The sequence below is a fragment of the Orcinus orca genome, chromosome 9, assembly GCF_937001465.1.
Source record: "Orcinus orca chromosome 9, mOrcOrc1.1, whole genome shotgun sequence".
NCBI lineage: Eukaryota > Metazoa > Chordata > Mammalia > Artiodactyla > Delphinidae > Orcinus > Orcinus orca.
In genome coordinates this window covers 72,902,283-72,974,371 of record NC_064567.1, presented here as the reverse complement: position 1 = coordinate 72,974,371, position 72,089 = coordinate 72,902,283, and the positions used below count along the sequence as shown (strand labels likewise).

General features: G+C 40.2%; 1 protein-coding gene across 2 annotated transcripts; it reads left to right on the top strand.

Moving 5' to 3' along the window:
* Nucleotides 1-59,074: 59,074 nt before the first annotated feature.
* On the top strand, nt 59,075-61,778 carry SP8 (Sp8 transcription factor). Of its 2 annotated transcripts, none has more exons than XM_049714599.1 (2): nt 59,075-59,542; nt 60,146-61,778. In XM_049714599.1, the coding sequence occupies exon 2, from the start codon at nt 60,179-60,181 to the stop codon at nt 61,646-61,648; it is 1,470 nt and encodes a 489-aa protein (XP_049570556.1). In that variant the 5' UTR covers nt 59,075-59,542; nt 60,146-60,178; the 3' UTR covers nt 61,649-61,778. The 2 variants fall into 2 exon arrangements, with proteins under 2 accessions (XP_049570556.1, XP_033296449.1); XM_033440558.2 differs by lacking the exon at nt 59,075-59,542 and adding an exon at nt 59,549-59,990.
* Nucleotides 61,779-72,089: the final 10,311 nt, after the last annotated feature.

The window sequence follows — 72,089 nt, the reverse complement described above, 5'->3', positions numbered from 1 at the left end:
TTCAACCAACCTTATCCACTGGGACTAGACACCAAAAATAAAGGAAACTACGAACTTGCAGCCTGCGAAAAGGAGACCCACAAACACAGTAAGTTAAGCAAAATGAGAAGACAGAGAAACAAACAGCAGATGAAGGAGCAAGGTAAAAATACACCAGACCAAACAAATGAAGAGGATATAGGCAATCTACGCGAAAAAGAATTCAGGGTAATGATAGTAAAGTTGATCTAAAATGTTGGAAATGGAATACAGAAAACACAAGAAATGTGTAACAAGGACCTAGAAGAACTAAAGAGCAAAAAAAGAATGATGAACAACACAATAAATGAAATTTAAAATTCTGTAAAGGAATCAATAGCACAATAACTGAGGCAGAAAAACCAATAAGTTACCTAGAGGATAAAACAGTGGAAGTAACTACCCCAGAGCAGAATAAAGAAAAAAGAATGAAAAGAATTGAGGACAGTATCAGAGACCTCTGAGACAACATTAAACAAACGAATATTCAAATTATAGGGGTCTCAGAAGAAGAACAGAGAAAGAAAGGGACTGAGAAAATATTTGAAGACATTATAGTTAAAAACTTCCCTAATATGGGAAAGGAAATAATCAAGTCCATGAAGCGCAGAGACACTCATACAGGATAAATCCAAGGAGAAACACGCCAAGACACATATTAATCAAACTTTCAAAAATTAAATACAAAGAAAAAATATTAAAAGCAGCAAGGGAAAAAAAACATACCAGGGAATCCCCATAAGGTTAACAGCTGATCTTTCAACAGAAACTCTGCAAGCCAGAAAGGAGTGGTGGGACATATTTAAAGTAATGAAAGGGAAAAACCTACAACCAAGATTACTCTAGCCAGCAAGGATCTCATTCAGATTCATGGAAAAATTAAAAACTTTACAGACAAGCAAAAGCTAAGAGAATTCAGCACCACCAAACCAGCTTTACAACAAATGCTAAAGGAACTTCTCTAGGCAGGAAACACAAGAGAAGGAAAAGACCTACAATAACAAACCCAAAACACTGAAGAAAATGGTAATAGGAACATACATATCAATAACTACTTAAATGTAAATGGATTAAATGCTCCCACCAAAAAACACAGACTGGCTGAATGGATACAAAAACAAGACATGTATATATGCTGTCTACAAGAGACCCACTTCAGACCTAGGGACACATACAGACTGAAAGTGAGAGGATGGAAAAAGATATTCCATGCAAATGGAGATCACAAGAAAGCTGGAGTAGCAATTCTCATATCAGACAAAATAGACTTTAAAATAAAGACTATTACAAAAGACAAAGAAGGACACTACATAATGATCAAGGGATCAATCCAAGAAGAAGATATAACCATTGTAAATATTTATGCACCCAACATAGGAGCACCTCAATACATGAGGCAAATGCTAACAGCCATAAAATGGGAAATCGACAGTAACACAACCATAGTAGGGGAATTTAACACCCCACGTTCACCAATGGACACATCATCCAAAATGAAAATAAATAAGGAAACACAAGCTTTAAATGATACATTAAACAAGATGGACTTAATTGATATTTATAGGACATTCCGGGCTTCCCTGGTGGCACAGTGGTTGAGAGTCCGCCTGCCGATGCAGGGGACACGGGTTCGTGCCCTGGTCCGGGAAGATCCCACATGCCGCGGAGCAGCTGGGCCCGTGAGCCATGGCTGCTGAGCCTGCGCATCCGGAGCCTGTGCTGCGCAATGGGAGAGGCAACAACAGTGAGAGGCCCGCATACCACAAAAAAAAAAAAAAAAATATATATATATATATATATATATATATAGGACATTCCATCCAAAAACAACAGAATACACTTTCTTCTCAAGTACTCATGGCACATTCTCCAGGATAGATCATACCTTGGGTCACAAATCAAGCCATGATAAATTTAAGAAAATTGAAATCGTATCCAGTATCTTTTCCAACCACAATGCTATGAGACTAGATATCAATTACAGGAAAAAATCTATAAAAAATAAAAATACATGGAGGCTAAACAATACACTACTTAATAACCAAGAGATCATTGAAGAAATCAAAAAAATACCTAGAAAGAAATGAAAGTGTAAACACGACGACCCAAAACCTATGGGATGCAGCAAAAGCCATTCTAAGAGGGAAATTTATAGCAATAAAATCCTACCTCAAGAAACAAGAAATATCTCAAATAAAAAACCTAAATTTACACCAAAAGCAATTAGAGAAAGAATATCAAAAAACTGCTAATGTTAGAAGAAGGAAAGAAATCATAAAGATCAAATCAGAAATAAATGAAAAAGTAATGAAGGAAACGATAGCAAATATCAATAAAACTAAAAGGTGGTTCTTTGAGAAGATAAATGAAATTGATAAACAATTAACCAGACTCATCAAAAAAAAAGGGAGAGGGCTTCCCTGGTGGCACAATGGTTGAGAGTCCACCTGCCGATGCAGGGGACACGGGTTCCTGCCCCGGTCCGGGAGGCTCCCACATGCCACGGAGCGGCTGGGCCCGTGAGCCATGGCCGCTGAGCGTGCGCGTCCAGAGCCTGTGCTCCACAACGGGAGGGGCCACAGCAGTGAGAGGCCGGCATACTGCAAAAAAAAAAAAAAAAAAAAAAAAAGGGAGAAGGCTCAAATCAATAGAATTAGACAGAAAAAAGGAGAAGCAACAACTGACACTGCAGAAATACAAAGCATCATGAGAGATTACCACAAGCAACATTATGCCAATAAAATGGACAACCTGAAGAAATGGAAAAATTCTTAGAAAAGCACAACATTCCAAGACTGGAAGAAATAGAAAATATAAACAGACCAATCACAAGCACTAGAATTCAAACTGTGATTAAAAATCTTCCAACAAACAAAAGCCCAGGACCAGATGGCTTCACAGGCAAATTCTATCAAACATTTAGAGAAGAGCTAACACCTATCCTTCTCAAACTCTTCCAAAATATAGCAGAGGGAGGAACACTCCCAAACTCATTCTACGAGGCCACCATCACCCTGATACCAAAACCAAACAAAGATGTCACAAAGACAGAAAACCACAGGCCAATATCACTGATGAACACAGATGCAAAAACCCTCAACGGAGTCCAACAGCACATTAAAAGGATCATACAGCATGATCAAGTGGGGTTTATCCCAAGAATGCAAAGATTCTTCAATATACACAAATCAATCAATGTGACATACCATATTAACAAAGAGAAGGAGAAAAATCATATGATCATCTCAATAGATGCAGAAAAGCTTTTGACAGAATTCAACACCCATTTATGATAAAAACACTATAGATAATAGGCATAGAGGCAACTTACCTCAACATAATAAAGGCCATATATGACAAACCCACAGCCAACATTCTTCTCTATGGTGAAAAAACAAACGATTTCCTCTAAGATCAGGAACAAGACAAGGTTGTCCACTCTCACCACTATTATTCAACATAGTTTTAGAAGTTTTAGCTACAGAAATCAGAGAAGAAAAACAAATAAAAGGAATCCAAATCAGAAAAGAAGTAAAGCTGTCACTGTTTGCAAATAAGATGATATTATACGTAGAGAATCTAAAGATACTACCATAAAACTACCAGAGCTAATCAATAAATTTGGTAAAGTAGCAGGATACAAACTTAATGCACAGAAATCTCTGGCATTCCTATACACAAATGATGAAAAACCTAAAAGAGAAATTAAGGAAACACTCCCATTTACCACTGCAATAAAAAGAATAAAATATCTAGGAATAAACCTACCTAAGGAGACAAAAGACCTGTATGCAGAAAATTATAAGACACCGATGAAAGAAATTAAAGATGATATAAATAAATGGAGAGATATACCACATTCTTGGATTAGAAGAATCAACACTGTGAAAATAACTCCACTACCCAAAGCCATCTATAGATTCAATGCAATCCCTATCAAACTACCACTGGCACTTTTCACAGAACTTGAACAAAAAATTGCACAATTTGTATGGAAACACAAAAGACCCCGAACAGTCAAAGCAATCTTGAGAAAGAAAAATGGAGCTAGAGGAATCAGGCTTCCAAACTTCAGAGTATTCTACAAAGCTACAGTAAACGAGTCAGTATGGTACTAGCACAAAAACAAAAATATGGATCAATGGAACAGGATAGAAAGCCCAGAGATAAATCCACACACATATGGTCACCTTATCTTTGATAAAGGAGGCAAGAATATACAATGGAGAAAAGACAACCTCTTCAATAAGTGGTGCTGGGAAAACTGGACAGCTACATGTAAAGGAATTAAATTAGAACACTCCCTAACACCATACACAAAAATAAACTCAAATTGGATTAAAGATCTAAATGTAAGGCCAGACACTATCAAACTCTTAGAGGAAAACATAGGCAGAACACTCTATGACATAAATCACCGCAAGATCCTTTTTGACCCACCTCCTAAAGAAATGGAAATAAAAACACAAATAAACAAATGGGACCTAATGAAACTTGAAAGCTTTTGCAGAGCAAAGGAAACCAGAAACAAGACGAAAAGACAACCCTCAGAATGGGAGAAAAGATTTGCAAATGAAGCAACTGACAAAGGATTAATCTCCAAAATTTACATTCAGCTCAATATCAAAAAAACAAACAACCCAATCCAAAAATGGGCAGAAGACCTAAATAGACATTTCTCTAAAGAAGATATACAGACTGCCAACAAACACATGAAAAGATGCTCAACATCACTAATTATCAGAGACATGCAGATGAAAACTACAATGAGGTATCACTTCACACTGGTCAGAATGGCCATCATCAAAAAATCTGCAAACCATAAATGCTGGAGAGAGTGTGGCGAAAAGTCAACCCTCTCGCACTGTTGGTGGGAATGTAAATTGATACAGCCACTATGGAGAACAGTATGGAGGTTCCTTAAAAAACTAAAGATTGAACTACCATATGACTCAGCAATCCCACTACCGGGCATATACCCTGAGAAAACCATAATTCAAAAAGAGTCATTTCCCACAATGTTCACTGCAGTTCTATTTACAAGAGCCAAGACAAGGAAGCAACCTAACTGTCCATCAACAGATGAATGGATAAAGAAGATGTGGCACATATATACAATGGAATATTACTCAGCCATAAAAAGAAACGAAATTGAGTTATTTGTAGTGAGGTGGATGGACCTAGAGTCTGTCATACAGAGTGAAGTAAGTCAGAAAGAGAAAAACAAATACTGTATGCTAACACATATATATGGAATCTACAGGAAAAAAAAAATGGTTCTGAAGAACCTAGGGGCAGGACAGGAATAAAGATGCAGACATAGAGAATGGACTTGAGGACATGAGAAGGGGGAAGGGTAAGCTGGGTCGAAGTGAGAGAGTGGCATGGACATATATACACTACCAAATGTAAAACAGATAACTAGTGGGAAACAGCCACATAGTACAGGGAGATCAGCTCGGTGCTTTGTGACCACCTAGAGGGGTGGGATAGGGAGGGTGGGAGGGAGGGAGACGCAAGAGGGAAGAGATATGGGAACATATGTACATGTATAACTGATTCACTTTGTTATAAAGCAGAAACTAACACACAATTGTAAAGCAATTATACTCTAATAAAGGTGTTAAAAAAAAATGAAATACATTATTTTCCACACAATAATATGCATGGAAGATACTACAGAATATCCTTAAGGTTCTAGAATGTTGGTTCTCAAACTATTTGGATAGCACAGTGCAACAGTAAGAAATGTTCAAGCATGAAACTCTAATAGTCAATATTTACTTATTTTTAAATTATATACATGTACTATATTATCTAAATATACATCTAAAACACAAAAATTGAAAATTTTTTGTAAAAACATAATGAAGCACACAATATTTTAAAGTATTTTATTGGTCATTTGTATTTCTATAAAATATGGTTCTCACTAAAAACATAATATTAAGTTATTAATATAATAATACACTTCAATTGTTTCACAAATTTTAGTTTAACACCTGATGACAGAATTTTAAAGCCTGCTTCTAAGTTGTTTCTTTTATTTATTTATTTTTAATTCTTATAAATATTTATTATAGATAACACTGCTAACATTTCATGCATTTCCTTCCGGTCCTTTCTCTCTGTAATTTTTTTTTTTTAAACATCTTTATTGGAGTATAATTGCTTTACAATGATGTGTTAGTTTCTGCTTTGTAACAAAGTGAATCAGTTATACATATACATATGGCCCCATATCTCTTCCCTCTTGCGTCTCCCTCCCTCCCACCGTCCCCATCCCACCCCTCTAGGTGGTCACAAAGCACTGAGCTGACCTCCCTGTGCTACGCGGCTGCTTCCCACTAGCTATCTATTTTACATTTGGTAGTGTATATATGTCCATGCCACTCTCTCACTTTGTGACAGCTTACCCTTCCCCCTCCCCATATCCTCAAGTCCATTCTCTAGTACGTCTGTGACTTTATTCCCATCTCACCCCTAGGTTCTTCATGACCATTTTTTTTCTTAGATTCCATACATATGTGTTAGCATACGGTATTTGTTTTTCTCTTTCTGACTTACTTCACTCTGTATGACAGACTCTAGGTCCATCCACCTCACTACAAATAACTCAATTTCGTTTCTTTTTATGGCTAAGTAATATTCCATTGTATATATGTGCCACATCTTCTTTATCCATCCATCTGTTGATGGATACTTAGGTTGCTTCCATGTCCTAGCTATTGTAAATAGAGCTGCAATGAACATTTTGGTACATGTCTCTTTTTGAATTATGGTTTTCTCAGGGTATATGCCCAGTAGTGGGATTGCTGGGTCATATGGTAGTTCCATTTTTAGTTTTTTAAGGAACCTCCATACTGTTCTCCATAGTGGCTGTATCAATTTACATTCCCACCAGCAGTGCAAGAGGGTTCCCTTTTCCCCACAGTTTCTCCAGCATTTATTGTTTGTAGATTTTTTTGATGACGGCCATTCTGACCTGTGTGAGATGATATCTCATTGTAGTTTTGATTTGCATTTCTCTAATGATTAATGATGTTGAGCATTCTTTCATGTGTTTGTTGGCAATCTGTACATCTTCTTTGGAGAAATGTCTATTTAGGTCTTCTGCCCATTTTTGGATTGGGTTGTTTGTTTTTTTTGATATTGGGCTGCATGAGCTGCTTGCAAATTTTGGAGATTAATCCTTTGTCAGTTGCTTCATTTGCAAATCTTTTCTCCCATTCTGAGGGTTGTCTTTTCGTCTTGTTTATGGTTTCCTTTGCTCTGCAAAAGCTTTCAAGTTTCATTAGGTCCCATTTGTTTATTTTTGTTTTTATTTCCATTTCTCTAGGAGGTGGGTCAAAAAGGATCTTGCGGTGATTTATGTCATAGAGTGTTCTGACTATGTTTTCCTCTAAGAGTTTGATAGTGTCTGGCCTTACATTTAGGTCTTTAATCCATTTTGAGTTTATTTTTCTGTACAGTGTTAGGCAGTGTTCTAATTTCATTCCTTTACATGTAGCTGTCCAGTCTTCCCAGCACCACTTATTGAAGACGCTGTCTTTTCTCTGCTGTATATTCTTGCCTCCTTCACAATGATAAGGTGACCATATGTGCATGGGTGTTTCTCTGGGCTTTCTATCCTGTTCCATTGACCTATATTTCTGTTTTTGTGCCAATACCATACTGTCTTGATTACTGTAGCTTTGTAGTATAGTCTGAAGTCAGGAAGCCTGATTCCTCCAGCTCTCTTTTTCGTTCTCAAGATTGCTTTGGCTATTCGGGGTCTTTTGTGTTTCCATACAAATTGTGAAATTTTTTGTTCTAGTTCTGTAAAAAATGCCAGTGGTAGTTTGATAGGGATTGCATTGAATCTGTAGATTGCTTTGGGTAGTGGAGTCATTTTCACAGTGTTGATTCTTCCAATCCAAGAACATGGTATAGCTCTCCATCTATTTGTATCATCTTTAATTTCTTTCATCAGTGTCTTATAATTTTCTGCATACAGGTCTTTTGTCTCTTTATGTAGGTTTATCAGCTGTTTCCTTTAATACGTGGTTTTTATAAGTGAAAAAGATTTCTCATAAATATATGTATTTCCCAAATGGAAGAAGTGCCAACATTTGGTTGCTCTTACTAAATCATGATGCTCATTTTTCAATGCCACCCAAAAATTTTACGTTTTTGGTGAAATTCAGCTAATAAATTTCCAGTTGTTACAAACTAATCACAAATGTATTCAAACACACAAAACCTAAGTTGGAAGATTTTTAAATGGATTTTTAAAAATTTTCTAACTTCTTACATGCCAAAATAATCATTTTTTAGGTACCAAACACATCATTTTATGCAATACCATATGACAGTAGAAACATTACCCACTATTTTGTTTTAAAATACTCCTTTTTGAGGCCTTCCCTGGCAGTCCAGTGGTTAAGGCTCCGCATTTCCACTGCAGGGGATTCGGGTTCAATCCCTGGTCAGGGAACTAAGAGCCCACATGCCTCACAGCATGGCCAAAAAAAAAACCACCTCCTTTTTAAGAAAAGAAAATAATTTTCTCACTAATTATGAAAACTGTCTCTGTTTTGTTGGTACAGAGTAAATGTGTTCAGTGGGTATATGTTAATTTTCTATTAGGTCGGAGTCTACTCATAGTTACTTATCACAGAAAGGTTAGCAAACTTGGAACCTTGTATTTTGTAAAAGAAATATGCACTATTCATCTTTAAATTTGACAGCTCCTCCACGTGTTTTATCTCAAAATAACCACTGAACTTCTGTGAGGCATAAGAGATGCCCATGGTCACTTCCCACCTCAGTACTAAACATTATGAGGATTCTATTATTTAGGATAGTACACTATAATCCATATATCTGCTTAGGAGGGACACACAAACGGCAATATTCCGAGAAAACTGAAAGACAACAGCAACTTCTCCCTGCATTAGAAGTTCCCCTGTATTCGAAGAAAAGCATGCCCTCTGAATCACTACTACACAATATACAGGGTATAGTTAAGCTTAATTTCTTTATAATTTTGTAGACTAGGGAAATATATAAAGAAAAATTCTAAAATTTTCTGCATACTTAGAAATAAATAACTTTCTTGAGCAACCCCTGGGTGTTCTTCAGAGTAATGGTTCCAAGCAGTGACTCTGAAAGTACTACCTGCAATTTGAATTATTCCAGGATCTTGTCAAAATAGCAAATCTCTAGGCCTCATCCAAACCTACTAGGTCAGAAACTCTGTGGAAGATGCCAAGTTATGTATTAGCATTAGTAACAAGCAGGTTGTTTTAGTTACTTGTTGCTGTATAACCAGTCATCCCAAAACATAGTGGCTTAAAATAATTATTTTTTTCTTACAATTCTGTGGATTGGCAGGACTTGTGATCCACATGGTATCAGATTTCATTTATACAACTGCATTCATCTGGGAACTGTACCAGCCTGAATTATCCTCAGAGGTCTCATGCAGTATGGTGCTGACCAAGGATGGGGCACCCCAGTCCTCCTCTTTCCCATGGTCCCTCATGGTATCTCTCTTTCCCATGGTCCCTCATCATTCACTAGGCTAGCCTGAGCTTCCTGACATGGTAGCTGGTTTCTAAGACCATGGAAGCAGAAATCTCTTAAGGGCTTGCTCCAGAACTTACTTAGACTCTTCTGCTGCATTCTATTAGTCAATGCAAGTCACATGGCCTGCCCAGATTCAGGTGGAAGGGCAACAAGATTCCACCTTTTTTTTTTTTTTGCGGTACGCGGGCCTGTCACTGTTGTGGCCTCTCCAGTTGCGGAGCACAGGCTCCGGACGCGCAGGCTCAGCGGCCATGGCTCACGGGCCCAGCTGCTCCACGGCATGTGGGATCTTCCCGGAGCAGGGCACGAACCCGTGTCCCCTGCATCGGCCGGCGGACTCTCAACCACTGTGCCACCAGGGAAGCCCCAAGACTCCACCTTTTGATGGAAGGAGCAGTATGCATGTATAGAGATAGGAAGAACTGTTGGTGGCCACCACTGGAGACAAGCTCTTACACAGATGATCTCACAGTTAAAATTTGAGAGCAGCTCTTATAAGGTGATAAATCTAGCCGAGACTGTTAGATTTAAAGTAAGAGCAGTTTTCAGCATTCATAATAAGTTGTTACATAACTTTTGCATCAAACTAGCCGTTACTGATAAGAGTAAAAACCCATATCAAAAAATATATACACGTATAGATATATCAAAATATATATACGTAATATAAAATATTCTTCTTTTCCATGATGCTAAATTATATGGTAATAATTAGTTTTTTAACCATTCTTTCCTAAGACATTGGTCTTATCCTTGCAAACAAATAAATTGTAAATAAATAGACTAAAATTTATTAATGAAAGAAAAAACAAACTATTTCAATGCCATTGTTTTACCTTAACCAAACCAGCCATATGATTGGTAAATCTGTCAGCTGTCCTCAGTGCAAAACCCTACCATTTATGGCCAAATAGCAGCTGAAATTCTACCATGAGAGGGTTAAGCTCACTGGTGGTTTTTTCAGAGGGAGGCCAGGCTGGCACTGGATAAGAACAGAAAGCAACAGAGATGGTCCTCCAAATCACCAAGGGTTAACCCAGTTTCCAAGTACAGGAGATACTTGGTTTCAAAGATTTCATTCAAAGTTTCCATTAGAGATCTTGAGACCCATGGCTTGTAGAGATGTGTCATTTTCCTAAATCGTGAATTTGAATCACATAATTATATAAAGGAGTATTAAAGATTGAGCCTGTATTATCAAAAAGACAAGAAATAACAAGAATTGGAGAGAATGTGGAGAAAAAGGGAACCGTCATACACTGTTGGTAGAAACGTAAATTGGTACAACTACGATGGAAAACAATATGGAGATTCCTCAAAAAATTAAGAATAGAACTACCATACGATCCAGCTATTCCACTTCTGTGTATTTATCCGAAGAATATAAAAACACTAATTAAAAAAGATTTATGCACCCCTATGTTCACTGCAGCATTATTTACAATAGCCAAGTTATGGAAACAACCTAAGTGAAGACATGATATATAATACAATGGAATATTACTCAGCCATAAAAAGATGAAATATTGCCATTTGCAATGATATGGATAGACCTTGGGGGTACTATGCTAAGTGAAATAAGTCAGAGAAAGAAAGACAAATACCCATGATTTCACTCATATGTGGAATGTTTAAAAATAATAAATGAACAAACAAAACAAAATAAAAACAAACACAAATATACAGAGAACAGATTGGTAGTCATCAAAGGAAAGAGGGGCTGACAGAGGGCGAAATAGATAATGGAGGTCAACTGTTGTGACGGATGGAAACTAGACTTCGGTGGTGAGCATGCTGTAGTACATACAGAAGTTGAACTATACTGTTGTATACATAAAACTTATAAAGCAACGTTACCTCAACTTAAAAAAAAAAAAAAAGACTGAGCCTGGCTGATTGTCCAGAATCTGCTCTCAATTAGGATTTGTTGCCCTCTACTTGTCATGAATGAATTTTCTAGGAAGAAATTATATGCTTCAAGTCAGATGTCAAAAACTAAAGACCCATAGGCCAGATACAACGACATGTATTTAGTTTGGTCTAAACTTTTTTTTAGAACTAGAATTAGTGGCAACTTTACATTAAAAAATAAAAACATAGCACTTCAAAATTTTTTTAAAACATCATGGGAACTTGCAATACTGGACTCACATTTCCGCATGGCAACACAAGACTGGAGCTGATTAGAGCCCACCCCCTACAGACAGGGCATGTGCATTCCAGCTTGCCATTGTCCCTACTGCTCCCTATGAACTTACTCTGGAATGCTTCCTTCATTTACATTATCTACCTGACCTTTGGAAGTAATTTAGTTTTTTACCCCCATAGTGGTTTTTAAAAATTCAGGGATTTTAAAGTGACTAGAAGATGTCATTTGTAAAGACTTTTGAATATAAAAGATCTACTCTATTTAAGACCAGACTTTTCTGATATACATCCTAGTACATATTTAATATACAATACATGTAGTACAAATTGAAACTTTTTCTTTGTTCTTGTCACACAAAAAAAAAGCTAATTTCACTTATTTAGAGTAATAGACTTTTTAGGGAAAAAAATCAAGCTAATAACCCCTTTTTATGTAGTATCATTTTTTTCCAGTTGAAGAGATGAAAGGGGGAAAAAATACCCTGAAATTATGCAAAGGGCAAAAAGAGAGAAATGCAACATATGTGGAGTTTTTTCTATAAAACAACCAACCTACTTACAGGTCATTATCATTATAAAATCTAAAAAAATAACCCAGGAATTTGTCCACTTCTGTGATAGTTAACTTAAATATCTGGGTGCCCAAATATTTGGTTAAACATTATTTGGAGGTGTCTGTGAGAGCGTCTTTGGATGAGATAAGAATTTAATTTGGTAGACTGAGTAAAGCAGATTGCCCTTCCCAATCCAATCCATTTAAGTCCTGAACAGAACAAAAGGTGGATTAAGAGAGAATTTGCTCTCTCTGCCTGATTATCTTCAAATTGGGACAGTGGAGTTTTCTCCCCCTGCCTTCAGACTCAGACTTGGACTAGAACTTACACCACTGGCTCTCCTGGTTCTCAGGCCTTTGGACTCAGACTGGAATTATACCATCCGCTCTCCTGGGCCTCCAGCTTGCGGACTACAGATCCTGGGGCAGATCCTGGAACTTCTCAGCCTCCATAACTGTGTGAGCCTATTCCTTATAATTTTAGATGTGTGTGTGTGTATATACATACATATATATACATACAAACATATATGCATATGATCTCCTTTGGTTCTCTTTCTCTGGAAAACCCTAATACAACTTAATATTTAATATCACCCCACTGGCATTAATATGACTTCTGTGCTTACCAGAATTGTCTTTCTAACATAAAATTAACTTTTTAATCTAAAGGATAGAAATAGCAGAAAAAGCACTCAAATTGGAGTAATCAGAAGACCCGGATTCAAATCTCAGCTCTACCAGTTACTGTCGGCAAGACCTGGCAAATCAATTTACCTCCACGGATCTTCTTTATTAGTGGCAGGGCACAGCTACGGACTCAATATTTAATGTCCAACTAATTCTTATGTTTTAAGATTTTATAATTTATTGTTCTAAATAGAAACTTTCTCCCAGTCTGACTTGTGTATGACTCTCCAAACCACAGGTTTCACTGACACCTTTGAGGAACTGAATGCAGTTACTGATCTCTTCTGATGTCCTCAAAGAGAGCTCTCTCTGTAAGTTAGTGTTTGTATTAGAAAGAGGCATTGTATTTTAAAGATACAGCACAAAGCACTGGCATTAGCATAGAATAACATTAAACTCTAGTACAAGATTTGAAAAGCCTAGTCGGGGTAGAGGTTCCAGTGACTCTTAGCTAGAATAACCAGCTTGATAGGACTGAAGAGTCATTTGGCTACACGTGATTTTTACACATCTGTCAACTAAATAAGAGCTCCAAATGAAAAATCTGGCACCTAGAAACATTATGAGAATTTGTGAGTCCCCCTGGAGAATTCTGGGTCCATAAACCAATGAATAGATTACTATGACACATAGAGTATTTTCATCTGTGACAGATATAATCTTGCTCTGGTATTCTCTGTGTCATGTTGTACAAAACTATACTCACTGTCCTCAAACCAGCTTTAGAAAATGTTGAAAGATGAGCGACAACATTAAACATGGAAGCCCATTTGTGAAGACCTAAATCCCCAATCTTTTTTTTTTTTTTTTTTTTTTGCATTACGCGGGCCTCTCACTGTTGTGGCCTCTCCCGTTGCGAAGCACAGGCTCTGGACGCGCAGGCTCAGCGGCCATGGCTCACGGGCCCAGCCGCTCCGCGGCATGTGGGATCCTCCCAGACCGGGGCACGAACCCGTGTCCCCTGCATCGGCAGGCGGACTCTCAACCACTGCGCCACCAGGGAAGCCCTCCCCAATCTTTTAATACCACTAACTTCGATCTTTGAGTTACTCCACTGACTCCAGCCCTAATGTAAGTACTTTACATTTCAAATCATTTCAACAGTTAAGATCTCATTCATCCTTCCAAAAAATCTGTGACATAGTAAGCGTTACTAGGAAGAAAACCAAGATTCACTGATTTTGTGACTTACCTAAAGGCCCACAGATGATAAAGATGCTTCTATCCAAATCCAGGTATTCTTTCACCAAGTAATAAAATGTTTTTAATCCATAAAATGAGAATATAGCAACTCAAGTTTTGGATTTCATTTATCCATTCAGAAAATATGTTATTTGTAAGTTGGATGGACCAAAACATGGGTATATAAAAAGAGGATTTATGTGTCTCTAGAAGACAAAGATTACAAGGGAAATATGTAATGTTCTTTGGAAATTACATTAGTATCAAGTGCTGCAGAAGCACCCCTAAATGTGGCAGTACCAGCAAAACTGCACCACGGGCTTTGGGAACACTTCTTAGGGAATTTTTTGAGGTCTCTCTAAAAATTGTCAAGGAATTACTTACAAGATAACAATAACATATACAAGTGCCTGAAATGCTATCACATATTTTCTTATCTATTTTTGGACACAGATCTATATGGATACATTATGTTAGCCTTTTGGAAAGCACGGTGTATAAGTCTAAGGTTTAATGAAAACAGACTGATGCCTCTCCTTTTTATCGATATTTGAATTAACGAGGTGTTTGAAATGTTGTCTACCTTCTACCGTGTCCAAACCCTGGGTCAGTGACCTGCCTTGAAAGCCAAGCTCCCTGGGTCTGTGACCAAAGAGAGAAACCTGTCTCCCTGGATGAGATCAAACTGCCACCAGATACAGCCTCTCTCAAACCCCACACTGCTCAGTAGCTCTATCTACCACTCCTGTGTTCTCTTCACAGCATTTTGTAGCTGTGGTTTTGATCATCATAGAGAAATATTAGAGCTGGCAACTACAACATTCATGACCTAGGAGAAGGTTAGAGCTGGGTGGAGAGAGTTAGCTTCTCAGTGTCTAGAGAACCCTGATTTCATTGTGCAGGGGAGTGTTTAACTGAACGGTGACATCTTTTTAGAAACTCTCTGGAAGTGTGCTCAGTGCTCCTTGAAGATGGGTAAAAACTCTGTAAAAGTTTGAATATTCTGTAGGAGCAAATTACTAGCATTTTAGAGTAGAAAATTTACATTTGTCAAGAGGAATTTTCTATGGATTTTATATTCTTTCTTGGAAATGCTTCCACAAAGAGATAATGTACGGAAGACCCATTTTTTCAAGTTTAAGTTTTTAAGTTAAATAACAATTGAAAATAAAATCTTCCCATTGGGAATATTGGGATCTTGATTTCAGTCCTTTTGCCAACTTAACAATTATTGATACAGCTTAGCAATAACATATAGCTAATAGCAAAGTGCTTATAGTGTTACCCTCATCTCCTCGCCTCCCTCCCGCTAAGGAGCAAGATAACATGTTTCCCAAGCTAATGGTCCCAGTATGGGACTGATTTTTTTTCACTTTTTATTTTTCAATAATTATAGAACCACAGGAAGTTACAAACATAATATAGCCAGGTTCCATGTACTGTTGACCCATTTTCCCTCAAAGGTAACATCCTACATAACTATGATAAATATCAAAACCAGAAAACTGACACTGGTACAATAAACAACCTTGTTCAGATTTTACCAGTTTTGACAGGCAGTCTCATGTGTGTGAGATTCTATACCATTGTACCACATGCAGATTTACATAACTACCACACAGTCAAGGTACAGAACTGTTTCATCACCACAAGGATCCCAAGTGGTACCTTTTATAATCACACCCATGTTTCTCCCTCCCAGGCACTGTCTCTAACCCCTAACAACAACTAAATCTATTTCCCATCTCTATAATTTTGTTATTTTGATAATATTATATAAATAACTACTTCAGTACACAACCTTTTGTTTGTAAATTTTTTCATTCAAATTAATTATCATGAAGCCCCCCCCCAAGTTATGCATGTATTTCAATAGTTGATTTCTTTTTGTTACTGAGTAATTTTCCATGGTATGGATGCAACACAGTTTTGTTTTGTTTTGTTTAACATCTTTACTGGAGTATAATTGCTTTACACTGTTGTGTTGGTTTCAGCTGCATAACAAAGTGAATCAACTATATGTGTATATATATCCCCATACCCCCTCCCTCGTGTGCCCCCCTCCCACCCTCCCTATCCCACCCCTCACAGTTTGTTTAATCAGTCATTCATCCATAGAAAGATATATGGGTCATTTCCAGTTTTTGGCTATTACTGTTGCTAGGAACAGTCACATAGATATTTTAATACGGACATCAGTTTTCTTTTCTCTGGGATAAATGCCCAGGAGTGTCATTTCTGGGTTGCATGGTAAGAGAATGTTTACATTTCTAAGTAACTGCCAAAACATATCCCAGGGTGACTGAACTGCTTTTCATTCCCACTGGCAATGCATGAGTGATTCAGTTTATCAGCATCCTTCCCAGTATTTGGTGTTAGCAATTTTTTTTATTTTAGCCATTATGATTCCGACTGGATTGTTTCCATTTTTTTTTTTTTCACTGTTGAATTTTGAGAGTTCTTTATGAGATATACGGTTTACAAATGTTTCCTTTCAGCCTGTAGCTTGCCTGTTCATCCTCTTAAAAAGATCATTCCTTGAGCAAAAGATTTTGAGGAAGCCCAATTTATTAATTTTTTTCTTATATGAATTGTGCTTTTGATGCCGTGTCTAAGAACACTTCATCTAGTGCTAGGTCCTAAAGATTTTCTCCTACGTTTTTTTCTAAATGCTTACACATATACCATACCCTACGTACTAACACTTATCCAAATTCATATCCCATGTACTTAGGGTCTCAGCAGAAACAAATGACACACTTGAACAGATAATTGGAAAAAAGCTTAATAAAGTGATTATTTATGGGTATAGAAGGAGAAAAGAAAAATCAACAAGGGTGAAGCACCCAGAAAGTAGCAACAGTGGGACACTGTTACCACCCCTAGTCCTAATGAGGCAAGAAGGAAAGCAGGTACTAGGACCCAGAAGGAGCAGCTGTAGCTCAGAAAGTCCCCACAGCAGGAGCTGTGGCCTGCCTGTCAACCCAGCAGGGTGGGAGTTAGAATACATACCTTAACTTCACTTTCTTCCCTCCTACCTGCTGTCACTAGAGGCCAAAGAAGCTAGTTCATATAGTCCATAAAGGGCATGGTATCAAGACAAGTTGGATTTTAGAAAAGGTATCAGAATTCCTACATTTAGGTTCTTAAGGTACAAACATAAATAAAAGCAAGCAAGAGGCAGAAAGAAAGGAGAAATCAGAAATTCCAATCAATTTGTTAGACTCTTCGGATCACATCAATGCTGCATGTATTCACTGCATTTAAAATAAAGTATAAGTGACATAAGAAATGCTTACTCCAAAAGCAAAGCAAGAACTGCAAGCTTCACTGAAGCTATTTACTATCAACTGTTTTTCTTTTCTCCAAAAGCAAGCAACTCTCAGCAAGGTTGAGTAATGGCATTGCTTTCCCCAGCCTACAGGCACTTTCTGGACTGTCAGGCAGTAATTAACTTGAGTGGGGGTGGGGGAATAGGCAGAGGTTGCTAGGAAGGAAAGTGAGCCAGTGGATGGCAGATGGTTATCATCTAGGCATTTTGTCCATGTGGAGGGGGATCCTTGCCAAGAGACGAGGGGGTGTTAGAAAACAAGCAGCAGGATAGTCCTGAAAACTACAACCAATGGAGGAGGGCGTAACTGTGCCCACTGCAAGGTCTTAAGGTCATTTGGGGACACAGAGTTCCAGATCTAAAAGCAGCCTATAAGACTCTCTGTCCTGATCAGGAGAGGGGTCTGCAGAACCCTGTGCTGGGCTGGTGACCACTGCACCACCAACACTACACACCCACACCCTGGGCCCCACCTTGACCTGAAGGGGGATCTGAGGCTGTTTACTTTATACCTCTTTTAGTTTACATTGGTCTGGAAAATGGAGAGCTTGAGCAAATCAAATGTGACAGCTGAGAAAAGCAAGAATGGGGCACTGGATAAGAATTTGTTTTATTCATGTATTAAATACTTATTTATCAGGTTCCTACTAAGTGCCATGTACTGTTTTGGGTACTAGGGATACAGTGTTAAGTAAGTAAGGTCCAGCTTCCATGGAGCTTACATTCTAGTAGGGAATGCCATCAAAGAAAAAAAAAAGATAACAGAGAAAATTTCCAGAGTGACAAATGCTATGAAGAAAATAAAACAGAGTAACTTGATCATAACTGGGGGTGAGAGATGGGAGGACTGCCATGCAAAAGACCTTTCTGAGAAGATGATTCGAGTTGAGATGGGATGAGCTACTGATGGGATGAGTTACTGATGGGATGGAGTGAGTTCCGCAGGGGAAAATCTGGGAGAAATGCAAACAGCTGATGCAAAGTAGCTGCAGCAGGCACAATCTTGCTCCATTTAAGAAATAGAAAGAAGGTGGTCAGGCTGGAGCAGAGTGAGCCGAGACGAAATCATACAAGATGAAATGAGAAAGGTAGGAGGCTGATACCAGATCTTACCAGCAGAAGGGCTGGAAGTGCTCCTAGCTCCATCTCAAACCTCAGCTGCAACACTCAGCCTAGCTGCTGATCAAGTGCAACCCACTGATAATAATGTCCTGTAGCTTCTGACAATTATCACAACCAAGTTGATTAATCTGTAGTCAAGAGCTACCTGAACCAAGACCATCATGCCCTATTACCCTTAAGCTACTCAGTATAAAAAGATAGTGCAGAACCTTGAGGATGAGTCGACACAGGTTTGCTACAAGACCGCTCGAGATTTGCCAGGCACTGGTGTCGATCATGTTCCCTCTATGTTCAACCACTGGAGCCTGTCCCATTTCATAATTACAGGGGCTGTACTTCAAAATTTGCCTCCATCCTAACCATCTATCCAGAACCGGGATTCAATAAGAATATACTCTGAATGCTGCTCTTAAGAAACTTTACCTTAAGACTTAGCTTTTGCTGGGAACTTCTCCCACTGTGATTGAAGGGTAGAAACTCACCAGCTGTGGACAGCAGATGTGCTGGCATCATGTTGTCACGTTAATCCCCTCTCAAGGTATTCATTCCAGGAAGACACAGGGACACAGAACTACCTGATGCACCACTTCGAGAGTTCTCTGGTGGTGGTTTTTTGACCAGGCTTCCCGAGGACAGCACAAAAGCAGACTAGAAAGGAAGAACTATGTCTTCCTTGACTGCCTTCACTGCTTAATGTAGTCACAAGACTATCACAACCATAGAGGTGTTTCTCAAATACCTACTCTTCTAATTGGCTAAAAAATCGCAGAGAGTTCTGGTTCCACATAAAAGGAATTTGGAAGTTACCACTTGGTGCTAACAACATGTAAAAAGCTGAAGAGACTGAAAATTCAACAATTCTTCTTGGATCCATAAGAGAGAGGAGGACACAGGTCAAACTGCCACCCCCAAGATTGGAGACACAGACTGGCAAATACAGACAGTCACGGCGTCCTGGAGCGGAGACTCACAAGCAGAAACCGCGGTGGGAAGCAGTGCTGGGGGAGGAAAGCCTGAACTGTTAATTAATGAACTGCTGGAAGCTCAGTATAAAAGTCTGAGATTTTAAAATTTCAGGGGGCACTCAGTTAGAAGCAGAATTCCCACAACATTGTGACTTACCTTCACGAGCTCCACCAGGTTTCCAAAGTAAATAACGGAGAAAAGTCCCCTCATGCTTCTGACAGGAGAAGGGGAAAAGCAACCATTTTTAAACACGTGCCTGCGCTCTGTTCTTCTTAACAAGGCCTGCACTCAGGGAAAACTAGTTAACCAGCCCCTAAAGTGTTGGAGTATTATCAGAGCCTTACTGGCCCGGGGGAGGAAAAATACACAACTCCAGCCCGCTCTAGCTATACTGTCCCACTTAAGGGGACAGGAAAAAAAAAAAAAAAAAAACAACTGAGAAACTCTTGTAAAGTTCACAGTACAGAGGCACAAGCTCACTAAAAGACTAAGACCTAAAAAAAAACCAAAAAGACTAAGACCTAATCACAGGATTATAGAATCCTTCCTCTCCCCCAATACCTCATCACCACATTACTAAATACTTATTTATTGCAGTTCCTTTTACCTGATACATATGTCTGGCTATCAAGAAAAAATTACATGGCATACCAAAAGGCAAAAAAACACAATTTGAAGAGACACAGCAAGCACCCTAACCAGACACGGCAGATATCAGACTGGGAATTTAAAACAACTGTGATTAATAAACTAAGGACTCTATGGATAAAGAAGACAGCATGCAAGGACAGGCAAAGGAAGCAGAAAAAGGGAAATCTTAAGAAAGATCCTATCTTAAGAAAGATCCTATCAAGCACCCTAACCAGACAGGGCAGGGATATCAGACTGGGAATTTAAAACAACTGTGATTAATAAACTAAGGACTCTAATGGATAAAGAAGACAGCATGCAAGGACAGGCAAAGGAAGCAGAAAAAGGGAAATCTTAAGAAAGATCCTATCTTTCTTAATCTTAAGAAAGATCCTAGAGAAAAAAACAAACAAACAGTGTAACAGAAGTGAAGAATACCTTTGATGGGCTTATTAGTAGACTGGATATGGCTGAATGGCTGAGGAAGAAATCTCTGAGCTAGAGGATATATCAATAGAGTCCTCAAAAACTGAAGCAAAGAGAACAAAAACTGAAAGAAAAAAAGAACAGAATATCCAAGGACTGTGGGACAACTACAAAAGGTGTAACTTATGTGAAATGGGATTATCAGAAGAGAGAAAAAGAACAAAGAAATATTTGAGAATATAACTAAGAATTTCCCCAAATTAACGTCAGATACCATACCACAGCTCCAAGAAGCTCAGAGAACACCAAGCAGGATAAGTTCCCAAAAAAACTACACCTAGTCATATCATTTTCAAACTACAGAAAATCAACGATAAAGTCATGAAAGAAGCCAGACTCTTATCAGTAGAGGAACAAAGATAAGAATTACATCCAACTTCTCAGAAACCATGTAAGGAAGAAGAAAGTGGAGTGAAATACTTGAAGTGTTAAGAGAAAAAATCACCAACCCAGAATTCTGCACCCTGTAAAATTACCTTCAAAAGTGAAACGAAATAAAGATTTTCTCAGACAAAAAAAAATTGAAGCAATTTGTTGCCAACAGACCTGCCTTTCAAGAAATGTTAAAAGAAGTTCTTTAGAGAGAAGGAATATAATATGTCAAAAACTTGCATCTACATAAAGGGAGAGCATCAAAGAAAGAACAAGTAAAGGTAAAATTAAAACTTTTCTTATTCTTTATTGATCTAACAGATAACAATATGTTCACAAAAACAATACCAACAACCTACTTGATTATGTGTGCTTATGTATATATCCACATGCAAAAAATTTAATCTGGACAGACCTTATACCCTTCACAATAATTAACTCAAAATGGATCACAGACTTAAAAATATAAACTCCTATACTACAAATAGATATAAAACTATAAAACTCTTAGAAGGTAACACAGGAGAAAACATAGATGGTGTGGTGATGACTGTTTAGATACAATACCAAAAGTATGATCCATGAAAGAAACAATTAATAAGCTGACCTCATTAAAATTAAAAACTTCTCCTGTGGAAGTTAATGTCCAGAGAATGAAAAGATAAGTCACAGACTGGGAGAAAACTTTTGCAAAAAACAACTGATAAAGGACAGTTACCCAAATATATATAGAACTTTTAAAACTCCACAATAAGAAAACAAACAACCCAGTTAAAAAATGGCCAAAGACCTTGGCAAACACCTAACCAAAGAAGATATACAGGTGGCAAATAAGCATATGAAAAAATGTTCCACATGATATGTCATCAGGGAAATACAAATTAAAACAACAGTAAGATACTACTACATTCTTATTAAAATGGCCAAATCCAGAAAACTAACAACACCAAATGTTGCTGAGGATGTGGAGCAACAGGAACTCTCATTCATTGCTGGTGGAAATACAAAATGGTATAGCTACTTTGGAAGACTGTTTGGTACTTGTTTATAAGACTAGACGTACTCTTATGATACAATCCAGCAATTATGCTCCTTGGTATTTACCCAAATAAATTGAAAACTCATGTCCTCACAAAAACCTGCACATGAATGTTTATAGCATCTTTATTCATAATTGCCAAAACTTGGAAGCAACCCAGATATCCTTCAGTAGGTGAATGGATGCATAAACTATGGTACATCTAGATAATGGAATATTATTCAGCACTGAAAAAAATGAGCTATCAAGCCATGAAAAGTCATGGAAAAATCTTAAATGCATATTACGAAGTGAAAGAAACCAGTCTGAAAAGGCTACATACTGTCTGATTCCAACTATATGACATTCTTGAAAAGGCAAAACTATGGAGACAGTAAAAAGTTCAGTGATTTCCAGGAGTTGGAAGGGAGAGGGAGATGAATAGTTGGAACACAGAGGATTTTTAAGCAGTGAAAATATTCCATATGATACCATAATGATGTATACATATCATTAAAATTTGTCCAAACCCATAGATTGTATAATGCCAAGAGTGGATTGTAACATAAACTATGGACTTTGGGTAATTACAATGTGTTAATGTAAGTTCATCAGTTGTAACAAACATGCCACTTTGGTGGGGGATATTGATAATGAAGGAGGCTATGAATGTGGTGGGCAGGAGGTATACGAGAAGTCTCTGTACCTTCCTCTCAATTTTGCTGTGAACCTTAAAAAAAAGTTCTAAAAAATAAAGTCTTAATTCTTTAAAAAAATCTAGGAAAAACAGTAATGTTATATAGACACACATGTCCATTGGTATTATGGTCTCAAATAAAGAAATTTTCTGTGGATTCCTACAGTTGTCAGCTATTGGTGGAATTCCTCCCATCTCTGCCCCAAAGCTCCACTGTTACTGAAGGATTGTGTTTAAGAGTTACCTCTTTGCTGCTGTCTCAATGCTTTTGTAGGACATTAAAATATCATAAGTATTTATGAATTGGCTTCCATTAAAGTATTTGGCACTATTCTTTAAGCAAATTTCTCCTGTTGTTTAAAAAAAAATAGCGTTCTCACGTCTACAATCAGCAATTATACATATTTATAATTTTGAATATTTCTGCCAATCTGCGATCTAAATTATAAGCACTAGAAATAGGCTCATGAGAGAAAATTATGTGATTAGTAACGAGTCTAATAATATTTTTTAAAATTCAAAACTACAGTAATCTCTAGCACTGAATATTTGCTACATGTTCATGGAAATAAAAAGACCTATACAATCTAATATAATCAAAATACACTTCAAGATTAAAATCTTCATTTAAATGATCCATGTTGCCTGACCTTCCTTCATGAAAGTTCAAGGCTTTTTGTGGAAAAGCCTTTCTTAGAACGCCCCAAATTGAATAGCCACAATTGAATGGCAATTTTCTACCTTCCACTAGGAGTCAGGTTGGCCTGCCTTTTTCAGATGTCATCAGTTTATCTGGCTAAAACTCATGCCTCTCCTGATTGCCCCTTCCTACACCATGAAAATGTCAAATCAAAGCCACTTTTCAAGGAAATGTCCTTCTTGGGAGAGGTTGGCCCGGTCCCTTCCCTCCTGATGTGCAGGACCATCACTTCTCAGGAAGAAAGATAGAAAGGGATATGAGAGGGAAAAAGAAATTCCTTGACCAAGGCCTATAAGTAGACAGGAAAATTTTCTCTTTTCTTAGTAATTCAGAGATCCTGACTGGCATCACCTCCCAGGACTCCAAATGCTTCCTTTCTTGTTATAATCCTCTTAAGTTCTTTTTTTCCATTCCCCCTGTTATTCTGTCAGTGTTTCTCACTCATTCTCTGCTGGGCTTGGTGCCCCTCCTCCACCCTGCAAGCCTCACCCAGGGACAGGGAAAGAAGACTGGGAGGCTTTCAAGTTTATGACCCATTATAGGTGAATGCTGGGAGGTGTTGGCAGGGCTGCGGAACTAATCAGTTTTCTTAACACTAAGGACAGTAAGGGTAGGGTTTGTAGATGGCTAAATGTCACAGCTTATTTTAATTGTAAGAAATAAAGAAAATCAGTTTTATGAATCACTGATCGGTGCTTTGAACGACAACAAAAACAAATCCCCAAAATCACCACCAGAGCAGACCAATTAAGAAATGGGAAAAAAAAAACTCAAAAGAAAATTCTTCGCTTAGTGAACAAAACTAAAGGTAAGGTAAATCAGTGCTACTGCAGAAAGTTTAAATGAAACAAAGAGACATGCTCCATGTTCAGATGAGCCTCATGAAACCTACACCAAGATTCCATATTCAGAGTTAATCACAAAACCACAGAATTTGGATTAAGCTACTGTGAAAGGTAAAATACAAAGAAACAGGATAGAGAAATTTTAATCAGGAACAAAGATTACCATAATCCCCAAATGGGCTTACTTTTGAAAGAAGAGACATTTGTAGAGGACAAACATTCTTAAAACAATAGGAGTGGTGTATAAAATTAACCCAAGTAAGATCTAGGCTACTGTTTCCGTGACTAAGGAGAGGTACTTTCTAAAAGCAACACATTTTTCCATAACTTTATCTACTCATCTGTTCAGCTTGGTCCAATTTTTCTAAGATTAGAATGTGAGTTTTTGGAAGCAAGTGTTTCTTCATGCTTCAAGTCTCTAATATGCAGGGATTACCTAATTAACAAAAACTTAAGTTATTCACTCTCTTAATACTCTCTTATATTCTTGGACACTCTAAAGGTATGATTGTTACTGTAAAGTTCCTCTTCCATTCGTTTTTCCTAGAGATTGAGAGAAAATTCCACATAAAGAGTGCAAAAATGAAAATCACAGGCAATTATAAGAAGTAATTATTGTTCGACAACAATCACATCATTCAACAATGATAATAGAGCATATTATAAGAAAAAAATGAATTGGTTATTTTAAAAATAAATGGCTTTTTTTTCCTTTTCCCAAGAAGAGGCAAAATGTTTACAGGTTTCTTCTCACTCACTAGAACAGGCACACAGCCACAGGACAAACAAGCTCCTTTTGTTGGGAGATCTGTCTATGGAATTGTTTCTTCTCCAAAGGGTTTCTTCTCCAAAGAACATTCTAAACAATTATGAGAATCTTGGATGAAAAAGACAGTACCACAGTAAACAAAAGTAAATTTTAAAGATTTTTCTGAAAGAGTAAGACCAAATTGTAAGAAATAAACATAATTTTGGGAAACTAGTGTATTAACAATATAGGAAATTTTATGAGTTCAGTACAGGAAGGTAAAACTGCATAAATATATAGATTATGATAATGAAAGCAAAGGGTTTAGCTATATTATTCATTTCTGTGACAAAGTCTGTTATATTTATCATCATATTTTAGTCACCTTTGCAGAGCACATGGAACTCTCCAGGATAGACTGGAAAGGTGAACTGGAAAGGTCAAGAACAAAATGTCTGTATATGGAGTTCAACTCTTTCTTAAGCCAATTCACATAATATCCTATAAAGAATATAACACTTTCACTTGTGTGATAATAATACTATAATAATAACAATCTTGCATTGGTACAAGGCTTTACACTTTCCAAAGTGCTTTTACATTCATTATAGTTTCTTGATATCCCCAAGTAGTAAGTATTTATCTTTGGCCCCTGAGGAAAAATGTATTCTTCATCCAAAACATTCCTGGGCGGGCTTCCCTGGTGGCGCAGTGGTTGGGAGTCCGCCTGCCGATGCAGGGGACGCGGGTTCGTGCCCCGGTCCGGGAGGATCCCACATGCCACGGAGCGGCTGGGCCTGTAGGCCATGGCCGCTGAGCCTGCGCGTCCGGAGCCTGTGCTCCACAGTGGGAGAGGCCACAACAGTGAGAGGCCCGCGTACCGCAAAAAAAAAAAAAAAAAAAAATTCCTGGGCTATCTGGCTTTGCTTGAGAAAACTCAGCCCAAATCAGTGAGTACTTTACTCCCAAGCATGAGTTTTGTTCTCCACATAGCATGATAAAATAGCAAACCAATGGACTATGAAAGCAGGTTTGAGTTGCTATGAATGAAAGAAAAAGTTTATTGAAATAACAAATTATTTATCTTGGAGATATAATTCTGCAAATCAACAAAATAATATATTTGGGGAAACTGCTAGCAACCTACCAAAATCTATTTTCCTTCTATTTCTGGGCATATGACTATGGAGCTAGACATTTCCCAGCATCCCTTGTGGTTAGGTGTAGCCTCACAATGTGAGGAGAAAGATAAATGCCACTTGGCCTGAGCCTTAGGACACTGGGCATGTTTCCTCATGTCTTCTTTTCCCTTTCCAGTTGAAGGGAACTGGTTAGGAAGCAATCCCACTTTGATCAAGCAGATGGCAATAATGCCCTAAGGGATGCTTGTGCAAGCTGAAGAAAGGTACTTGGGTCCCTGAATGATCTTATGGAGCCAAGCTGCCCTGAACTGTTCTCCTTGTTATACACAAGAGAGAAAAATAAACTTCTATGTTCTTTAAGCCATTGTATTTAGCATCCGTTTGTTATAACAGCTTGACTCTAGCTAATATATTTCCCTTGAAGACTCAGATTTTTCTCATGATAATGAATGTCATATATTTGTGAGGACACAGGTAATGGATAGAGGATACAGGCCATAACTGTTAAATGGGGCAAAGTTCACACATCCACACTGGTATCCAATTATGATCAATGCTAACCAATTAAGTTAACCGTCCAAGAATCCTTACAAATATTAGTAATATTAATAAATGAATTTTGGTCTTAAGCAATTAAACACACAGTTTATTAAAGGAAACTAGGAAGCAAAGGGAATAAAAAGCCATCAGCGTTTCACACACAAAAAGATTTGGACCTTGTCTGAAACTTAACATCTGATAAGTGTTGCCAGAGTTAAATATTCAATCTTGGGATGTTTACAACGAGCTCCTTGTTTATCCAGAAAGTAGTCTGGGAAAATGTAAAGCATACTTTATATCTTAGGTCTGACATTCATGTACTTATTGAGGTAATTTTCAGCCTCATTCATTTATTGCTGGCTCTGCAACCCTGCAAATGACAACCCTGATTTTGTGACATAGCAAGTCTTTGAGACCACTCATCCCCTAGAAATGTTTACATTTACTTGTGAAATGTTTACTTGCTTGTGAAATCTGCTTCTAGTTACTGGGGAAAGGGAAATGCTATGAAATTTTTAAGCAGAGAGGGGCTTTTGCATTAAAAAATTAATAGAAATTTAAAAGCGAAAGTCTACCTCATAAATAATAACTAATATTTACTGAGTGCTTATTATGTGTGAGGCACTATTCTAAATATTTTACATGTATTAACTCATTTTTCCTCACAACAATCTTGCAAGTAAGTGGCAGAGCTAAGATCCAGCTGAGACAGTCTGGCCCCTCTGACTACAACCCTCCTCTGTCTCGTCGGGGCTAGAAGACTAAAAAGAACAGTAATTAGTAACATGTTGTTATATACTACAGAATGTATATTATTGAACTGAATCCTCACAGCTCCATGAGGTAGAAGATATTATATCTGTTTCACAGATTAGGAAACATTAAAGAATTCCATCACTTGCCCAACATTACAGAACAAGAAATTGGCAGACTAAGGGCAGAGGATTTGAACCTAAATTTTCTAATCCTAGTCCATCCTCTTTCATTTCAACAAGTTATCAGAATTTTATTTGTCCAAAATATAAATAAGGTCTGATAATAACTTTGGTTTTGTTTTTTCCTATTGCATTCCCAGCACACAGCACTGTTCCTGGCACATAGTAGGGATTAAATAAATATTGAATGCATAAATGCATGAAGTAGGCCTTGAAGGTTGAGTAAATTTTGGTTTACCCTGTCAGGTTTGGAGTCAGGGGCTCAGGGGTCATATTTAAACAAAACCAAACCACCACCACCCTTACAGAAGGGCCTTGGCTGTATGTGTGGAGGCTCTTTGCCTTCTGAGCGTTGGGAAAAAAGCCCTAGGGATATACCCAAAAGAAATGGAAACATATGTCCTCACAAAAACTTGTACTTGAATGTTCAGAGCAGCATTATTCACCTTGGCCAAAAGGTGGGAACAACCCAAATGTCCACCGACTGATGTGTTGACAAACAAAATGTCATATATCCATACAATGGAATATTATTCATTCATAAAGATGAATGAAGTACTGGTACACGCTACAATAGAGATAAACCTTGGAAACATTATGCTAAGTGAAAGAAGCCAGTCACAAAGGCTACACGTCATATGATTCCATTAATATAAAATGTCCAAAACAGGCAAATCTATAGAGACAGAAAGTAGTAACTGTGATGGGCTGGGGTGAGGAACAGATGGGAAGTTTGGGAAGTGACAGCTAAAGGGCATGAGTTTTCTTTTGGGGGTAATAAAAATGTTCTAAAATTTACTGTGGTGATCGTTGCACAACCCTATGAATATACTAAAAAACATTGAATTGTACACTTTAAATAGGTGAATATTATGGTATGTGAGCTACAGCTCAGTAAAGCTGTTATATATATTTAAAAAAAAAAAGAGTTGATTAGGAAAGTCCTGGAAAATAGTAGAAACAATCCATTTCTCCCTTCCTTTCTTCCTTCCATCCTTCCTTCCTTTCTTGCTTGCTTGCTTTTCTACCATCCTGTAAGAGAGCTCTTTTCTGAAGAAATGCCCAATTTGTTTTCCTTTATTTTACAAACTCCTGTAAATCTGGTTTTCTCTGACCTCTCTCTGACAGCTTCTAAATCCCAGGGAGTTAGTTTCCTTGGTGGAATGATTTTTAATTGCAAGTTCTCTGTTGACTTTCAGTGGGTTCTTTGGTATTTGACAGTGGAGTCTGATGGTTTTGGCATTGGCCAATTCTTTCTCCCAGGTATCAACCAAACAAGTCTATGTATATCACAAAAGAATATAGTTCATGTTTACATGCAGCTTTTTAGGAAAAAACTTACTGCAATCCAGTCCTTTCTGTTTTCTCTGGAGTCATTTTAACAGCTATTTTGAGTATCAATTCACTATAAGAACATTGATCATGTATAGATTATATGTCACCCACTGTGTTATGCTCTAAGGTTATAAACGTAAGGTCTCTTCCATAAAGATATCTCAATTTAGAAAAGAAAGTAATCATGAACTAACTCTACATGCCATAAGAGAAATTCAGTGCAAGAACCCAGGAGATAGGGCTGGCAGTCTTCAGACAATGAAGGGGCAGGATGGGAGAAGGAAGAAGCAAGGTGAGGAGGGTGTCAACAAGCAGGGCCTTAAGGGATACGCAGGATTCCACTAAGCAAGAGAGGAAGTGAAGCATTCCAACAAGTGAAGAGCATAGGCCAAGGGCTTGGGGTTGTTGGTATGTTCCAATACAAGGCAACATAGGTTACCAATGGTCCAGTGACCTCAACCACCCTCTTCTGTGGGTATATACCCTGTCCATATTCTACCCCTCTCAGTCTCATCCAGGTTGCCAAGGCCTTTCCTTCTACCCCATATCCAACAATTCAAAAAGAGAACACAATAAGTGGATCCATGCTCTGCTTCATATACTCCTCATTTTCATGTACCCATAATTCCATTTAAAAGGAATTCCATTTCTAGCTCCAGAGTAGAGGAATCAGAGATGGCAAAACTTAACTCCAATACTTTGCCATTCAGATCATAGGCTTTATAAGGGTCCCATAAAAGCTCATTACTAGAGAGACATTTGGCATGGGGCACAATTTGGCATAGAAAGGATGCTGGAAACCTATAAAGGCAAGCTGAGGCAGCTCTAATATCACACCGGAGCAGTGGTCTAGGATCACCGCCTCTGCTTACGCCCCATCGTACCGTTCAGATAGTGATGGCATATACTGACCTCAATTCTGCAGCAGCCATGTTTTCCAAGAACGTTCTTCAACATCATCAGGGCAATGAAATTGAGTTACCTAAGGTTCTGAGGCCTCCATCTCTGATTCTTTGGTAAACTTGTTGGTACTAATTCCACTTGCACTCCCCAAAAGATCCTTACCCTCGCTTAAGAAAAACCACTTCCCTATTTACTTTGGTAAAGTTGGGGATGCCTAGTTTAGACCCTATATCTGAGCACCTTCTTAGCAGCTACACCACTGGATCAGATGGTAGATGTTTAACCAATAACTAACCTCATATAGTTTAGATTCTTAAAATGTAACAGTGATTGAATATTAATACAAAACCAATAATTACAAGTATTAATATTAAATGGACAATCTTGGAAGATTCTTTAATTCAACTTATTAATTTTTCTTATACTCTGTAAAAATGAACTTAATTCAAATATGCAAAATAATTATTTTTCCAGTCATACCCCAATCACATTATTTATCATTCCTTCTATAGAAATCATCATGTTTTGAAGTCAAAGATTTATGGAATCTCTTTAAAAAATAAATAATTCATTGAATGCAGGAGCTGAAGTACTGTAAACTTCATGAAAATCACCTGTACCGATCTTTCTTCTTGCTCATTCTAGTTGAGATACTTTTAGTCCTTTAACAGTTTTATGGAATCATGCTGCATCAATGGGGGGATAAAGAGTCAAAAATGGAAGGTACAAAAATGCATGTAAGAGGAGAGAAATGATTTATAAGATCATGCTAAATTGGTAGTGAGAGTGATAGATAAATGTTATTTATTCAAAGATTAAATAACAAATTAATAAATGGACTATTTTAAATTTAAAAATTGCAGAATAAATTGTGCTCAGTTTTTTGTGTCCTGATTTGTTTTTTAAAGATATTTCAAGTTCAGTGATAAGAGCATGACCCAAAATATGTAAGTCAAAGTCAACAGCCATTTAACTGACCACATAAACTGGCTTCCTGCTGCCTTGCACACATAAAAGGGTTAAGATGGACTGTGATGAACTACTACATTACATTTGAAATAACAATATTGTGGTTAACTTGAAACCACAATGTTCACTGACTTCTATAGGTCACTTTATAAATTCAAAATATTGGTCTCTCAGCAAGAGGTAGATGGTATAGTGAAAATAGATCAACACTCCCTCTGTGTCACTGGATGAGGCAGGAAGCTGCGATATTCTCCTCCAAAGGTCTTATGAATTATTTGGCTGGGATTGCAAAATCATACCCAGGGATCTGGCAGTAATTTAAGAAGGACTATACAGTGGGACCAGGCTGAATTTTCTGAAAGATGGTTTTTTGATCCTGAGATATGCTCAGTCACTTTAATTTAGTATCTATGTCTTGGAATTTGATTGTTGTGGTTGTTGTCACTTCATTATAAATGAGAAAGGTATTCAGTCATGCTGAATGAGGATATTTATATGTAAATAGAAGATGTTTTGCTTTGAAAATATCACTATTTCTGGGACTGAAGTGTATATGATTTTCCAAGTGCTACGGTAGCCATTAAAAAAAAAAAGGAAGAAAAAAAGAAGTCAAGATTTTAAAAGAACCAAAGACACTATGTATTTTGAATATTAATTTCATTCCATTTTATGTCTAATATTTAGTGTTCCAAAAAAAACAGACTTAGAAGCAGTCTACCTTACACAAATGATTCCATATGTTCATCCAAACCATTATTTTACAATGATATGTTGAAGAGATATATGTTCATCAAAATATTTCACTGAGCATATCTTGTCCACAAACCCAGTGTTTTAATTGTTTTTTTCCCAAAACAACATGCTGAACCCTGTCTAATGTTGCTTGATCTTCTACAACCTAACCAAAAGTGATAGAGGTTAAAAATAATATGAATAAGAATTATTAGACCCAGATAAAAAATTACATTAGAGTTCATTCCAAAAATTTCAGACCTCAATTTCATCATGTTTGATGTTCATTTAATTCATTTGAGTATTCATTTAGGATTTTCTATGTGCAAGGCAAGATAACATATGCTGGGAGGGAAATAAAGAAGCCTAAGATACTGTCATTGCTCTCAAAGAACTTTCAAACCAATGAGGGAGACATACATACAAAGTTCTAGGAGATGACTAATTTTAGCCTCTTAGTAACTCAGCAAACACCATCTTTGACTCTCGTACTTATATGTGTCATTTAGACCTCAAGTTGATTCCAGATCTACTTTCAAGGGGAACAAGTATTTCAAATTTTGCATCAAATATTCTTTCTTTAAGAGTTGTCTCATGAAGGGACTCCCCTGGCAGTCTAGTGGTTAAGACTCGGTGCATCCACTGCAGGGGGCATAGGTTCAATCCCTGGTCTGGGAAGTAAGGTCCCATGTGCCACAAGGCATGGCCAAAAAAAATAAAGGTCAAAGAGTTGTCCATGAAAAATTCTGTTTTAAAAAATTCTTAAAGCTTAAAACCACAATGAGATATTAACTCATGCCTGTTAGAATGGCCATCATTAAAAAGGCAAGAGATAACAAATGCTGGCATGGATATGCAGGAAAGGAAACCCTTGTGCACTATTGTGGGATTATTAACTTATACATCCACTATGGAAAACAGTATGGAGGTTCCTCAAAAAATTAAAAATAGAGCTACCATATGATCCAGCAATTCCACTTCTGGGAATATATCCAAAGGAAATAAAAGCACTAACTCAAAAAGATAACTGTGTCCCCATGTTCATAGAAGCATTATTTACAATAACCAAGACACAGAAACAACCTACGGATTCATCAGTGGATGAATGGATAAAGAAGTTGTGATATTGATATTACTCAGCCATAAAAAACAAGGAAGTTCTACCATTTGGAACAACATAGATGAATCTTGAAGGCATTATGCAAAATGAAATAAGTCAGACAGAGAAAGACAAATACTGTGTGATCTCATTTATATGTGGAACCTATAAAACAAAAAACCAAACACCAAACTCATAGGAAAAGAGATTAGATTTGTGGTTACCAAAAGTGGGGGTGGAGGGATGGGGAATTGGAGAAAGGTGGTCAAAAGGTGTAAACGTCCACTTACAAGATAAATAAATACTAGGGATATAATGTGCGACATGGTGACGGCAGTTAACAAAGGGGTATGATATATGGGAAAGTTGTTAAGAGTAGGTCCTAAGCATTGTCATCACAGGGAGATTTTTTTTTTTAAATCTATGTGAGATGATGGATGTTAACTAGACCTATTGTGGTAATCATTTCACAATATATGTAAATCAAACCATCATGTTGTACACCTTAAACTTATACAGTGATATACTCAATTATTTCTCAATAAAACTAAGCAGATATTTAGAAAATTATGCTTGCTGATTAAAGCTTTAAAAAAATTATATAATTAGTAAAAACTGTTTAAAGAGAAAAAATTCTTAAAGAGATGTAAAATATCTATTATCAAAATATAAGTAAGCAAATGATCATTTTTGTAGCTGAAATTTTAGCATTAAAATGTTGGGATTTGGGGGGCTTCCCTGGTGGCGCAGTGGTTGAGAGTCCGCCTGCCGATGTAGGGGACACGGGTTCGTGCCCCGGTCCGGGAAGATCCCACATGCCGCAGAGCAGCTGGGCCTGTGAGCCATGGCCGCTGAGCCTGCGCGTCCGGAGCCTGTGCTCCGCAACGGAAGAGGCCACAACAGTGAGACGCCCGCGTACCACAAAAAAAAAACAAAAGTTGGGATTTTTATGGAATCTATGGTTAAAATATACGTATGATTCAATAAAAATATTCCACACTATTCTTACTTGCAAAAAAATTACTTTTGTATTTTCAGAGTCACAAAAAATCCATTACTTTTGTTTATATAATAGAGAAAAAGCAATATTTGTCATACTCTTAATTATTAGGTACTCCATACTATATAAAATAACATTTAAACACACACTTTTGGGAATGATGTTACTAACATATTCACAATTTTTGAGGCTCTGTATAAATTTTTGCTTGGTGCTATGATATACTTGTGGATGCAAGTTCAAATAAAAATATGAAAGGACTCCTGGGAAATAACCACCAGACAAGTGAAATTCAACAAGTTCCCAATACCCCAATTAATATATCCCCGAGACTTACTTATAAAATCTCACAGTAACTGCAATTTCAGGGACGGAAGGACAGTAGGAAAGTCTCCATCTGTAGATCCAGTCTCTGGAAATGAGGCAAATACCAAAGTGAGACGTGCTGGAGAAAGGGCACAATCCTCTGATCAACCACAATAGAGGGAAGATACAGAAGAAGTGCTAGCAACCTCTGCCTACTTGTATTCTCTGCAAAAATTCATGCCCAGCAAGGATAGAGCAAACAGTAAAGCCAAACAGTCTGCTTTAGGTACTTAGAATGGTTTATTCTTCACAACTGTATGAAATTAATACTACTATGCTCTCCTTTCACAGATAAGGGAACTGCACATAGAGAGTTAAGTAATTCACCCAAGATGACCGTGAACAAGAGCCAACATTCACATCACTGTACTCTTAGCCAGTACACTCCACCTTAAATTTTTGGATGATATATCAGCCATTGTGGTCACACTACACCTATCTGTAACATTCCAATATCAGGAAGTCACAAGGACAGACCAGGTCAACACAAACAAGCTAATGCAAGTCATTAGGGGATCATTATGGAAATCCCATATTCCTCCTATTTATAGAGACACTGAAAATGTGGAGTGAGGGGTAGTATAATGTAGTGATGGAGCATAGAATTTGTAGTCATGTTTGTCAAGTGCCTCCATGAGCTGGACCCCAGAAAACTAATCCCAGTCTGCTATTCACTTGAAAATTGGTATCCAAAGCCAACAAGCCAAGAGCCTTACAAACTAGAGGCCCATTCATTAAGATTAAGATTGAGATTAGAATATTGACCCTCATAGTAGAGGATCCGAGAGAAACTGGGGGGCTTAGGGCAGGGGGGCAGGTAGTCAAAAGGGCTATTGCCAGAAAGGAGCAGGAAATGTCATGGCCCTTTCCCTGAGAAAAGTTTTTTTAAAGGGTAATGCCAATGCAATGTGCCTGGGGTCACTTCTCAGAGAGATGAGGACAAGTTCCAGAGGAGCGGTCCTGTGCTCCCAGAAAGTCTAGGAGGGACTGGCCTAAACCAGGTCTGACTTCCTCTGGATACACCTAGGTGCTAGTATTCTGGGAGACTTGTTCACATTTGCATTATGCCCTTGACAGCATTGTGCTGCAAATGCATACAGACAGATCTCCCTACTGGACTGCTTGAGGGTAAGAACCATACCTTTTCCACTGTGGATGCCCAGCCCCAAGCACTGTGCCTATCATACAGTGAGCACTCCATAATTATTGAATGAATAAATGTACAAATAAACCAATCAAAGTAATCAACGGGGAAAAGCCTTACTGACCCTGCAGCAACCAAGGGTAGCCCTACAGCTCTTTAGGATTCAAAAATGTTATCCAATTTGTGGCACAAAGCTATCACTAACTGCATATTCAAGTTTTGAAACATTGCTTTATTAGCTATTCAGCAGCACTTATGATAGTGCTAAAATGATGAAATCAAAATGAATTAAGGCATATAAAGTATTATACTATAACAGAACAAAGTGCCTTTTTAAAGATATAAACTATATAGCCTATAAAAATTATATACCCTCTTCAAACCTCAGTTTTCTCATCTGTCAAATGGGGATAATAAATTACTCAAAGGTTTAATTGCATTTTATACATACAGCAATTTAAGCTTGACAAATGAAAGTCATAGATAATTATAATTAATATTAAATTTACTCCCTCAGAACATCAGAAACTAGTTACCTGTTCTTGCATAACATATAATTAAGACACAGTAAGAAATTAATTCAGTTGTACATCATACAATGGTCCATAATTCATGTGCTTATAAAAATAGATGTAGGGCTTCCCTGGTGGCGCAGTGGTTGGGGTCCGCCTGCCGGTGCAGGGGACGCGGGTTCATGCCCCGCTCCGGGAGGATCCCACAGGCTGAGGAGCGGCTGGGCCCATGGGCCATGGCCGCTGGGGCTACGCGTCCGGAGCCTGTGCTCCGCAGCGGGAGGGGCCGCAGCAATGAGAGGCCCGCGTACAGCAAAAAAAAAAAAAAAAAAAAAAATAGATGTAGCTAGAGATAAAGAGACAACTATCTAACAGGCCAAGTTAAAAAGCATCTAGTTACCCAGTGGTAGAAGACAATGCATATTAATAGAGCTGTTAGAGAATATTCTGTTTTCTAGGAAGAAAGAAAAAGGGAAAGGAAAGGAAGAGTAAAAGCAGTTAGCAGTAAGTAATGCCTGTGATGTTCCAAACACTTTGCTAAGTAATATACTTCATTTAATCCTCACAACTGCCCTATGAGATAGATACTCTTATCATCCGATTTTTAGAGAAGAAACTGATGCTTAGAGAAGTAAAACTACTAGCCCGAGATCACATAATCAGATCACATAATCAACCCAGGAACATTGACTCCGTTGTACTTCACCACTAAGAAATCAAAGAGGTGCAATAAAAACTGCAAGTAAATTATCTCCTTCATTGTTATAACCTGTTTCTTTTTTTAAATGTTTGATTAGAACTCTGAGCCCATTGAACTGAGTTTCTGAGGCCTTTAACTTTGCATTCCCAAAAATAACAACCTGAAAAGAATATTTTGAGTTGGGAAGGCTTAAAAACAAAATCACACATATACATGTTAACTGCTTTGGAAGTGAAAGATTAGTTTGAGGGTGTTTCTTCAAGCCACATGTTTGGGGTTTTTTTAAAGGTATTTCTTGAAATTAATTTTAATTTTTCTCTATGTAATACATGTACATGGTGTACAAATCAAATACTATTAAAAAGCCTTCCCTATCCCATTCCCACTTCTGTCCACCATCCCCCCAACAAAATGCTACAGCCCAAAGAAACCACTTTTAGTAATTAAGTACATATTTTCAAATTGTAAGTATATAAAATTTTTTCGTATCACCTATTGATTTTCTAACATGGATGATATGAATGATGATTGAGATCTCTTATACCACCTCACCTCCCTTCCAAAAAAATACACATTTATCTCCCCCATCCACCCAATATAATTACATCAAAAATTTTATTTAGATCAATAATTGATATTTACTCTATTACAACTACATAAATATCGTTTACTATTGAGCCAAGTGGTATTTTCTTATTATGTTTCCTCTCTCATTAAGCTTTTTTGTTTTTCCTGTAGGTATGAATTTCATTGATTTAGTTTTCTATGTGCTTATGGCTATTTTTTCCCCAAAGGCTATAACATTTGTCAAATGTTCATCAATTTTTCTAAAGGTTTATGCACATCAAATAACCCATTACTTCTGTATTTTTTCTTGAAATCCTCCCTCCCATAGCTTCCTGTTTCAATACAGATTGGTGGCTCTCTCTAAACCTAATTACCCGTTTGTCACTCTTTCCTTCACCTATTTTCTTTGGTTGGATTGTTTCCTGGATTCCATGACTATTTTTTTCTTGGTTTACTTTCTGGTTCTACTTTGCTCTCTCATGTTCTTCCATTATTATTTTGATAGGTTTCTGAAGAGAAGACAAGAAAGAATACATGTTCAATGTGCTATATTTAACTAGAAGTCCCTAAATCTCATTTACTTCAGAAACTATTTATATCGAGGTAGCTTTTGATAATGGAATTAGATTTGTTGTCTTTATTCATTAAAAAGAAACCAACATGATGAGTATAGCTGCAATTTAAAATAATCATCATCACCAGTAGTTAACTGACTAGATTAAGTATATAATTTGATTGTTATGACTACCTGCTATACAGCTGTATAGCTTCTCAGTGGCCTTTAGTTAGGTGAAGGGAGGATAAAAGTATTTCATGCTAGTTTTCAGAGTCTATATGAGGGATTTAAATATATTTGGATAAAGGCAAACTCTAGTCAACTTTATTCTTTTGAGTACAATTTTTCTCCTTCAATACATAAAGCTTTTGTCGCAATTGGTGGCTGTTTCCTCTGCTGAAGAAATATGGCAGAATCAACTTCACCATCATGAAAAGTAGAAAAATCAACCTCATCATGACTAGAAAAGAACTCAGTGCCAAATGCATGCACAAAATAGTTATAATTTTAGATTAGATTTTCAATAAAAATTATTAAGTAGGGATTTAGACAGTAAATAGGAATGTAAAGAGGTAAAAAACTAAACACATCAAGGTAAAGGAATAAATACAGTCCACATTCTTTGACTCTGGGGTTAGATATATTCCAGAATTTAAAATTTTTCACATTTTAGAAAAGTTAATTTTCTACATACTACATAATAACAGAAACTGATGCAGCAGTCTGTAATCAACAATATTTCTACATTAAATTGTATAAACAGTGACACAAAGTGGAAACAAAAAACCAAAACAGCCTCACATCCATTCAAGTAAGGTTTTAGTGCCAAACTTACAAACTTTCCACTTTCAAAATGAAATGCAAATAAGAAATTGTAAACTATGATTAAAGGAGAGACAAAATTAGGATTACCAGTAGACCGCCCAAAAATACCTCACAGGATTAACTGGAAAATTATAATAAGAATTTATAAAGGAGTTTATAAGAATTATTATAAAGAATTTATAAGAATTTTTTTAGAAGATAAAGATCAAGAGTAGGTTTCTACAGATAAAGTTCTGAGAGAGGATTTCTTTCCCTGTAACTATCAATGGAGAAATATTCAACTTCGACTTTTTTCCCTAATACAATAATAACAACATTAGGCTGAATTTATTGTACATGTGTCAGGGGAGGGGTATGATGAAAGAGAGCAGAAATAACTATTATTTAAATATATCTACAAAGTGCTTCCAGGTACATGGTATTATATAAGGAAAGAACAATGCCTTTTAAGAGTTTAAAATCTAAAACAACACATTAGAACAGATAAAATTAATAGATATATATAGAGAACATTACATCTTTTTTTTTTTTTTTTTTTTTTTGCAGTACACGGGCCTCTCACTGTTGTGGCCTCTCCCATTGAGGAGCACAGGCTCCGGACGTGCAGGCTCAGTGGCCATGGCTCATGGGCCCAGCCGCTCCGCAGCATGTGGGATCTTCCCGGACCAAGGCACGGACCCATGTCCCCTGCATCAGCAGGCAGACTCTCAACCACTGCGCCACCAGGGAAGCCCTAGAACATTACATCTAAAAGGAGCAGAATACACATTCTTTTCAAGTGCACACAGAACATTCTCCAATATAGATCACATGATAGGCCACAAAACAACTCTCAGTAAATTTAAGAAGACCAAAGTCATATCAAGCATCTTTTCTGAACACAACAGTTTGAGACTAGAAATCAACTACAAGAAAAAAACTGCAAAAAACACAACATATGGAGACTAAACAATATGCTTCTAAACAATGAATGGATCACTAAAGAAATCAAAAAAAAAAAAAAACCTGGAGACAAATGAAAATGGGAACACAATAATCCAAAATTTATGGGACAGAGCAAAACCAGTTCTAAGAGGAAAGTTTGTAAGTGATACAAGCCTACCTCTGGAAATCAGAAAAATGTCAAATAAACAACCTATGCTAATACCTAAGATGATACAAACAAATGGAAAGATACACCATATTCATAGATTGGAAGAACTAATATTGTTCAAATGGCCATACCACCAAAAGTAATCTACAGATTCAATGCTGTCCCTATCAAAATACCAATGGCATTTTTCACAGAACTAGAACAAATTCTAAAATTTGTATGGAAACAAAAAAAGACCCTGAATAGCCAAAATAATCTTGAGAAAGAAGAATTTGCTCCCTGATTTCAAACTATAGTACAAAGCTACAGTAACCAAAACCATATAATACTGGCACAAAAACAGACATAGATTGAGAGAACAGAATAGAGAGCCCAGAAACAAACCCACACTTCTATGGTCATTTAATCTACAACAAAGGGAGCAAGAATATACAGTGGGGAAAAGACAGCCCCTTCAATAAATGGTGCTGGGAAACCTGGACAGCTACACACAAAAGAATCAAACTAAACTATTTTCTCATACCACACAAAAATAACTCAAAACAGATTAAAGACTTAAATGTGAGACATGAAACCATAAAACTCCTAGCAGAAAACACAGGCAGTATGCTCTTTGACATTAGTCTTAGCAATATTTTTTTACATCTGTCTCCTCAGGGAAGGAAAACAAATGCAAAAATAAACAAATAGGACTACATCAAACTAAAAAGCTTTGCACAGTGAAGGATACTATCAAGAAAATGAAAAGATGGCCTATTGAATGGTAGAAGATCCCTACAAATAATATATTTGATAAGGGGTTGATATCCAAAACATACAAAGAACTCATATAACTCAACATCAAAAAAGAAACAAATTTTAAAAATGGGCAGAGGACCCAAGTAGACATTTTTCAAAGAAGACATACAGATGGCCAATACACACAGGAAAAGATGCTCAACATCACTAATCATCAGGGAAATGCAAATCAAAACCACAATGAGATATCACACCTGTCAAAATGGCTATCATCAAAAAGATGACAAATAACAAGGGTTGGTGAGATAAGGGAACCCTTGTGCACTGTTGGTGGGATTATAAATTGGTGCAGCCACTATAGAAAAAAGTGTGGAATTTCCTTAAAAAAAATAAAAATAGAACTACCATAGGATCCAGAAATTCCACTTCTGGGTATTTTCCCAAAGAAAACAAAAACACTAATACGAAAAGATATGTGTACCCCTATGTTCACTGCAGTATATTTAAAATAGCCAAGATATGGAAGCAACCTAAAGTGTCCATCAATAGGTGAAGGGATGAAGAAGATGTGGTATATTTATACACAATGGAATATTACTCAGCCATAAAAAAGAATGAAATCTTGCCATTTGTGACAATATGAATGGACCTAGAGTGTATCATACTAAGTGAAATAAGACAAAGACAAATACAGTATGATTTCACTTACATGTAGAATCTGAAAAAACGAACAAACATAAGAAAACAGAAACAGATTCATAGATATAGAGAACAAACAGGTAATTGCCAGAAGGGAGAGGGATGGGAGATAAGTGAAACAGGTGAAGGAAATTAAGAAGTACAAACTTCCAGTTGAAAACTAAATGAGTTATGGGGATGAACTGTATAGCATGGGGAATATAGTCAATAATATAGTAATAGCTTTTTTATGGTGACAGATGGTAATTAGACCTATCATGGTGATCATTCTGTAACGTACAGAAATAAAGAACCAACATGTTGTACACCTGCAACTAACATATTATTGTAGGCCAGTCACACTTCCGTTTAAAAAAAAAAAAGTTTAAAATCTAAGACAACAGTTTTAACACAAATGGAGTCATTTAGTGCAGGATATTAAGGTCATTAAATGAGAAAAGTGTCTAAACTACAGGGCTCTGAATCCTGTTTACTTTGGCCCCATTCTGAATTTATGTAACTTACCCTACCTGCTTCTCTCCTGTAGATATTTGGGATTGTCAGCTCTAACTGAAGACCTGCAGGAAAGACCTGGAGAGGAGCTGCCAAACTCCTCAAGTAAGCTCTTGAGCATACTCCAAACAGTCCACCCTTGAGTCCATGGTTTCCTACCTCAGCTGTAAATTAGAATCATCTGTCAAAACTCTTTGGAGGAGTTTTCAAAATTCCAATCCCCAGGCCACATTCCAGACGAATTAAATCAACCTCTGAGTGTCAGACCCAGACATCAAGATTTCTGACACCTTCTCAAGAGAGTATGACAGTACAGCCAAGGTTAAAAACAACTGAGACTCAAGGGAGAACGCAAAGGATGTGATGGCCATGCTTCAAGATTATGCATTCAAGTTCATAGCAATTGAGCAAGGACTATCAGATAGCACCCTCGCAGATGCCTTATTACAATGCTTCCTGGGGATTTGGGTAGAACATAATAGAGTAATTAAGGCAATTTTCTGATTTCTCTGCTGTTGAACATTTAACAGTTTAGAATAGAAACGAAGCTGAAAGAAAAAGAACAGGCAAACCTAAGAGTTACTTGAAGCTGAAGTCCGGATGCAGTCACAGCTAGGTTTAGGTTAAATGACTCCCATCTTGCTAAAATCTACAGTACAGTTGTAATAGCTGACAGACTAATCTTCCAAATAACAAAAAGTCTTCTCATTTTTTCTCAACAATTAAAAAGAAGTAATAAAGTTCTTTTCTTTTTCTTATTTAGTGTTTTATTTAGTTTTAATTCTAGTTACTCTGCTCAAATCTCTGGGTATGTATTAGTGTGTGTAGAAATCTCATATTCTTGGTTATTTACGTCACTAAGTCTCTGGAAGGTAAGTAGCTGGGCATGGTATTCTTTGGCAAAATACTCTTAGGTCTAGAAAATAATTTTGAATTTCTAAATGGAAAATATCTTCAGAATTCATGTATTTCTCCCACAATTTGTATTTAGAGTCTTCCTAGGAACTTGGTGTGCTGTTTGTTGGCTCTGAAGTCTGTGTCATTGGAACTGCCCCAAACCCACCTGTAGAGTGATCTAAATTTCTGGGGCAAGAAATTAGAATTACTACTTTTCCATCAAAAATTTTGGGATGATTAAAAACTAATTCAAACACACAACCACACGCCAGCCAAGGAAAAAGAAAGTGCAAATGAACTTTGATTTTGTCTCCACCAATTCCATTCAACTCAAAGCTGCAGAGTTTAGCCAGAACGAGCCCAGTCACCAACCGATAGAAAAATCATTTGATTCTCTATATTCAAGTTCCTCTGACAAATCCAAGCCATTAATTCCGAATTAGTAGAATTTGCTACTTCCAAACACAAAAGACTCTTTGCTTATGTACACATGTCTTATGTGGGAAGTCAACAGATTAGTCCTTATTTGGAAGGAAACCTAACCTGAACCTTGTTCTTTCCTCTTCCATTCACTAACTATTCCTGGCTATGCAAATACACGAATGTGCGTGGTAGAACATAAATTATGGCTAACAGTTTGACATCATTGTTTTATTAACAAACACAACTCAAAGCAAAATAATTAAATAGGGACACATAGTAAAATAAACATTCCAATGACCTTTTAGACTGAAAAGTTCTGCTCTACAAATAAAGGGGAGAACAATACAATTACAGGATAGTACTTGTACAGAAGTACTGAATATGCGATAAACCCTTGACCAGCCAGCCAGTCATCTCATCTCTTCCATCACAGAAAAGGTTGAAAAGAACAGGACAGCTGTAGTGTCCTGACTTTGAGACTCACTGGTGAATGGAATGACAGATGTAGAGCAGTGTCCCAAAGTGGGCAGGACCTCACCCCTGACAAACAAAACAGAATGACAGTCTCGGAGCCCCATTTACTTCAATGAAAAAAAAAATTTAAGCCAGCTGTCTTTTTTATGTATACAAGATACTGGTACAAGGTAGTATTTACAGATTAAGTCTCAGAACACCATTTTACCCGATAATCCAAGCAAAACACCAACAATTAGTTTTTCCCTAACTCATTATTACCTTTTAATTATATGTGTGTGTATATATATACACATATGTATATATTATATGCTACAGCTCCATCTATAGCTTTATCACATGTGTCAAATAATAAGGGCAGCTCTAGATGTGTCTTAGGTTTACCCAAAAAAAATCTGAAAAATGAAAATTTTAATCTTCAGAATGTTCCACATCTGTTACATGTATCTTCTTATAATCCACCAAAGACCCTTAGGTTTTGTCTTCTTGAAACTCCCTACTGACCCAAAGTAATGATTTGTACAACTCATTAAACACATATTCAATTCTCTACCATATGTTGTGCTGGTGACTTCCTGCACTTTTCCTCTCCTACTCAGTGACTGTAAATATCTTGAAATCAGGTGTCTATTGATTATTGTTTTTGTTTTGGGGGATTTTTTTCCCTACAGTAGGTGCTCCGTAAAAAGGGCTATTTCAGATACCTTATCTCATTGGAGCCTCAGAGCCATCTTGTGGAGTTGGCAGGGCAAGTAATAGCCCTATTTTAGAAATGAAAAACCTGAGGCTCAAGCAGGTTAAGTGATATGTCATCTAACCTAATACAGAGAATCAGTGGGGAAACTGGAAATAGAAACCAGTTTTCCCAATTTATAAGTCAGTATTCATTATACGTATAGCTTCTCCAATGTATGGACAAGTATATCAATTGTAAAAGTACTTTTATTCTCAATTTCTTTACGTTAACTAGTACTAAGAAATTTCCCAGGGACAGAGACAATAACCATTACTAGTTGTCAAAAAACATGTTTTATAATTTAGGTCGTACATTTCTGAAGCTTAAATTCTGATTAAAATTATTCATTCTGCAGTTCTTGGCTTAATAGGATTAACACAACCATCAGCACTTTTGCTTTGCCTTGACAAATAGCTTTAGAAGATAAAGACTTTATTGAAATATAGTAGAGAGACATGTTTAAAAATGTGAGCTTTTACATAAAAGAAAACATTAAATTACATTTAAATAGTTAAAGTAACAGTGATTCTAACCCAAGGAGGTAATGGTATGTATAAAATTTAAAGTTCCCGCTAATTCTTACATAAAGCTGTATGAATTTCACATCTGAAAAACTGCAAAAATTCATCAACATTTATTTGTAAGATGGCTTTAAGGTCCACGCAGTTAGAAGTTGACTTTCCATAGAAGAGAGAATGATGCTAATGAGTGAATATTAAGTATAAGGCACTAACACTACAGAGGTAAATATGTAATTATATACATTTCCAAAAGTGGGATAAATCACACATTAAGTTATACCATAATTCAAGCACTTGTAAGAGGCAAGAAGATGTACTTGATAGCCTTTGGATAATTACTTTTAATTAACATGCCTATATTATAAAAGATATAAGAATATTTTAAATTAGGAATGTAAAAATATTCAATACAAGAAAAATATGGATCTTTAAAGCTAGGGGAGGGCAACCATTGGAAAGAGGAGTGGGTTTACTTCTTCTGCTTACCCATAAAGGCCAAGTCTAGACATTCATAATTACACCAATTAATTGGCCATTTTGGCTAAATTATGTAAATTGTCTGCATACACTTCTCAAAGTACATAACTGCCAATGCTATTTTCAGTTTGGTCAAGTCTACACTAGCTAGCAAAATGAAGTGGATAATTAAGACAATTATTCTGCAAATTTAGATCAAACATTAATTAAGGTAAAAGCAGATTAAATTTGCGGGGGAGAGGGGCTTGGATTGGAATATAAATGTTCGTCTCGTGTTCCATAGCATGTCAAAAAGGTCTTCTGTTTCTTGAATTGTTTTTGAAATCTGATTTCAAAATACTTAGTATATATTGTTTCTATAATAATTCTTTAATCAGGTTCTTAAATTCCCAAGACACCTAGGTAATACAATAGTATTTTAGATTGTTTATGCCAGCATTGGCTTAAATCTCATTTCCTAAGTTCACAGACAACACTGATAAAATTTATGGACATTCTGAACTCAAAAATAAAGTCAATAGAAAGCTTTTTAAAAATCAACAATAAGAATATATTCTATATAGGCATTATAGGTAGACAAAAGAATGTCCTTTACCAGAAGTGTGCTGAAGCATTTAAGAGTGAAGTGCAATGATGTTCATAATTTAAATGGGTAGAGACAGAACTATGTGCATGTACATGAATATACAAACAAGAAAACAATTTTATTCCATATCTACCTATTTAGATACAGTATGTTGACACCTATCTATCTATCTATCTATCTCTCTATCTATCTAAAGGGAGAGAGAGAGGGAGAGAACCTAAGCAATTGTCACAAAATGTTAACAATGTTAACCTAGATGAAAGGAATATGGGTGTTCACTGAAATGTTTCATCGTACTATTATTTCAACTTTTCTGTAGGTCTGAAATTTTTCAAAATAAAAAGTTTGGGGAAATATACACTTTAAGCTTCACATTAAATAACTAATAAATATTCAGTACCCATCAAACCCCCACGAATATGATACCCTGAGATCGAACATTCGGCAGTACCTCATTTCTTAAAACCATACTGTGCAATCTATACTAAAGATTCTTTCCAATAGACCTTAAGTGAGCACTTTAAAATATTCCCAAGGTTTCCCATGCAGGGTATAGTTAAAGAGCATTCCACTTGAGATCTTTGCCTGAAAGGCCCTATAGAATTGCAAAGTATCATTATTAAGCAAATGTTCCTGGGCCCTTGGGTGGTTCACTTAAAACACATTTCACTGTATTGAATATTCAGTGCGAAAAGCACACTGTTCACTGTTAAGATTTGCAATTTAAACCCAGTTGGGAGAAGTAAAAGGTTCTTGTAATTTGCCTATACTGTATTGCACTGATGTAGTGGCTTTCATTGATAATTAAGTTCCAAAAATATGAGTTAGAGTGTGTGAACAATGGAGGAAAGCTAACCTTTCTATTATAGCTTTAGCTCTTGACTTCTTGTATTTAAGATTACAGATGCTCCATTAAATCGATTTTGTGTTTAATCTCCTCTTTAAAAACAGTGAATGCAAGTCCCCAACTTTCTTCCCTTTGAGAGAACCCAAGTATTTGACAATGAAACCTACAAGGCTCAAACCAGATGATTAACACCGCCCACTGGGGATAAGAAAACTTTAGCATGTCTCTTTTTCGGGAGTTTTCCTCAACTAACGCTCACTGGATTGGAATGTCAAAATACATTTCACACTAGATTTTCAAATAAATTTTTTGGCGGAATCAGATTTGAGAGTGCAGGGGGTGCATTTAAAATGATAAGATTAATTATGTTCCCTTTAAATACATAGATATGCTTTTAAAAAACAACAGAGAAATTTTCAACAGTAATGTGGCTTTTTAAAAAAGTTTCTTTCCAATATCTTTTCTGCTTACCTAGTTCTTGTGCCCTGTTTTAACACTTTCAGGTCCCTCAGTAAAATATAAAACAAAAATATGGAGAATATAGGACGGAAAAAAATCAAAAATTTAGAAAGAAAAGCAGACAGGAGATTGTCTTTATACCAAAAGGGAATTACTTGATTCCCTTTTGAATTTGTGCTGGAGAGGCAGGACCCATCTCTCTGGTTCAGGCTTTCAGTGTGGGGAAATGACCAGCTGAACTATGGCGTTCACATCTATGCAGCCTGACTTTCTCAAGCACCACTGGCGCTAGGATTACACTGCAGCATTTGGTCAGTCTCGAATTTAGAGCTTCTGGCAAGAAAATCCCATTCATACTCGATATACAGCTTACCTTCAGGAGGTAAGACTGCCTTGGCAGTGAGAACACAAGCAGTGCATTTGGGAATCCCTGTGGAAGATCCTCTCCCCACTTCTACGGGAAAAGTGGTGAGGAAGGAATGGTGTAGCAGTGATTCTCAAGTGCGGTACCCGAATCTGCAGCTCAGCATCACGTGGGAACTACTTGGAAATGCAAATTAGCCGTCCCCACCCCAGACCTACTTAAGCAGAAGCTCTGGCGATGGGGCCCAGCAATCTGCGTTTAACTAGCCCTTTGGGTGATTCTGATGTATTATCGCTGACAGAGAAACGAGAATATAAATTTTCCAAAGGAGCTTTTACATCCAGTCGGGTCAAAACCTGGAGGGGGAGACGAGGGGAGCAGGAGGTTCAACCACCGCCCGGGTGGGATGGGTCCCAGGCCCCCTGGCCTGTCCGCGACCCCCTCCCGCACCCCTGCGGCCCCAGCGGCGGGGGGTGGGCACCCCGCCCCGGCCTCACCGCCCACCTCTCTCCGCCCCTAGGCCGCGCCGGCCGCCCAGCAGGAGTCAGGTCGACGGCCAGGGCGCGGCGGGCCCCTCCCGCGGCCGCGCGTGCCGGCCGCAACCCCCTTCCGCCCGGCCTGCCCCTTTGTCCGCCCCGAGGGCGGCACCTTCCCGCCCGCGGGGTGTGCGAACCCTCGGGGGGTGGGAGAGGAGGAGGGACCGGGGAGGGAAAGAGGAGGAGCGGGGCGGGCGGCCGAGTGCCAGGGTAAGGAGCCGCCGCCTCACACCCGACTCCCGTCCCGTCCGGCCCGCGGAAAGAGGCTTCTGTGGACGGCCCGGGAGTCCCCGCGAAATGACCGCCGCGGGGCGGGATGGTGCCTCCCCCTTGGCGGGAGCCGACACAGCCTTCCAGGCCGGGAAGCCGCGGAGGCCGGCGGCGTCCGAGCCGGGCCGAGCGCGGAGCCGGCGGCGGCGCTCGGCGGGAGAGCGCGGCTAAGCGGAGGGGAGGGCCGGAGGGTGGGGCGGGGCGGGGCTGGGCTGGGCCGGGCCGCGGCGGAGCCCTGCGCCCGCGCCTCCGCCTCCCGCTCCGGCTGCCGCCGCAGCCCGGACCGCGCGGGCGGGCAGGGACGCGTGTGCCCCCCGGCGGGCGGCCTGCGCCCGGGGCCAGAAGGTGCGAAGCGGCGCGGGCCTGCGCGCTAGGCCGGCAGTGGCTGGCGCGCGGGTCCCGAGACGGCCGGCAAACGCGGTGGGGGCGGGGGCGAGGGGAGAAAAGAAGGGGGAGTGCAGATTCTGTGACTGCTGGGTGCCGGTCTGTCAGAGATTCCGGCTCCAGGCTCCGGAAGACTGCCGGGAAGGCCGACGACCCCTCGTTTGCAAGGTCTTCCTGACCGCCTCCCAGACAACCGTCGCTCATTTCTTCCCCACTGCGACGGGTGGGGAAAGTTGTCCACTACTCACCTTTTATCCTAGAGTCCCCAAGGACGGGATACTAAGCTGACTTCTTGGGGAGCTTCAGCTGCGGAAAAACGCTGGGCGGTTGCCACCTTTGCAGGCGGATGTGAGGGGGAGCGTCTCTTCTTCCTTCTAATCCCCCTACCCCACCCCTCGGCTACAGTCTTGGGTTTTTCCTTGCCTGTCTCCCGAACTCTTAGATGGCCACAGCACAGAGAAGGGACATGAAACCAAAAGTACCCTCTGGAGGGCAAAACACCCCGGGGATACGTGCAAGCCGAGAGCGGGAGCACCTCTGCGGTTGCCCGGACAATTAATCGCGGGAACGCAGGGATCTTCGCGGCTTCCTGTGGCTACGGCGGTCTCCGCGAGTCTTGCCCCTGCGCAAAGCGTGGTGGCTGGCGACGCATTACGTGATATCCGCGAGGTTCTCCCCTCCAGCTGAGTTATGAACTTGCACAGATCAGGCCTTTTTAAAGTCAACAATTAAAGTTGACTTTAATTTCCTCCCGCAGATTTCTAAACCTACAATTTTCCTACTTATTTCTGACCGTTCTGGAATTTCTGTTCTTAAATCTTAGGTACCTAAGGGGAAGGAAATTCGAATCACCGAAGCTTACGAGAAAGAACAGTTTTGGTCAATACTCAGCTGGTCAATCAACAGCAAATCGCCTAATAAAACAAGTTGTGCATATCTGTCTAAGGTTTATTTTGAAACTTTACGTATATCAATTGGCCTATTTTCAGTTCAATCTGCTAAAATCTGTTGAAACACTGAAATTGAGCAAAACACTCTTTTTAATGCCATAATACCGGTCAGTCAATAAAATCGATAGTGCGGGTGTCTTTTAGCAACAACAAACAATGCTTCTTTTGCTTTGACTTTGGCTTTTATTAGTTTGCTACAAGAGTTCCAATTGATAAGTATGCCAGAATTGCAGAAATCAGTTTTGTTTTCCTTTTGTTCTCTGAAGCTTCTTGAACCAGAGCAGAAAAAGTTTTGAAGTGGATTCCTTAGTTCTTCCAACATTTTTATACAGAAAGCTTCAAATAAACTGACCTTGGACAGTACTAGTCAAATCGTTTCAATTTGCAGCAACTGTTTTTTCCAGCTTCACGGTGGTGAGGCTGAGGTGAGGCGGGGGTTATGCCTCTGTTAGGATAGGTGTCATCTTGAAAAAACTACTTGAAGTATCACCTACAGAAAAATGAGAACGTTCTGCCGTTAATAGCTGCCCTTTTGAAGGTAATGGCCATTCCACTTCAGGGCTGTAAATGTAGAGTGTAGACTCCAAAGTAGTGGGCTTTGGTCCTTCCAGTGTTTGCTTTCTTCAGTGTTGATCAAAGAGCTATGTGTTTGCCTTATGAGGCCCCTTTGGAAAATGTTTTTAGAGCAATTACAGACATGACAATAATTAGTTCAGCTTATTTATCTCACCTTAAGAAACTGCAAAAAATTTGAGAAAGAAACCTTTAAATAAAGACAACGGGGAAGGAAAAAAGGACTATATTGCCTATTGCGGGTTAAGTGCAGACATTTCAAGAGGAAAAAGTTGGAACCTCACTCTCCCACTCTCTAAACCCTGCAGTCCTGGTCTTGTTTTGAATTAAAATGGGGCAGCAGCCTTCCTTGGTGGCCAGCAGGGTCCTTGTTATTTAAGAGAGAGAATCTTCACAGCGACGTTGGGGGAGGGGTGGTGCTAAGTGTTAGGGAGAAACCAAGCTGCAAAATGCAATTCCGTGAGTCGGTTACGTTCCGGTGAGGCGATTGTGGAAAATTGCGTTCTCAGTATCTGAGCAAACTATTACTTTTCCAGAATCCATAAGCAAGAATCAAGGTTTTATTTCCTCTTGAAAAGTAACCTCTGCTGAGTACAGAAGTCGTTACTTGTCAAGCCTTCAATGAAAACGTGCCACCTCCTTTAGTCGAGATGGGCGTTTCTGTCTGGATTTGGAAGGGGGACCGCGCGGGTAAGGTAGACGCCCTTGAACTCAAGTGTTTAGCGCATCATGTCACGAATTTCCTAGAATTGCTGTAGATATTTTATTTCCAACACCTTCTAGAGTGGGGGCGGTATCTGCTAAGTGGGTCCCCCTCTCTGTAGGCTTGTATCCATCCTTCCCGCTAACCCTGCAGCCCTGAGCTCCTGGAAATGAGCCTGAGGTGGCTAGCGCCTGTCTGAAGAGGGAGGAGGACTGCATAGACGTGATGCCGTAAGCAGCAGTAACCCAATTTGTAGGCTGCGTTGACGAAATTAATCACTGAGGTTCCTTCCGTTTCCATCTAGAACTCTCCAGTCACAAGCCAAACCGTCTCTGTTTTCTCAGAAGGAGGACACTGGGCATGTGAGGCTGTTTGGGCCAAGACCACTGGGAAGTCCTGCAAAAATTCACTGAAAACAGGCATGAAAGATGCTCACACATGACCTGGGCGATGCGTAGGGAGGAGCGGGGTATGGGGGTGTGGCGGCGCTAACCCCAATCCACTAGGGTCTGCGGGGGCGGGACTCACCCCGACGGCTGTGCGGGACCAAGCTACTCCAGGGTTCACAAGACACCCTTTGCAGTGACCAATGCAGACGTCCAGTTCGATTACCATGGAAGCTCTGCAGGCCGATTCAACTTGACCCAAACGTATAACCCATCTCTTTCACAAGGGAAAGAGGGACCCTTGACTCCCTTCACTTTGACGGCACTGGAACGCGTAGAGCTGTGAGCAACAGCTTGTGTGTGTGTGTGTGTGTGTGTGTGTGTGTGTGTGTGTGTGTGTAGGTGTTGGCGCACATATTCGATTTCCAAACATCTTTGAATCTGTTTTCTCCTTTGTGACTTACAAACCCAGTAAATTCCAAAGAGCTTGATGGTGTTATCAGACACCTAAATGCACGGTCAGCTTTCCTCCAAAATTGGGTTTTCTGTTTACTCTTCAAAAATCTTTTAGAAATGTGTGAACTCACCATATGAATCCCCCTATAGGAATCACTCAGTCAAGAGAAATGAGTTACATATATAAAATGACTGAGGTAGATTTTTAAATAAAAAGTTAAAGTGAGGCACACAAAAAATATTCCAATATACTGTACAACCTCATTCAGAAAAGCAGATATCTTTCACATCCCCACAAGCATTCTTTGCCCTAGTGTCCTCAGAGTGACTTCTGATATCCCCACTTCTTCAAAAAAAAAAAAAAAAGTTAGAGAAAGCCTGTACCCAAGTTTTGGGTGGGATTCAATATACTAAGCAAAATATGCTCAACAGATGATAGTAGAGATGAAGCCAGAAAACAACTCCAGCTATTTAAACTGCCAAATGAGACATAAAGCTGCATTGTAAAAATCATCTGGAAAACAGGTTTTCCCATTGAAGTCGCTATGTGTTAATTACTGTGAGCTGGAAGACTGGAGATCGAACGCCTGGAAGCCGACTTTCACCCCGCATACGTAAACGGAAAAAGTGCTGAACCGCAGCCAGAGGGCTCCTGCTCGGACTCATTGCCATGCATGCCTGGACATTAATATGTGTTCATGGAGGGCTCGTACAGTACGAGGTGTTATTTCCTTATAAAGAAACACCAGGTCTCGCTTTCCATTCTTCTTACAAAATTATTCGCATTATTTATGCTACATTGAGCGATCTAATTTCTTCGTGATAGTCAGCTAATTGCTCTGGCAGGTAATTAGAAGCGGTTTACAACGCAAAGGGCTTTTGCATTGCCCCTCGGATTATTAAGTTGCGCTGTAAATTATACCATATTTGCTGGGGAAAAATTCTTTTGAGCAAGTTCTGTTCCTGCGATCCGAGATGAAATCGGCTCCCCACCCCAGCTCCCCCTCATACACACCCCTCCCTAGCCACCCCCACTGCCACCACACCCCCTGCTTTTCCTGGACTCAGAGTCGAATGATTCTAAAGCACGCGATTTTGTTCGTGTTCACTGGGCCGAAATAACGTGGCCATTATGGCCTGAAATGGGCCAGGTTTGAAGCGAGCTTCCTGCGCGCCTGCAATATCCAGCAGGCATGTGGGAAAAGAACGGCTTAAATGGGGACATCTGTTCAGTGCTGCTCATCTTACTCTTACAGCCAGGTCAGGTTAAGAGAATAACCTGTTCGCCACCTTTTTTTTTTTTTTTGTTAATAAGACTATTAGAAAAAAAAAGCGAGCACACACACAAACAACACTAATTGAGCTGCCGTAGAAGCAAAGAATCAGACACACAAAGGTAGCAGCTGAGTTACAAGAGGAACTGTAAAAAATAACCATTGGGCTATTTCAGTGAAAATCTACAGGGCTGCGAGGAAAAAAAAGAAAGAAAGAAAGAAAAGAAAATTGAATCTGTGAGTTTAGAAATGCTCTCTACAAAAATGGTTTTACATTAAGAGATTTTAAGAACTCAACAAAGACTGGTTTATTTTCAGGTTTTCATTTTCATAAAATTGATCTGAAGGTAAACGTCAATGGAAAAAAATTTTCTTACGCTTTCAAGTACTCTGAGGCCCCAACTTTTTGTTATTGGTGTTTTTTGGTCTGTGTTATCTCTGAGACAAACCCCAAGTGGGGGCATCCTAGTTTGTCCCCTGATTTTAGAAAAGCGAAATGTATCCCCTTTCACAAATATCACCCATTTGTAAACCTTGTACAATGATGTGAACACATGTGCAGTTAAACCTAGAGACCCGGTGCAGCTCCTAGATTATTTGTAATTAAACACAATTCCCAGAGTAACATTTATCTTCCCGAAACTGCGATTGCAATTGTCACCCGTCTGGTGGAGACGACGGGGTAATCTGGGAGCATTACCTCCTCTAGTAATAGAACAGAATGAAAAGAAATCAATATTGTTGAGGATAATAATTTAGTAGTTTTTAAGTCTGCGTGTTAGCTGTGAGAAAGTGATATATAATACCAAAAGAGAAAACAGCCGAAACAAATCCACTCTAGGAAAAAATCAGGGACAAACTTGTCTGAATGTCTAAGCCTCTCTCTTTCTCTCTCCTGCCTTGCACAACAAGAATACACACACACACACACACACACACCACCCCCAAATGAGCAAACTCTCTTTTCCCTACATGTGTTTCCTTCATTTACGTGATGAAAGAGAAATATGAAGTGCTGTAGAATTAATTATCAATTTCATCTGTGGGCTGTCAGGGAGATGAATACGACATATACCATAGAGTACACGTCTGCCTGTAGACCTAGCACACGATCATATCAACATACTATGACGATATGAACATTATGCATGCATACAACAAATAAGGAATTATGATTTTTCTTCCTTTACTATAGGAAGAAATACCAATTTGGCTAAATATCTTCATATTTTTCCTATCTATGAATTTACCAATACATTCATATGATTGATATACTGGAAAACTCTCCCTTGTCTTTCTGAATATAGGCAGTTTGAATGCCCTAGCTAAAGGGAATCAAAGGATGTAATATCCTAAGTTAGATGAGTCTCTTTCAATTAAAACGTCCCTAACTTTTGAATGTTTCGAAGCGTCAGAGAAAAAGAATAAATATTAAGCAGTGTGATGGTGGGGGGGGATCGAGTCAATTAAGAAATAATGTGCTTTCTCAAGCAGTCCTATTTATTTAAAAAGAGTCACCAAGGCAAGGCTTTGCATCCAGCCGGAGATCCTATGCAAGTAGATCAAGAGTCACTACTGCTTCGCTGTGGTCAACAAATGCATCCAATTAAGCAGTACCAGGAAAGTAAGGACTCGGCTGTAAACGTGGCCGGATAGTTTGAAACCGAATAGCCTCACTAATAGGGGCTATTGTTCAGTATGGAAGTTCCCATTTTCCAATCAGGAAAATACAGCCCTCTCTGGGCTCTGGCTGACTGATCCCTTCCCACCTACAGCTCAACAATCTGCCACCAGCGAGGGGCTTTTATTACCTCCCTTCCCAGGAAATGTTAGGCAACTTCCTAGTAAAGCTGCCCGAAAGCAGGAATGGACAGCAAAAGGGCACTCCTCAGGAATCCACAGGTCCATGCCTGGCCAGATTTTCTTTTCAGCAGGAAAGAAACTTTGACTAGAGAGCTCCGGGCCAGGAGACACCCCCAACCTGGCCCAGACCGCTCCTCCCCGCAGCCGCCGGCGGCGCTCGGCTCTCTCCCCACCCTACTTCAGGCTTTATTTAATAGCCAACGAGTCCGCGCACGAGGTCCCCGCACAGTGGCCAGGGATTGGGGGCTGTCTCCCTATTTGGGGAGAGGCACCCACCAGGGCACCTGGGTCTTCAGCGGGCACTGGCCGGTCAGCTTCCAGAGCTTGCGCGTCCCTGCCAACGCTCAGGAAAGCCAAATGCGAAGAGCCCGGTTTAAACGTACCCAGCAGAGACAGGCGCCTATATAGTTCATGTGTACTTTTTTTTTTTTTTCTATTAGGCTTTTTCAGCGCTGTGTATTTACCAGACCACACTTAATACGTTCAAAACCTTATTTGGTGTAGATGTGTGGCCGGACACTTGAAAGCCTGGATAACTTTGATGTTTTCAACTATAAATCCCCACTTGTACTTAATGGTTACAAATGGTTTTATTTACTTGTCGTTCTATCTACACATTTTAATCTATTTAACCAAACAGCAGAGGCATATTTCATTCCCCACTCCCCGAAAAGGAAAAGCAGGGATCGAGGCCTCTAATTTTTTTTGGACTTTCCATTTCTTTGGTTGTGAAAGCGTAAGAGCTCCAGATTGCAGCATTGATTAGTCTTCAAACCCGGCTGCAAAAAAGCTCCCCTTCTCCACTCCATCTAAGGAGATGTTGATGTATATTGTAGCTGCAAGGTGTTATATATACTTGAGCAAGTTGTCCCCAGGATGTAAATTAGGTCCCAAAAGCTGTTGTCCAAATCGAAGAAACAGAGAAATTAATCTGGGAGACTATCCATCATCACCGGTAATAAAGAGAGCGACATGGATGAGACAGATGATATGATTAAGGGGCTGTGGTCGTTTTAATTAACTTTTTGCTGTCCTGTAATGATCAAACTGGTCACCAGACCCGGTCAATAAGCATGTTAATATCAAACAAATAAAACCAGGGATGATTAAAAACCTCCTGGTTTATTAAATTTGAAATTCAAATGAAATTTATGCTGCAGATGCATACAGAATGCTAATAGATTTTAGCTTTATTGAAAGTGGATCTCACAGGTTTGCAAGAAACAGCAGAATATCCATCTACCCCTCTCCCTGCCAGCACTTAAACTTCATATGGGGTGGGGAAACTTTTAATTAATGTTAGAAAGGCTGCACTTCCTGTCTTTCTTCCCCTTCCAAACCTCCATATTATTATGGTATAATACTCAAGAGCAGTGATCAATATCACCAACGTAAACTGAACTGGATGTGCCATGAAATGCTTTGCTGGACAGGCTCTATCTACAATGGATTACAGATGTTCCCTCCTGTGGGCGATTCAAAAATAATAGAGTCACTTCTGCAAAGTGGAGAAAGAGCTGCTATTAAGACCAGTTTCACTGAAACCAGAAGCAAGATTATTGTTGTTTTAATTTTTGGTCAATTATATAATTCTCTTTGTCTTTCCTTTTAAATTCTGCTGTCTTATGCCTTATGACAAACACTAACCACTTCTTTTGGGGTGGGGGGGGTAGGATGAGAAAAAACCTTTGACACTACTACTATAAAATAAACACCTAACTTAAAAATGGGAAAAAATGGAATACACATATACATGAAAACATAAATATATTTTTCCATAATGAAGAAAGATGCACGTGCAAACCTTTGTGAAAATCTGCTGCGAGCCAACCTTACGCAAACTGAGAAATCCAGTGTGTTCATTAAATCCATACCAACACTGTGATCCATTGTTATAGGCAGAATTACATGATTCTAAAGTGAATTTATATAAATGAAATCTTAGAGGTAGATACTCAAAATTGTAATCACATGATGCTGTTTTTCTAATTCCTAGCATTTTTAAGGAAACAGTGGTTAATGCCTCTGTTTACTCTCAGAATCAGTATTTAACTTTTCAATAGTCCTGCCACACTTCCTACCAGAGATAGGAGGATAAAAAGATAAAATAAATAACTATTCATAGAAGAGAGTCTTCCCTCAAACCTTTTTTTCTCCACCTTTGAGGATGATGGTATTGATTAGAATTAAACCCCAAATTTGAACAACTGTATATTAGGTTCTTAAAATGAATATCATTATAGAAGGAGACCAAAGCAATGAAGTTAATTCTCTTTTATTTGTTAAACAGAGTTCCCTCCTTTCCCCCACCCCTTCCTCCTTCTGGGCTGGCCTGTCACGCCTTCTCAACACGCTAAAATCATTCAGAGTGGCTTGCAGGGAGAAACACGACATTTATGGTAAGCGTCAGCCTTCAGAGAAAGAAAGCAGTTCATTAATTTACTTCACACTTACTTCAAAGTATAAGAGTGTACCTTACCCCCTTAATCATAGATATATATGATATACAGTCAATATCCCAACACTGTTAAAAAGGGGTCAGAAACACACTCTCATACCACAAACATCAGCCTCAACTCTGCTCCATGAAACAAATGCTACAACCTGACTTTGGAGTTCAGTAAACCCCAGGAGGATTTTTTTTTTTTTTTGACATCTCCAGAAGCTGTGACATACTTGAGGAAGGTTCAAAAACAATAATAAAATTAACATGTTTCTCCAGTCAAAACAAAACACTTCTCTCAGCTAGTATCATTTTAATCAACTCCGACTTAAAATTAGATTTCTGGGAGCATTTGCAACTGCTTCAAAATGTGAATTACTTTTTTTAAACATATGAATATTCAATAGGGCTCCAAGGGCTGTGGACTTTTTGTTACACTGGTATGGTGCTTTCTGTAGTTTATGATGTTCCCTTGTGGTGGCAGTGAAATTGTAATTACATTTCTGAAGGCAACTAATAACACAAATGGCAAGCAAGTTCTAAAACCCACCAAATTTGAACTGTCTATTGACATGCATACACACTCATAGATATCCGGCCCAAACGCCATTAGACACAGACGCCTCCATACATGTGGTCCACGATTTGTCAACAGCTTGTTTCTATTCTCAGATAAATAAAACTCAAAGATTTCAGTCAAAATCCTGATTTTTTTTCTCAGAAAGAGGCGACGGGATTTCCTGCGAAAACTCCTAAATACCATAAAACGCTCAATTTCTCACCCCCAGAAAAAACAATACTCTCCCACCCCCTTCTCTATCTAATCCTTTTGTATTGAAATTTACTCATCGCCATGGGACAAACACACCCTCTCCCCTAGAGTGAGACTTGCACTTCCAAAGCCGAATCCCACCTCAGAAGAAAAAACAAAAAGCTACCGCAGCAAAGTAACAACTCTTTGACGCAGGCGCACACAAGCCCTAACTCTCTTAAAAAAATACCCCTCAGCCTCCCTAAATTTCTACCCTTCGGCTGTAGAGCCAGGAAAGGAGAGGAAGGTATTAATACGATTTTCTTTTAAAATGTAGTGATAGTATCCATGAAATTAAGGGGGGAAAAAATCACTCAAGATTTGAGCTACAGGAAACCAGAGGAAGCTGGCGACAGTGATAGCGTTTGTGAATATTTATTTATTCAGCCTCACTCAACTTCGCAGTTTCACTCTTCAAATCACCATGTCTCTCTTTTACGTATGTGCACTTCACTGCACTGTTCCTGTTCTCCACCCCCAGTTCTGTGGCACAGACACACACAAGCACACACGATTCCCCCCTTCTCTCTCACACAAACATTCACACAGCCTTCGTCTCTCCCACATCAAGCGGACACACACTCATCCACCCTCCCCCTCTTTTCACACACTCATATTCACACTCCTTCCTCTCCCACAACACCAAACACACTGAGACACCACCTCCCCCGTCCACGCACACTTTACTGCACTGTCCCTCTTCTCTCCCGAGGTTTGTCACTCACAGTTACACTACACTCACACCCTTCCCCTCAACACTTTACTGGTCCGTCCCTCTTACCCCCCTTTGTCACACATGCAGCTAAACTGTCACTCACAACCCCCTCTCCCTCTCTGCACTGTCCCTCCCCTCCCCCCGTCACTGTTACACTGCTATACTCTTGCCCCCAACCTCCCCCCATCCCATCCCTCAGTCTGCAGTGTCTTCTTCTCAGCTTGGTCACACTTGTACACAGTTACACTGTTATACACACACACAACCGCTTTGCAACACACACACAGTAACCCGCGCCGCTCCCGCTCCAAACACCACCCCCCCACACCCCCCTGAGGCGGCCGGCGGCGGCGCCGATGACCTCACGGCGCGCGCGCGGCGCGGCCCGGCGAGGCCGCAGATTGGCTGGCCGCGCCTCCGCGGCACTTCAAAGCCGGAGAGGGAGCTACAATTGTGGTGGAATGGGCGGAACTGATCATTGTATTGCACACCTCTAAAAAAAACACTGCCTCTGATTTATCAATATAAAAAAGATCCTCTGAGAGGAGGAGGGCACTTTTGTGTGATGGCAACTTCACTTCTAGGGGTGAGTCTCAGGATTTTCTCTTGCTGGTTTAATTAGTTTCCTTTTATTGCCGATCGGAGGGGGTTAAAGTCGCCCCGGCCAGGCCACGGGCTATCAGTCTCTATTGAGAGCTTTTTTTTCCCCCTTTAAATACAAGTGAGTTTGGAGAAAAGAAAGAGGGGGAGAGGGGGGGCAGAGTCACTTTTTTCAGAGCAGGAAAAGGTTCGAAGGGCATTTAGACAAGCCACCTCGCAGCGCCCGGCCTCTCCCCGCCCGGGAGACGTGCGCCCAGCCCATTTTACGTGCGACGATTTCGAGGGTAAAGAGAGCAAGTTTTTCCTCCTGGGCAAACTGCAGATTTTCCCTCTTCCCCTTAGAAAATTCCGCAGCCCGCCTTGTCTTGCAGGTACGTTGAACCCGTCTCTCTTTCTCTTTTTTACTATTGTAGACTTTTTTTTTTTTAAAGAAAATCAGGAAGAGCGAGCCAGCCCTATAGTTTGACGTCTTTTGGCCTGGGAGAAACAACCCAGGATGGGTTTGTGGGGACCGGAACAGGATTTTCAAAGCTCTTCTGTGGATTACAGGGGTAGCGCTCTTAAAAGCAATCCAATGGTTTTTCCCCAGGCTTCTCCGCAAAGGAATCTTCCTTCCTCCCCAATCTGGACTTTTTGCTTGCTTGTTTGTTTCGAAGTGCCTGGGGCCTTGTGTGCGCAAGAGTGTTGTTTTAGCTGAGAATACTTGTCAAACTCTTCTTTAGCATGGCGCTTTGCTCCCGAATCAGACGCCGGCAGCCAAACTTGTCCCCTCCCGTAGAGTAGAAAGCAGCCGGGCGCCGGGGCTGTTGGGGGAGCCAGGTGAGTTGGTGGCGCCGCGCCGCAGCGAGAAATGGGGTGCAGTGGGGCGTTTTGGAGGCTACCGGAGGACTAATGCACATTTCCTTCCTCCCTCCCCCACTGGCCCTTTGCCCACCTCCCCTCCCCCACCCCGTCTCCTCTCCTCCTTCTCTCAGGAAGAACCGAGGTTGGGATCGACTCCTTTGGCCATGCTTGCTGCTACCTGTAATAAGATCGGCAGCCCCAGCCCGTCTCCCTCCTCCCTCTCGGACAGCTCATCTTCCTTCGGCAAAGGCTTCCACCCCTGGAAACGTTCCTCGTCCTCCTCCTCCGGCAGCTGCAACGTAGTGGGCTCCAGTCTCTCGAGCTTCGGCGTGTCGGGCCCCTCCAGGAACGGCGGCTCGTCCTCGGCCGCGGCGGCTGCCGCGGCGGCGGCGGCTGCGGCTGCGGCTCTGGTGACCGACTCGTTCAGTTGCGCCGCCTCGCCGGGCTCTAGCGCCTTCTCCCTAACCTCCAGCAGCGCTGCCGCCGCTGCCGCGGCAGCCGCCGCCGCCGCCTCGAGCTCTCCCTTCGCAAACGACTACTCGGTGTTCCAGGCCCCTGGCGTATCGGGGGGCGGCGGCGGCGGCGGGGGCGGCGGCGGCGGCGGCGGCTCCTCCGCGCACTCGCAGGACGGCTCCCACCAGCCAGTGTTCATCTCCAAGGTGCACACCTCTGTGGACGGGCTGCAGGGCATCTACCCGCGCGTGGGCATGGCGCACCCATACGAGTCGTGGTTCAAGCCCTCGCACCCCGGCCTGGGCGCCGCCGGCGACGTGGGCTCGGCCGGCGCCTCCAGCTGGTGGGACGTGGGCGCGGGCTGGATCGACGTGCAGAACCCGAACGGCGCGGCGGCGCTGCCCGGCTCGCTGCACCCCGCCGCCGGGGGGCTCCAAACCTCGCTGCACTCGCCGCTCGGAGGCTACAACTCGGATTACTCAGGCCTGAGCCACTCAGCCTTCAGCAGCGGCGCCTCTTCACACCTGCTCAGCCCCGCCGGGCAGCACCTCATGGATGGCTTCAAGCCGGTGCTGCCCGGCTCCTACCCGGACTCGGCCCCATCGCCGCTGGCCGGAGCTGGGGGCTCCATGCTGAGCGCGGGGCCGTCTGCGCCGCTGGGGGGCTCCCCGCGTTCTTCCGCCCGCCGCTACTCCGGCCGCGCCACCTGCGACTGCCCCAACTGCCAGGAGGCGGAGCGGCTGGGTCCGGCCGGGGCGAGCCTGCGGCGCAAGGGCCTGCACAGCTGCCACATCCCGGGCTGCGGCAAGGTGTACGGCAAGACGTCGCACCTCAAGGCGCACCTGCGCTGGCACACGGGCGAGCGGCCCTTCGTGTGCAACTGGCTCTTCTGCGGCAAGCGCTTCACGCGCTCCGACGAGCTGCAGCGGCACCTGCGGACCCACACCGGCGAGAAGCGCTTCGCCTGCCCTGTCTGCAACAAGCGCTTCATGCGCAGCGACCACCTCAGCAAGCACGTGAAGACGCACAGCGGCGGCGGCGGTGGCTCGGCGGGGTCAGGCAGCGGCGGCAAGAAGGGCAGCGACACCGACAGCGAGCACAGCGCCGCGGGCAGCCCGCCTTGCCACTCCCCGGAGCTGCTGCAGCCCCCCGAGCCTGGGCACCGCAACGGCCTGGAGTGACGCGCACCCCGCCCCTGCCCCTCTCGCCTTCCCCCTCCCACCTTGGTCCGCTTGGGCCCTGTGGGTCCTGGCCTCAGTTCCAGCCTCTCTACACTGCACCCTGCTCACTCTCTCTGTCTCTTTCTGCCCGTGTCCCTCTCTCTTTTAACTCCCTCTGTGACAACTTTGTAAAGGGAATGTGGACATGTAAGTAACACGCGTTGCTCTCCTGGGCCCTGGCTGTCTCTCTCCACCGGGTGACACTGTCGGAGCCCAGTACAGCCCAAGCCAGCGCCTTGCCGGGCCTTTAATTTTGGTCCTCTCCTCCTCGTCCTCCCTCCGTCATCCCCAGCTTTGACGGGCACATCTTTTAGAGGAAAGCGGCCACTGGAGGTAGAGCTGGACCGATCCAGTGCCTGGGAGACCGGGGGCCTCCGCACGTGCGGTAACAACTAGGCTGAGCAAGGTTGAGCAGCGCCGTGGGGAGGGCGAGGCAGTAGGCCCACCCACGGCCTCCCCCCGCCCCCCCCCCCCGGGCTAGCGACTTGGTACCAGAACCTCAGTCTTGGGCGTCTAGGCTGCGGAGCGCCCCGCCCTGCAGCTGCGCGCCGCTGCCTGTCCTGCGCTGAGCCGTCGGGAGCCCATCTGGCGGCACCGAGACCAGAGTTTCCTAGTTTAGCTCTCCGACGTCAGCTCTGCCTCTTTTTCTTTGTTCCCTGGGGTGGAACCGAAGCAAGTTTCAGCTAAGGGCAGTCTTGGTGAATCGCTGCAGCAGCCTTCCTTTATCTTTATAACTTTTTTTTTTTAATGAAAAAGAAAAAAAAAACTAAAGAAAATAAGAAAAACAGCATCCTTCCATTTGGTTTCCCTTCTAGATAGCTTTTCCTTTAGCAGTGAGCAAGTCTTTCTCTCGAAACTTTGCTAATATTGATCCCAAAGTTATTTTGATCGCATTAACTTAACTTATGGGTTGGGGTTGGGGGTGGGGGTGAGGGTAGGTGTCTTTTTCTTATGCAAAAATACCCCTTTCCGGTGAGACCAGATTAACTATCTCCGTGTTTGTCCTTTTCTACCTCGTTTTCACCACTCCCGAGCATAATCTCCTTTTTTTTTTTTTTTTTTGCTAGTCTAGCCGTCAATTTGTATAGTACCCATTTCTGTAAATTTTTGCAATTCGTTGAAGATTCTTAGGGTTAAACTTTTTTTGTGTGTGTGATTCAAACTTATAAAGAAGTGAAGAAGCTGTCGTTTATTTCAGACGAGGCTGTAGTTTAAATGCCAAAAGGGAAAATAGAAAAAAAAAATTGTAAGATATATCTGAACCTAATGGTTTGTACAACTGGAGAATCGTTCTAGATTAGGTATCAATTAACTATAACTCCACCAATGTATGGGTGCGAGGTGCAGTTGTCCAGGAGACGATTTTGTATAGTATTTTTCTTGTACATTACTTCCAGTAAATATTTGAAAATATATTGAAGTAAACTTGATTTTTTTTTTTTTTTTGTCACAAGAAAATATTAAGAGTTATTCTTGCAGTTCTGATGAGCTGCAGGTTTATTGAACTCACTTCTGGAGGTGCAGAGCCACAAACGCACTTTCCGGGCCTAGTTTTGCTCGAGTATGAATTTAGATAGGTATCAAACTGTAACTAAGACAATATTTGATAAATGTGGGATGACACTTAATTTAATGGAGCATGTACTTATTTGCATTTGCTGGCAGTTCAGGCATAGTTAAAGTGAGAGTTCACCTATATTTCATAATAACTGGGTCTGCCAAAACCCATGTGTTAAATAAATTGTCCAAGTGAATCTCAACTAATTTTGGCCTTTGTGTATTTCCTAAAGGTAATATTGTTAACTGTTAATAAACACTCCTGACACTACATTTAAATGTTTGCAGATTCTGCAAACTAATTGCTCATTGTAATGTTGAAATAATTTGGATATTTCACATTGAAATGAAAAGCCTTTCTCTGGAACATTTTAGAACTTGCATTTTAAATGCATGAAATGTAATTGATTTATTTGTAATATTTTAAATGGTATTAATAAACTCAGATAAAAGACTAGGTCAGTTAATTTGTATTTTTTTTCCTTTTTAAACTATGGACATTTGCATTTATCTTCAGTTAAATGTCTAATTTAAACAAAATATAATCCTGTTTGTGGTAATATTTAAATAATTGCCTTTAAGATATTACTTAGATGGAATGCTATATTTGGCAAAGCTGTGTTTTCTCTATTTACCAAGATAAAGACTGTAGTGTCTAAGAAATGTAATTAATTATTTACCAGTAGATTTAGCTCCAAGCATCAGGATTTACTGACCTCTTAAAATTTGTACAAAGTCACCAAACAATCTAAAGAAATTTCTCTGTTCTGCTTCTTCTCACTCTCCAGAAGGATTCAGGTTGTTGGCCATTGATTGCATTTGGTATTTAAAAGGCCACATCTTACACAAGAAGATCAATACATCTAAAATAAAAACATGGGTTTGGGGATAACTTTTGTTGTTAGGGGGTGGAGGAGGTCAGGCTAACAAAAGCTGGTTTTTGGCATTCCATGTCTTAGCTAAAGATTATGTAGAGGTAAATATCAGTAGTAGATTCCTGTTGAAATGAGTTATCTGTTCTTTTAAAGTCTCTAAACAGCCACCAAAGAAAAGGAAGGTTAAACCTTAATCTATCTACTAGGCTACTGTCCATAGGTGTCAATGATGCCAATAAAAAAATATTGTCTTGTTATGTCTAAGTGCATTTAAGCAATGGGTGTTCCTTGAGCCATACTTTGAAACATAAAATACTTTAAATGTTGATTGCTGTTTTATCAAACTATTTCACTATTAGATTAATATTATTATTTTGAAACAAACTGAATAAAAAGTTAGAGTGTTCAGATTCTCATAAGTTTAGCTTCTTTCTTTCTGTTTGCATTCCCCCACCCTAAGTTCAGTCTCGGTGTGCATCTTGAACTAAAAATTTTCCAGTGAAATTTATATAGTCTTTATGATCCATAGAAACGGAAGTGGAAATAGAATGCTATAAATACTGTAAATTCAGAAGAAAAAAAACAATTAGGGATAAAATATTTTAGAATAATGCAGTTTGTGCCCAAGTAGCAGAGTGCCTTAATCCTGTTGCCTATGCTGATGTTTGAGACTTCCAATCCTATGGTTTTAGGCAAGCAAGTTAGCTCTGATTGTTTGCTGTACTATAGCTCTAAATAATGTTTTTAAAAAGTAAAATAGTCTCCTTCGTCACTTTCTTCCTAGGAATCACACACAGAACACAATTTAAGTGTTGCTTCTTTTTTATTGAAAGTTGCAGAGCTGAGGGATTCGGAGAAAACAGTTCTGAATGAGTTAAATGTAGTGGCAGGTAAGCAGAAAGCAGCTTGGTACATTTATAATATCAGTTGTATTATACACAGAATCACATTTGATTTACGAAGTGGGTGATGACAAGGAGAGATATTGTCTGGAAGAAGATTTCTTTGGGGTGGATGAACGGGGACAGATTTTTCTGTAGCATAGATGTTCAAACTTTCACTTTCTTCCTTTGGCTCCTCCTCTCTGTTCTACCTTTGTTTTATTTTGTATTGTTGGTTATTGAGCAATATTTCTAGATTCATTTTCTGCAGGGTGGGCAGGGTTCCCTTTTGGGGATGAACATCTTTTTGGAGGATAGAGGATGAAGTGCAAAATTGTGGTTTCTTCCTGCTTTATCTGTGCTAAAGCACCTCTTAACAGTGCCTGCAGGCTCACTCAAATGAAGCCAAAGTCTTGGTCTCACTTTGAACCAAGGGACCAGCTTCCAGTCTTACAGATCAAGGTAGAGTTAAACTAGTTGTTGACCCAGAGGTCAGGCCAGCATATATCAGTCCACCCTCTGGAGACTAGAATAGGACTGCAGCTCAGTCCAGCTTTTCTGTTAACCTGTCTCATTTCTTCCCCAAACATGAGTGTTTCTTCCTTATCCTGCTTTTTCCTGTTCTGGTCCAACTTCTTTTTGGATGATGTCTTTTGCTTAGGGACGTGACTGTGATTTGTTAAGGTTGGGCTATCAACAAAAATATTTTAGGCTAAAACTTAATTTAAACAAATGTGATGAGTTTTTCTCATCCGTCTCCTATAACAACTGATATTAGAAAAAGTTCCTGGATGGGTTTGCCCTCCTTCCACTGTCCTCTTAACTCCAATCTTGGTATAACTTCTCAACTGAGGTTCCCGTGGGGACAGAATGCTGAAATTAAAAAAGACAAGCACGTGATGAGACTGGACTCCTGGGCGGACAGATCGATAATCCTGCCATCAACATTTTCATCTCCCCGTGGATCTTTTGGTTTGATTATTGAATGGAATGTTACAGAAGGCCACTGGAGGAATTTTTTAAACAAATATTTTATTTTAGAGGATTAGCTCAAAGGTCAGATGATCTTTTAGGCTGGTAAATTAAGGTAGGAACTTTACAGAAAAAAAGTAGATTTGATTATTCTCTGGTGGCCTAAAATGGTAAAGATGAATATTATTATGAAAGAAGTTCTACATTTTGCTCAATTTTTCATACAAATAGCCTCAAAGAGGGGTTAATTTGATGCAGGTATTTTGAATAAACTGGGGCTTTTAATTTCCTGCTGGCTTTTGCTGCTTCTGTCCAAACAGGCAGGAATTATTATTTCTTCCTACACCCCTAAGAAAAACTCAGGTATGATCAAGTCTCCTCTCTCTCTTTTAAAAATATGGTTTCTATAGTTGTTTGCTTTTTCCCCCCCTTTCTTTAAAAAATGCCCCAGCAGATTAATTCTATCGCTGTCTTTAAAGAAAATCGTATTAAGGGATCAACAGGAGTGAAGTGTACTCATTTTTAAGTTAGGACTGTAGTTCTGGGTGGCATCCTTTGAAGACTTTGCTCGATATACAATTGTTGCTGTTGTTTAAAAAGTAAGATTCAGAATTTTCTTTCGCCCTATTTATTCCCTGCTTCCGGATTAAAGGAAAGCCGATAATTCCTTGCTGTCCTGGGCTCCAGCGGCTGAGGTTTAAGGGGATGCGCGTCAGTGGCCATCTCTTTAGGTTCGCTGTATTCCCTGCGCGCAGAAGTGTTGATTTGCTTGGGGGCGGGGTGGGGTGGGGTGGTGGAATCTATTTCTTTTCGTCCCTGGGCGCGTGTTTAATTTAATTTAATTTTCTGCGGAGTCTCCTGGCGGTGAGGAAGCAGCCTTATACATTTTACTTTGGTTCCTAATGACAGTCGGGGCTTCTAGAGCGCTAGAGACAGCGAGGAGAGCTGGTGGGGCGTGGGGAGTGCCTGGGAACAAGAAATAAAGAGCCCGCTCAAAACTGCCGCTTTTCATGGTGTTCTTTCAAGTCCATCTTATTGGGGCTTCTTTTAAGCCCACTCCCTAACTTCACTCCTCAGACAAGCATTTCTTGCTGCGCAGGAGGGAAGGGTGGAGGCGCCCTCTGCATCCCTTGCGGGGTTCGAGGCGGAGGTCTGGGCTGCCCAAAGTTCCCCTCATTCTCTGTTCCATTGAGTTCAAGGGTAGGTTTTGAGCCCAGGAGAATTTCCCAGCCTTTCTAAACGCTACCTCCTCTTTCCTCTCACTTCTGGACGTGCCGGCTGCTCTCAAAATGACCCTCCGAGGCCCCCGGGAAGAGTTCGGAGGAGGCGAGGCGCGTCGTCCGCCCGAGGGTTGCAGTGAAGGGTGGGGCGGCAGTCGGGTCTACCCGCGAGCCCCGGTCCCCTCCCGCAGTCCCCCTCGTGCTGCTGGACAAGCCGCCCTGCGCGGTGCCAGCGCACACAAAGGCGTCGCGACCGCCTCCGCCCGCTGCGCGGACTGCGAGCGCCACCACGTGCCCCGCGACCGCGCTGCAGCGCGCCCGCCGCAGGCGACACCAGCCCGAGCAGCCCGCGCTTCCCGGAGCCTCTCTGGCTCCACCAAAACCCACCGTGGGAATCGCCGCGGTGAGCCTCCCCCGCGCTCACCTCCCAGCTCAAAAGACACTCGAGGGGCTTTCCTGGTGGCGCAGTGGTTGAGAGTCCGCCTGTCGATGCAGGGGATACGGGTTCGTGCCCCGGTCCCAGAAGATCCCACATGCCGCGGAGCGGCTGGGTCCGTGAGCCATGGCCGCTGAGCCTGCGCGTCCGGAGCCTGTGCTCCGCAACGGGAGAGGCCGCAACAGTGAGAGGCCCGCGTACGGCAAAAAAAAAAAAAAAAAAAAAAGATACTCGGGCCGGATAGGGATGGGGGGATTCCCTTCCCTTCTTTTTCTCTCCGAATCCCCAAGCATCCTTCCTCTGTCCTTGGCCATCCGAGCGCCTGGACCCTGGGGCCTCTGTCCCACCCTATCCGGGGCTGATAGGCCAAGTTCTGCGTCTTGCCGGTGCCACCCGGGCCTGCCGCGGCGTGGACGGGCTGAGGGTGTTCATCCCGAACTTGTTGGATATTTCTCTCCTGGCTTTAGCAACGACTGTTCTCTTTTCTTGGCCAAACTACTTTGTTCACTCTCACCCGCCTCCTCCCCCTTTCCTCCCCCGTGGCAGATCAACAAACTGCAGCGTCCTCCGTCGGCAGGAAGTGTTCTTCTTGTCATTTTATTATGGGTTTGCCAGGAACTTGTGCACCTTTTCTCACACTGTTATCTTAAGGGAAGCAGAGTCAAGTCTGATTGGCTGTGATTTTTGATTTCAGGAATCAAAAGAACAGTTTAGCCACTTAAGGGACTATCTAGGGGAGAATCTTACCGATAGGTAGATATAGACATATAATCACTGTACCTGTTGAACAGAACTCAACTTGTCTTTACCAAGTTGTACCTAAATCCCAACAACCTCTCTTGGGCTTTCTTCCCTTCCCTTCTTGCCCCTCCACCCTTCGGGCAGCTGGATATTTGGGGAGCGCTAGCCACATTCTCCAGGCCCCGTATTTTGGTGACATCTGAAGGAAGGGGAGGATGGATCAATCTCTAGGAAAGAGTACCGTACTCCCTTTAAAGATTTTTACTTTGAAAACGTACCTGCCGCTCCCTGGGGGCGGGGGGCTGAGGAACAGAGCCCTCTCCCAGGAAGCCTCTCCCTGCCCCTGACTCTCTTAGGCGCCTCTAGGACTTGGGCCCTCTGGTCTTGAAAGCTCATCGTGCAGGTTTGGATCTATGGGTTCCACTTTGTACTCTCTAGACATGCCAGGGATTCAACTTGGCATGTATTTTTGGTTATGCATGCACCTTCTATACGCGTTTAAGGCACCCTGTGATGCGCTGCAGTATAAGCATCTTCCTTAATACTCAAGAGTTCTCAGAGCTGCACACCTGAGTGTGATATGGCTCCAGCCATTCCCGCCTGTGGTTAAATCCACGGGCTCCATTGACCCCAATCCCAGTAGCAGGGAAGGGAGGGGAATGGCCTATCTGGTCTGCAGTGAGGGCCTCGCGCGCCAAGCCCCTGGAGCCTCCCAGTAGAAGCAGTCTGGCCTCCTGGAGCTGCAGGATATATTTGACACATCCACCTCCGGAGCCTCCATCACCCTCCCCCCTCAAACCAGCCGGTGACGAGACCCCCACCTCCACCCCTCTCTCCAGGGTCCGGAAAGCCGGGAAGCGCTGGAATGTCGCGTTCTCTCACCCTATTGTGCCTAGGTGTTGCAAACCACTGGAGGACAGAGCTTCGGGCTTTGATCTCATGTCCCGGTCATTCTTTAGCACAGAAGGGTGAGTTTAAATTAAATTTCTTTCTCTGCTGATAAGTTCTAATGGGCCTCAGAAGGTGAATAATTATGCAGTAACATTTCATGGGTTGTTGGAGTGGGAATTCCCACTGCGCTGTCACCAGGAACAGCATTTCCCCTGTACCTCAATGGTAAATGAAGCTTCACAAGTAAGCTACAAGCGTCTTTCAAAATCTACGAGTGGATAGATTTTGATCCTTCCCTGCCCTCGCCTTTCTTGCCCCTGCAAAGCAGTTTGGTGTCACTTTTTAAATTTAAGTTTTATTCGTGGCTTAAAAGTACTTTAAAAATCTCTACTAAAGGATCTTATGTCTGAGTGTAAAAAATTTTTGCTTTGATGATTAAATATGCATTCCTATCAAGACAAAGTACACATTGATGAAAGCGGAGGCCGCATTTTCCTGGAAAAAGGCAGACAAGACACCTGGGATTTGCCACCAAATACCTGGATTTAGTCTTGCTATCTCTCTTCACTTATTTTAATGAATTAGTGCTTTTTTGCTTGCTTTCTGAGAAAAAGGGTCAAGACCTGGAACTGCTACAATCAGTGTTCTGAACCTACCTGGTTTGCAGTTCAGAAATGTACTTTCTGTGGGGGAGGGGGAGGCTAAAAACCATAATGCATTGCTGCTTCATTCAAAATAGCCATCTACCTATTTGAGACTGTGGGCTTCTTTAAGATTTTGATTTATAGTTACTTTCCCCCTAAGATAGATAAGAAACAGCATCAACAGTTTGAATATTTAAATGGATCACGACATTTTGACAGACATTTTAAAATCAGACTCTTAGCTTAAATCAAAGAAATCTAAATTTGTAATTTAAAAGCACAGGGGAACTCTTTATGGTTTTCTTCTTTAAAGAAAATCCTTTATACATCAGTGTTTCATTGCTTAGCATTTTCCTTGTTTACTTTTCTTCCCTTTAAATTTCTTCCTTTAAATGAATTGAGCTCCCACAAGTTTTAAGATTTCTAAATCAACACATAGAAACTGGAGCCTGCTTATCAAGTTTTCACTCCTCTCTTGGCAACTAATTTGAAAGGGCCCAAACAATGAGTTGATTTACATTATGCTCATTTCACCCTGTACTCCATGTGAATGTTGGAAAAAACCCTCAATACTTTATCTAGGGTTATCTTTACAGCTTTGAGGCGACCGATCCTTCCAGCTTTAAGTTTTTTAGCCACTCCATTTTAAGCACTGAAATAGAAGAAAGAAAGTAGATGTCGTGCCCTCCGCCTCCCCCAGAGTTCAGGTGATTGTCTAGTTCAACTGAAAATAAGGGATTTGTACTGCCCAATTTTGCACCCAATTTAATGTCCCTAATTATTCAGGTACCCTATCATCAGGTTTCCCATCATTTCAGGAAGTTTTGTGCTCATTCTTCTTCAATGCTTCGTTTCTCTCTTACATACCTGTCCCTTATTTTTTTGTTTGTTTTGTTGTTTTTATAAGCACTTTCCCCTTTCAATTAAACAAACAATGGCCTTTGTAAGGGAGGGGGAACCTAGTAGGTAGAAATGAATTTAAGTTATTCACATTGATTTAGTGAATGAATATTATCAAGTTATACATACTCTAACAGAATTTGACTATAGATATATGAAGTCTCAATGTAAGAGAAAATAATCATTTTTATAACATTAAATTCTATTTCTCCCAAACTTTAAGAAAATAAGGTTCTTGTAGGTGACAATTCAATAGCCTTTGTACTATGAGGCAAACTAAGTTTTGCTCTTTCTCCCAGTAAATATTTGCTCTTTCTCCCAGTAAAAAAAAAAAAAAACCTGTAGTGGTTAAGTAGAGGACTGTACACATATATTTCCTATACCCTCAATAGTGACATATTTTAGTTTATTATCACAATTGAATGTTATAATTGTAATGAATAGGAAGCAGTAAAACCACCTTGTAAATATTTTGGCAACAGAACATTATATATTCTTCAGTTGCATACACTTTGTAGAAAGCATATGATATAATTTATTTAGTATATGGTGTAATGATTAAATTTGAATATACTTTGCTTAGTGACATGTTCATTTGAATGTTTTAATATGTATACCCAGGAAAATCAGAATCAGTGAAGTGTTCCATTCTTAAAATTCACCTGTTGTTTTGTAGAGAAAATTTTAGTTTCAAAAGAGGGGTATAATAGTGATCCCTGTTGTAGAGGAATGGCATTTATGTCTGTAAAGTGGTTTAGAATGACTTATTACTTTATACTCCAAAAGAAGTAGCAATTTTACTTCATTGTTTTAAAGTAAAGTTTTCATTTTGGAATAATTTTAGATTTACAGAAAAGTTGTAAAAATAGTATAGTGAGCTCTAGTAGCTTTCTCTGTTATTAACATCTTACATTATGATGGTATATTTGTCAAACCCAGGAAATCTATATTGGTATATAATTTTTTAAAATAAAGAATTAAAGGCAACAAGTGTTGCACTGCACATCAGTCAGTGGTAGACTGCAGCTTAGGAAAATGCTGACTTCTTTTTGCTCAACTTCTTATATAGCCAACTTGCCTATGCAGAGGCTATGTACTACATTAGCAAGTTATGTAGAAAGCTATTCCTCAGGAAGGTTTTTAAAATATAGTGTCTTAGAATAAAAAGTTTTTTATTTCTTTCATAGTTAATTAAAATCTAAGAAAATATATCTAGTTCAGTTTTCATTTTTTATTTTATGGAAGCATCAGATTAAATTTTGAATGGTTGACAGTTTCACTTAAA

What these genes read in the sequence shown, in the direction of transcription:
- SP8 (XM_049714599.1), top strand. Translation starts at nt 60,179, where the DNA reads ATGCTTGCTGCTACCTGTAATAAGATCGGCAGCCCCAGCCCGTCTCCC.